General features: G+C 46.0%; 1 protein-coding gene, 5 non-coding genes and 1 pseudogene across 6 annotated transcripts; 2 read left to right on the top strand and 5 right to left on the bottom strand.

Moving 5' to 3' along the window:
• Positions 1 to 4182: 4182 nt before the first annotated feature.
• LOC130835474 (neuroblastoma breakpoint family member 6-like protein) lies at positions 4183 to 13159 on the bottom strand. Its single transcript, XM_057707009.1, has 5 exons — positions 12982 to 13159; positions 11085 to 11187; positions 8960 to 9195; positions 5275 to 5326; positions 4183 to 4396 (listed from the first exon to the last, which is right to left on the bottom strand). The coding sequence occupies exons 1-5, from the start codon at positions 13157 to 13159 to the stop codon at positions 4183 to 4185; spliced, it is 783 nt and encodes a 260-aa protein (XP_057562992.1).
• Positions 13160 to 30510: 17351 nt separating this feature from the next.
• Positions 30511 to 30584, top strand: TRNAN-GUU (transfer RNA asparagine (anticodon GUU)). The gene has a single exon. It is a non-coding gene; the product is annotated as a tRNA-Asn (tRNA).
• Positions 30585 to 35645: 5061 nt separating this feature from the next.
• TRNAE-UUC (transfer RNA glutamic acid (anticodon UUC)) lies at positions 35646 to 35717 on the bottom strand. The gene has a single exon. It is a non-coding gene; the product is annotated as a tRNA-Glu (tRNA).
• An 882-nt stretch (positions 35718 to 36599) lies between these two features.
• On the bottom strand, positions 36600 to 36672 carry TRNAV-AAC (transfer RNA valine (anticodon AAC)). The gene has a single exon. It is a non-coding gene; the product is annotated as a tRNA-Val (tRNA).
• A 15524-nt stretch (positions 36673 to 52196) lies between these two features.
• On the bottom strand, positions 52197 to 53040 carry LOC130834543 (S-methyl-5'-thioadenosine phosphorylase-like; annotated as a pseudogene).
• Positions 53041 to 60600: 7560 nt separating this feature from the next.
• On the bottom strand, positions 60601 to 60674 carry TRNAN-GUU (transfer RNA asparagine (anticodon GUU)). The gene has a single exon. It is a non-coding gene; the product is annotated as a tRNA-Asn (tRNA).
• A 703-nt stretch (positions 60675 to 61377) lies between these two features.
• On the top strand, positions 61378 to 61449 carry TRNAH-GUG (transfer RNA histidin (anticodon GUG)). Its single transcript has one exon. It is a non-coding gene; the product is annotated as a tRNA-His (tRNA).
• The last annotated feature ends 9591 nt before the right edge of the window (positions 61450 to 71040 follow it).

Below are 71040 nucleotides of genomic sequence, written 5' to 3'. Positions count from 1 at the left end.
AAACTGAGGTTTGAGTGAGAGCTAAGAGAAGAAAGAGGCCACGTGACACCTGAATGCAGTTGAGTGGATAAGCTCTGGTGGTAAGCCTACAGTCTGGAGAGAGAAGGCTGTGCAAGCAGATTAGAGGCAACGTCCTCAGAAATGGACCATCTGCCCTGTGGTGTGGAACAAAGGCCCCCACCCCCTCAAAATACTGATAGTCCTGCTCAAAGCTGCTGCAGCTAGTTTAGCCAATCCCTACCACCTCCTCCTCAGTAGCACTTTATTCTCCATTCTACTCTTGTGGAGAAAAATGAAGGCCTTTGACGCCGCTCAGGAGAGATGTGCCTAGCTTCAAGCATAGACATGGAGAAACAGTCTGCTCTAGGAAAGAGAGGATATTTTGAATGGAAATCTGGGTGGTGCCAAGGGAACAGCCCTAGGATGTAAAAACTAGGAGGGTCCTCAGATACCATCTGTGTACTGTGATTTCTAATAAGAAACGTATACTTGGTCGTCATCCTGTTTTTGGCACAGAGCTCCTAAAACCCTTGGAACTTCCTAAGTGATGGAAGGATAAAGTTTATTGTGTTACATTAATGAGGCAACTTTTGGAAACCAAGTAATGTTGGGGCTTGTTGCCAGGAGGGTCCACCTTGTGTTTGGAGGGTTGGACCTTCGAGTCCCAGCCCCTGACCTCCCGCGAGGTGCGAGGGGCTGGAGATTGAGTTCAATCACTACAGGCAATGGTTTAATCAATCAGGCCAATGTAATGAGGTCTCCAATGAAAACTCAGAAGGTTTTTAGGGTTGTGAGAGCTTCTGAGTTGGTGAACACATGGGGGTACTGGGAGAGTGGCTGGCTCTGAGAGGGCACAGAAGCTCCACACCCTTTCCCCACGCCTTGCCCTATGCATCTCTTCTATCTGCTGTTCCTGAGTTATATCCTTTTACAATAAACCGATAATCTAGTTAGTAAAATGTTTCTCTGAGTTCTGTGGGCTACTCTGTCAAATTAATCGAACCTGAGGAGGGGGTGGTGATGTCCTCTGATTTCTAGCCCATCAGTCAGAAGTACAGGTAACAACCTGGGCTTTCAGCTGCCCTCAAAATGGACAGGGTGTCGGGTGTGGGTGTGGGGGGCAGTCTTGTAGGACTGAACACATAACCCTTAACCTGTGGAATGGGAAATCACCCATCAGCGGACCCCAGGTAGCTTCCTTTAAGAGCCCTTAGGCTTTCAAGAGGTTAAGTGATGACTAAAGCCATGTGACCTGTAAATTGAAAAACTTGACTGGAATCCAGGCTTCAATAATAGGGTGAAATTGTAACTAAGTGGTGGATTTCCCAGAGCTACTTATTCCTGGAGCCTGGAGTCTGGGGACCTGCAGAGGGAGCATGTTTCTAGATTGAGGAAGACTATGAGAATTCTGGGTTGTGTAGTAGTTTTGGTCTCCCCATCATCTTTTGTTTCGATAGCCAGATGTGGCAAGAGAAAAGAGAGATCTGAGAGGGATCTCATCCTGTAGGTCTTGACCACTTATCTCTGGAATATGACTCAGGTGAGCCAGAAGGCTCTGATTTTCTTCCCTGATGTCTGTGTTTTCATTGTACAGCTGGGCAGAGGACTCCAAGATCTGCCTGTAGAAGGGAGAAGTGCATCTTGTTCCAGGAAATAATGACAGTTTAGGCAAGTTACACACATTTGCTTAAGAGGATGCTTTCTGCAGTTCCCTGTCCTGTGCTTTTATCTCAGCCCAGAAAAAATTGGGCATGCAAGAGTTGGGACTTCAGTGTGATGGGGCAGAATTTTAACTTTCACACGGTCCTTAACAAATGACAAAACATTCATATGTATTCTCACATCGAACTGCTGCAATTAGAAAGGAAGCTTTTCCCATTAAATAGCTGCCGCTCTGGGGTGGGAAGTGGCCAGGTCATTGTCCCAGCACAAGACTGTGGAATGTTGACCTCTGTGTGAGTACAATCTAAGAGGTGGATGTGGGGAGAAGAACCATCTTTGGGACCATGAAGAGCCACCAAGACAAAAGGGAGGGGGTGAGGATGGCAGCGGTGGAGACCCTCACTCTGCTGGAAGAGGAGCTCAGCAACCTGAGTTCTGCTGAATGACGATCACACACGAGGAGAGGAGCAGAAAGTATACAGCACAGGAGTCACAAGAGTGGCTTTGGAGGTCAGAGAGCTCTAGATGGAGGCATAGCTCAGCCTTGGGGCAAATCTACTTTACTCATCTATAAAGTAGGAATGATAGTACCTGCCCCATCACCCTGGCTGGGCCATTTATAAGACGTGAGTGAGGTAAGGTCTACCAAAGCTCTTGACACCCGTGAAGCCCTGCACAGGAGACAGGTCCTTAGAAAGACACACGTTGCCAGAGCAGGCAAACTTGGGCCTCCCCTACCATTTCCCTGGTCAGAAATGCTGAGATGAAGTTCCAGCTTTTCTGGAAGGCAGGCATTGATGAAAAGGATTTCCTTCAGGTGCTGGCACAGGATCTGGGTCTCATCTACAGCAGCCATTCCCCCAGAACGTGGAATGAGGTAGAAACTGGAGAATCCTTAGCAGCAGTAGGATGGCTGGAGCCTCCCGGCAGGACCCCTACATTTTACCAGTCTTCTGCCAACTTCATCTTCTCATCAGTGGACCCCAGGTAGCTTCCTTTAAGAGCCCTTAGGCTTTCAAACAAAGCGCAGCTCAGGGCCAAGCTCACTTCACTGGGCCACCTCCTACACAAGGATCTGGGAAGTCTAAGGGAGGTTGACACAAGGTGGGAAAATACTGCAGGCCTCTGAGTAGGGCTTGTCTAGCACTGGGAAAGGAGTGGCCCCCTCTTTGGTATGACTCTGGGGGTACTAGGAAGGTATTCCTCTCTACTAAATACCTCTCCCACCTGATTTATGACTGAACATCTTTAAGAGATGGCAAAGACCTCCCTCTGCACCTCAGGGTGAAATGGGAAGGAGGAACGAAGATGCCTTTGTAAGGGAATGGACTGAGTAACGAAAGGCACGTACTTACATCCATCGTAGGCAAAAAGCCAAAACCTGATGTGGTTTACATCATTATGAAAAACTCTGTTAACAGTGAGCAAAGTAAGAGCAAATTAATTGCTTGGAAGAGAACACAAAACATATTGTCCTCTAACAATACAAACTTTTATTCCCAAAGGAAAGTCACTTAAGTAGGGGAAAGGAGATGAAAGTTGAGGTCTTAATCTGCATACACACCAATGAGTCTGCCAACCCAGGGGCTCTTACTCATGGAGGAGCTTCCCTGGCTAGTCTGGGTGGGTTTTTTGGAAAGGGGCACGTTAGTGGCATTGCTGCTCAATCCAGCCATTTCTCTAGTAGATATGCTGGTTGCAGGTTTAGATTAGAATACTGCACTGAGACTATACCCACAAACAAACAAAAAGAATGGGAAAACCTAGCCATTTACCCAAGGGTTGCAAAGATCAGAGCTTTGGGCTTAGGGATATCGCCTGATATTCTAGCACTAAGATGGAACCTTAGGGGGAGACAAGCACCTGAGGGTGGACACTGTTCCCTGAACCTAGGAACCATGATAAGTGGACCTCAAATATGCCAATAATCTTTGAGAGCTAGAAAAGCCTAAGGGACACTGTTCCAGAACTATAATTAGCAAGAACATTTCAGAAGAGCTGAGATGCTTCATCTTTTTTTTTTTTTAGAGTGCACAATTTGGTATTTTTTTTCTTATTAGTAATGTATATATGGCAATCCCAATCTCCCAATTCATTCCCCCCCAACCCTCCCCGCTTTCCCCACTTGGTGTCCATATGTTTGTTCTCTACATCTGTGTCTCTATTTCCGCCTTTAAGATGCTTCATCTTAAAGAAGGAAGTTTATTAGACACATTCTGGACTTGTGTTGAAGGGTGGCAGAGAGTTTGCCATGATCTCTTCAGTCTCTGCACTCTGGTTTGCTTGGGGTTCCTTAGCTTACATGTGCCAGTGGGGGCCAGAGGGACGGAGGTGAGGTGTGGACCAGGAACAATGCAAATGACTGGACCCACCAGGGACTGGTACTTAAAACTTGGTCCCAGAACTGTGTTCAGCCTAATCATTTTTTCTAGGTTAGTTTTTAAGGTTTGCCTGCAGACATGATCTCAATCAGCCTAGACAGAAGTGGTGAGCATGTAAAAGCTACCAGAGCTTTATTACTCAGTCTTCTGGTTGTTGGGGGTTATCCTGTTTGTATTGGGAGTACTCACTGGCTACATCCACAGCAGAGCTGGCTTCCTGCACATCACACACAAAGGCATTGCTGCTGGGAGGATGGTGGGAGTCAAGGTGACTGGAATGAGTCAGATACTTTTCATCTAGTGAGTCCTCCAGGACTTCATTCACTTCTTCCTCCTGGATCCCCCTGCGGAGCCTGGGTGGGGGATGGAGAGGAGGGAGGGTGGGGGACAGGCAAGTCAGGAGATTAAACTAAGGCAACCTGAAACCACAGCCTCACAGCTGGTCCAGATCTAGGGCTCATGGAAGAGGCATCAGAAGCCAAAGATGCCTCAGAGAGAAAGCATAACAATCCACTTCTGACTGGTGTTGTAATGTGCCTAGAGCTGGGGCAAGAGACAGAGCAGCAGGTGTTCAGTGTACTGACCTCATAACGTGGATGAGGAGGCAGACTCAGCAACTCCTCTCAAATACACTCCGACACACAGGACACGCAGAGACCTATAATACTGGCTTTAATATACAGTGGACAAAATTTCTCTGATAGTATATGAAGGGGTCCATTGAAAGCGGCTCCTGAGGCAATGTAACCTCCTAGGGCTCTTGCAGCTTTCAGATCTCTCTCTCTCTCTCTCACTCTCTCTCTCTCTCTCTCAATATTTGATATGATTGACTTTATTTTCAAGATATTTCTGGCCATGAAGCATCTGCCAACATACCTCTGAACAACTGTGCAGAAACAACATAGGCATCTCACTTTAGTTTTAACCATGCAGATTTTTAGAAAATAGAAACCAGGGATTTCTGGCTGGTTTATCTTTAGGTCAGACTGACTCTAGTTGACAAAAACTTGAGGAATTACTAAGAAATGGTAACTAATACAAGAACTGCAAAGAAAACAGATCACATGCATTAAAAGGACATATCATTGTATGATGAATGAATGAAATAGGTACAATCAGCAGTTTCCGGTTTCTCCTGGATCTGGGACCTTTGGCCTCTGCGTCTCTTGCATCTGGAATCCTCTCTAGATTTTACCACTCCATTACCAGCCCTTTCATTACTCAGAGTTACCTGGGTGCCAGTGGCTCCTGTCTACCTTCATCCTTCCTATCATGATGATTTCCTGTGAACCAAAAAAAGAGAGAGCTGGTGGGAAACTGATCAGGTCCCATTTCATGCTTTGCAAATACAAGGGCCTATCTGACTGCAGCCATAATCCTCTGCATGTTGTTTCATAACGCTCTGGGAGAATTATTCCAAGAGGGCTCAGCTTGTGTCTTTAGAGGAGTCGCCTGGTAGGCTTTCCTGAGCAACACTGAGCAGTATGTTGCTGGTGTGGTGAATCATCACCATGATGTCTGCTACTGAGTCAAGGCAAAAAGTTTAAAATGTCCTGTTCCCCAGCACACAGGATACTTGCAGGTGTCTTCTGTGCTTCTGCAGCTGTAACCTTCGTTTCCCCAACAAGCTCGGTTGATGGACCATGGTTGTGAGTTCCATTAATGCTCACATAGACATTGCAACAGCCTCGGAGGGGCAAATATGGTAGGAGAAACCACCTGTTCCTCACAAAATGACTGGACCAAGGGGCCTCTGCCTGCTGCTGAGTATAAAGAGAACCTTCCCTTCTTTTCCACTTCTCTCTCTCTCTCTCTTTTTTCCCTCTCCTGACCGTGTCCAGAGACCAGCTCAGTTGCAGAACTGTATTGTCAAGGCAGCTGAACAGGGACCTTAACCACAAATGAAAATCCAGTTCTTTAGTCCAAAAGGGACCTCTTGTCTGAAACGTGTGAAGAGTGTCCCCTCCTCTTTTTGCTTTCTCAATTTTCTTGCCTCCTTGCTCTTAAAGTAGTCCCAGTCGTGTGGAACAGCAGGAGAGTGTGACAGGAGAAATAACTGGGAGACCCCAACCTTTCTGAACAGAGGGACTTGGGAAAGGACCCTTGGGAACCACAAAGCAGGGAAGAAATGCCAGAGAGGAGAGAGGCTGGAAAACTGTCTGCGAACTGTCAAAAATCCCAGGGCTCATCCCCAAACTGAACCTGTGTGAAACAGATCCAAGGAATCATGGCAAAGGATCAGAGAGCAGAATTACCATGTAAACCACTAGCTAGTGCAGACTAAACCTAGTGACATACTTGCAGAACTGACCCAAACAACACAACGAAGACCCTGAACACTAAACTAACATTGGAACTATTGCCCACAGAAGGTGAGACAAAACTTGTAGTCTAAACCTAGAAGGGGTTGATTGCCTGCTAAGAAGTAATTTCCAGAGAACTTTAACAGGTCCCGGTGTCTCATAATATAATATTCAAAAGGTCCCGAGTACAGTCTAAAAGTACTCAACAAAATAAAAACACATACTGTAATTATCTCAATAGATGAACAAAAAGCATTTGACAGAACTCAACATACATTCAAAATAAAACTCTCAGCAAGTAAGGAACAGAGAGGAACTTCCTTAAATAAGTTGGAAGTTCTGTTTAGCTGGACCATGCCTGCTCATGTTTGTGTTAGGAGACATAAATTCTTCCCTGTTGTCAGCCATCATGAAACAATAAAATAAGGTATGTTTGTTCATTGAAATATGAATAAATAAAAGAAACAAAAACTAGCTCAACCTGATGAAAGTCAATATGATCATTAATTAGAAAACATTATTATTAAAAATGTCAATTCTCCTCAAACTTCTCATAGATGTAAAGCAATGCCACTCAAAATCCCAGCAGGATTTTTTATGGATAATGACACCATATGCATTTTTCAAAGCTCATAGAACTGATACTAAAATGGGTCATTTTACTGTGTATCGATTACCCTTAAAAACCAAAAATGATTGGATGGGTGCTGCCTCCTGCTCCAAAAGCTGAGTGTAAAATCTATATGGAAAGGCAGAAACCTTGTTTTAGGCAAAAAGTTCTTAGAATGACAAAATGATGCTCCATAAGCTGGACTTCATCACAATTAAGAAATTCCTCTCTTTGAAAGAGGGTAAAGAGGATGAAAAGACAAGCCACATACTGGGAGAAAATATTGACAAATTCACTATCTGACAAAGAGCTTGGATCCAGAAATATAAAGAACTCTCAAGAATCAGTAATAAGAAAACAACACAACTTTAAAAGGGACAAAGTGGGTGAACACTCACTTTTCCAAAGCTGTGCGGATGGCCAATAGGCATATGCAAAGATCCTCAAAATCACCAGTCACTGGGCAAATGCAGATTAAAACCACAATGATAGGCAACCACACACGTCTTAAAGGACAAAAAGCAAAAGAACAACAACCTGAAAATATCAAGAGCTGGTACTGGGGAACAGCTGGAATTCTGATTCATTGCTACGGGGAATGGGAAGTGGTAGAGTCACACTGGAAAACACTTCGGCAGTTTCTTGTAAGTTAAACCTACACTCACCATATGACCCAGCAATCCCACTCCTAGATATTGACCCAAGTGAAGTGAAATGAAAATGTATTTTCACACAAAAATCTGTATGTCCGTCTTCACAGCTATTATTCATAATTGCCCCAAACTGAAAGCAATCCAAATGTCCTTCAGGGGATGAAGGGGTAAACAACAAGCCTACATCTCTTTGATGGAATAGCACTCAGAAATAAAAAAGGAACAAACTACTGATACATTGTGGAGATGAAAAATCTAAAGGGACAGAAAACAGAGCCAATTGTTGCCAGGGACGGGGTTTGGGGAAAATGGTTGACTACAAAGGGGTAGAAGGGAACTTTTAGGAGAGATGGACCTGTCCTATATCTTGATCATGGAGGTGCTTTTAGCACCATATGCATTTTTCAAAACTCATAGAACTGATACTACAATGGGTCATTTTACTGTTTATCAATTATCCTTAAAAACCAAAAATGATTGGATGGCTGCTGCCTCCTGCTCCAAAAGCCTGGCATGAAGGAGGCAGTCGTAACAATGCGGCCTCCAGCCCCGTGTTTCCTCCACCGGACTCCCCCCCCTCGGCAGTCCGGACATTGTCCTGGTCCCCAGAATGTGAGGTGAACAGCAGGTGGAGTGTAAGCACCTGACAGTCCTTTTCTTTTAAAATTGTAACCCGAGTGCCTGACCTTATTACTGATTCCTGAGACATCCACCTCAAAGAGCTATCTCGAAGACTCCCATGGACACACAGGACTAGATGAGGAGGCGGGCTGCCCCGCCTCTCAAGTTTCTCTTGTTTTAGAGATCCCTGGTTGATTTAGACAACTGGTGTTTGATCACTTGTTTTTTTCCTGCACTTTAATTCCCCCTCATCTGTTTTAAGTTCACCAATAAAGAGTGAACCCACGAGACCCTAGGTACCCCACCCTCGACCCAAATTAGGCAGAACCACAGGCTTGTGCTGTCCTCCTCTCTACCCCTGACCTCACTGTGGCCCTGGGAACCATGAACCGCTGCAGGAAGTGTGAGGAATACACCTCGTGGTTTTCAGAGTTCCTCGATGGTTGTTGCTGAGGTGTGTCTTGAAATCATAATAAGAACCACAAGGGTGGATCCAGCCACAACATTGGCTCCGAAAGGGGAAATGCCTGGGGGCCTCGCTTCAGGCCCAGGGGAGGACCCTCAGGTTTTTCTAGCTGGTAGCACCACTCTCCTTTGGCTGAGACCAGCACAGAACAGCAGGACATCTGGCTAAAAAGTCACTCTTAGAGTCGTGGAGGCATGGAGTCTGATGTGATGCTAGGACCCTGGGAGGAGCTAAGGGTCCTCCGAGCCTGTAAGTCAACTTACCGGGGGCGAGTTTGCTGGCAAGTCTCTCTGCCAGCTGGCTCCCTTGGGCCAGTAGCTCACAGAATCTCTGTCCTTGGTAGTAGGTAACATCAGTGCTCCTGAGGAGACTCTCAAAAGTCTTGACTGTGTTCTTTGCATGCTGCATGAAAAGATAACAGACACCTGTCCCTTCTTGTATCTTCTGTCGTAAGCGGGTCAGTTCTTGGGCCTGAGCCTGAATTAGAGGATCATATCTCCTAAAGTGGGAAAGAAAAGTAAAATGTAAAAGTGAATGGTGTGAATGATACGTTTATGGGAAGTTCAGCAGAGATATGTCTTAGATTAGTCATAAGGAATTCCCTGTGTGGAATTCTTGCACAGGTTGTGTGACTTGCCTGTGACAGAGGGGATGAGGAAATCGCATTGTGTTTGTTTCTTTCTGTTTTATTAACTTTGCTTTAAAAAGAAGCCCTTCCAGTTCCTCAGTTCAGCCCACACCCATATTAATGTCATCTGCATCATCATCCAGAATTATGTGTTGGTGGGGAAGGCAGGTACAGAAGTGTTGGACAGGTACCTCTGGTATTTATTGAAAGGATGAAAAGAAAAATCAGTGAGAAGTTCAAGATGAAAAGCATTCCTTGGAATGACATGAAGATAAGCCTTATTTAGTAAGGAGGCACTTGAGAGTAAATAAAGTTCTGAGCAATACTTACATCAGTCTATGTGGGATTTCACAGTTTTCTAATTATTGTACAAATGTATTTCATAGATTGCAATCTAGAACATGAGCTCTGTGAAGCTAGAGACAGTGTCGCATTACCCAACTTATAGTACACAATAGAGCGTACACACCCAAGTAGGCAATCAGTTAATACTTAGAACCACGTAATCCTAATGCTAGACTAGACATTGCTAGTCATCTATCCCATCTAATGCCTGAAGCTCTTCACTACTAAGTGATCTCCGACGTATTCTCTTTCAAAATGTCTTTTTCAGAGTTCCTATGACGTATCAGAGGAGGTGAAGGCAGAGACCAGAGAGAAACAGAGGCTCCAGACCTAGACCTCCTTCAATCAGGCATCTCTGATTTAGAAGGTGTTACACACTTGAGCTTCTCAGATTTCATTTTAACCTTGAATGCCACAATCTACCCTACAGCTGACACTCTGTAAGGATGGGCAACGCTGGTCCTCAGCAAATTAATAATTCACTTTCGAGGCAACAGCTGCTCAGTTATCTCTCTACCCAATGGCCCTACAAGTTAACACTCCACATAGTCTGATAGTTGGGGAAAAAAGTCAACGTTGGGGAGGAGAAATGTTATCATCATGAAAGGCACTTGCGAAAGCGGGCAATTAGGAGTGTCTGCTTGCCAGCCATGGCCAAGACCCAGCCTGTCAAGAGCAGAGGTCCTCCCAGTCCCCAGGCCGCCACCACCCCAGGGGCCTAGTCTGACAGAGCCCCAGGCCTGAGGCAGCATAACCTGGGTCAGCCACCATCAAGAAGCCCCTCGCAGGGTCAGGACTCCTGTGCCAGCATGGATGCCTGAGTCGGGACTGCGTAACTAAAGCAGCTGCATTGTTGTTTACAGCCTACTTTCCAGATGTGACCTAGCAACACTTTGCCATCGTCTGTGCTCTACCGTAAAACCCAAACCTAACATTAAAAAAAATGACAATCACCACACCCATACAAAGTAAGAACAAGGATAATGGTTACAGCAAACACTTGTTGAGAGCGTCACATGTGTGTGAGATGGTTCTAACCACGGGTCCTCATGCATTTAATCTTCACAACCCCCAGAGGGAGACACCCCTGGTATTCCCATTTTACAGCTGAGATCGCTGAGGTAACTGAGATGCTGAAAATTTGAGGACATTTGCCTAAGGTCACGCAGCTAGAAGCCACGTTGCCAGCATTCCAACCCAGGCATGTGTCTCCATTTTATTCACCGAGTACTTAAGGGAGAGTCCAGAGGCCTAGCTAGTCCACCATTCAGTTCCCAGAGCCCCGTAGGCGGTCTTTGTCTAGTTCTGTGCCTGCCCTGTACATTTCTGCCCTGCTCCTTGCACAAATTTGCTCTTTATTCTACCAGCTTGGGCTTCCCCATTTCACACACTTTGCCACACGGCTTCCTCCTTACCCAAGCCTTGCAGCCAGTCTCATCTTCTCTGCCAGCTCCCCCTCCTCAAAGGGCATGTCCTTGTGCAGCACGGATTCAATGAGGTCTTTGTACTCTTCACATTCTGGGAAAACAGAGATGCTGCCTCAGGGCAGAGCTGGACAGGCTGCTGTAGTCACTGCCTTCAAGGGAGGAGACAGGGTCCACCCCAGGGGCAGATGGACCAGGCTGTATGCAGGGATTCCCACATCTCATTCCTCAGCCTCCCAACTACTCGGCATTTGGTTCCTTCCCATGTTAGAGCTGAGGAAAGAGAAACTCATAGGCTTGTAAAATAACTTTCTCAAGATGACTCAACTGGAATGAAGCAAAGTCAGAATTCACATAGCCTGAGTTCTGACTCCAAATCTTGAGCCACTTTACCAAGGCTTGTAGCCTCCTAAGTAGAATATTAACCTGGGGCATGAACTAGGAATTTCCTGTGTGTTTTGGCTAAGGCTCCAAGGACTGTGGGGCTGACAGTTCTCCCGCATTGAGAGTTTCAGCAATCCCCCAGTAATTCAAAGATTTAAAAGTTTATCTGGATACACCTGTGTAAAAATGTGTATAAAGGGAAAAAAAGTCTGAAAGACATATGCTTAAATGCTAACAGGTGTTGTGCTAGGTTGGAGGCAGAACTAATATGCAGTGTTTGCCAAGGCCCTGTTCTAGTGGATTTTCTTTTCTTTCTTTTTAAAATTAATTAATTAATTAACTAATAATTAATTAATTATTTTGGCTAGGCCAGGTCTTAGTTGTGGCACGCAGGATCTTCGTTGCCACCTGTGGGATCTTTAGTTGTGCCCCAGGGATCTAGTTTCCTGACCAGGGATCTAACACGGGCCTCCTGCCGGGACTTCTCTGGACCACCAGGGAAGTCTCTCCAGTAGATTTTCGAGAGCTATCATCTTGTAATCATCACCACTACCTGACAAGGTAGATACTATTCCTATTACCATTACAGATGAGGAAACTGAGGCACAGAGAAGATAAACAACTTGGGTTTGAAGCCAGGAAGTCTTCTGCCAGAGTCCAGCCTCTTAATCACGGCACTGTATTACCTTTACACGAAGATGTTGGATGATGTATTTCTTCTTTCCCAGTTTGAAAAAGCTCTATTATGATTATAATAAATGATGTTTTAAGAAAAAAAAACCCCTTACATTCCAATACCCTAAAGTATCTTTTATTTTGATAAGTAGGCTTTAATTTTTACTTTTTGGTCCGTGTCAGTAAGTTGGATAGCAAGTTTTATCCCCCATTGGTCTATTGAAATATAATGGTAGAAATCTGAAAGCAAACTCAACTCCAGTCTTGGTAAGAATCCTCCCCTTACATCCCTGTCCCTCTCGTGCCCTCCCGTGTTCCTCAGTCACTACAGCCCCACCCCTCCCCTCTCTGGATGCTACTGATGTTTTCATCTCCAGATATCTGTGGTTCAGTTGGGATCAGAGAGCTTTAAGTTCCTTTACGGCACATGGGGTCTCCTATCACTTCTTTCTCCTCCAGTGCAGCTAGCACTGTGCTTTGCAAATGGGTGCTCATAAAAGGTTGAATTAAATCCTGAGATGTTTAAGCCAGCAAGGATCTGACACAGGTTCCTGAGACAGAAAAGAAAGTTTAGTGCCTGAACCACAGTCTTAGCCTCTATTCCTCCCTACACTCTCACTCAAACCTGACTCCTTTGTGCCTCAGTGTTTCCATCCTCTGCAAAGTGATCATGAACTACCCACTTCCACCTTTCTGGGAGTATAGTAAGGATGAGATTTAATACTTTGATGAAGGACAGAAAAGAATGAAGTCGGGAGGGTATTTAGTTTCTTGGGGGAACATGGACAACCCTTTATCACTTTGGTGACTGTGACCCCATAGGACTTACTGTATTTCTGCAGCTGGTTGGCCAGGGAGTAAGCAGTAGCTTGGGACGTGAGGAATTTCTCTGTGAGGTCTCGAAAGTCCTGTTTGCTTTTTTCCAGCTGGGAGCGCAAGTACTGGTTGGTTTCCAGGATGCTCATTTCTGTCCTTGGACCAGAGAAAGTGGTGAGAGGTACTGCCATGCTGAAGCTTATGGTGGAAGAAGTAGAGCCAGAACCTGGGGAGAAGAAACCCAAATAAATAATAAATTAAAAACAAAGCATACAATTGTTTTGGGTGAGCTTTATAGTACGTAAATTATGCCTTACTAAGGTTTCATTAAGTGAAAAGATGTATTTAAACAGATGCAAAGAATGCAGATGTAATTTATTACTTACTTTTGGGCCAGACTTTGTCAGCATTCCACAACTCTGAGAATTCTTAACCACAAAAATAAGGCACAAGATGTCAAAGCTCAGAGGTCAGGCTCTGACGAGAGTGCCCGAGGGAGGACCCAGCGTGCCGGGTAACCATGTGGAGTCACAATAAGAGAACTGGAAGGTGGGGGTGTCATGGAATCTTGGGAGCCCCTGTCTTCCAGCTGCCTAGGCCATACTGATACTCAAGGCCACTTGGTCTGTTCTCAAGGTCACCAGTGATGGGGACACCCCCTCAGCAGCTACTGTCACTATTTGTATACCCTTATTCTGATACCACAGACCTATCTCTTTCTAAAACTTAAGCCTATTTCGTATTGCTTTTCTGGCATCAAGGAATCAATATTTTCCCAGATTCTTTCACTGTCAAAAGGGTTGTCATAAAATCACCTTTCCACTAGAAAAATTTAGAACTTTTACATAGCCCTGGTGTTCTTGTTTCTCTAGTTCTTTGCACGCCATTTTAATATTGTGGGGGGAAAGTCAGGAGTTTAATACTGTGCTCAGAATGTGAATAACTAATTTATAAGGATTACTGGCCAGATTGTGTCTTAATTACCTTCTTGCTGGAGACCAATGTTATGGTGGCTTTTTCCCCTCACTGAGGAAGCGTGTAGGCTTCTCATCAAACTTGAAATCAGATTGGAACTCCCTGCCTCCAGCCCCATCCTCCTCTTCTCCTGTGGGTTGTTTTGCATTTTCATCTGTATATAAGGTGCTGGGTTTGTCACTTGTAAATGTCATCCTAGCACTACAGGGTTGCTTTCCAACCTGTCAAAGTCACTGAAATAGTTTTGTATGTTTCTTGGAATATGTGTAGTGGCTACCTAATTTGGGGTGATTGTAAATGAATACTATACGCCTGGAGCAGTTTTCATAGGACACTGATTGATAGTTTGTGTTGACCCAAAGCTATTGACCTGTAGTTGTATTCTCAGCCAGAGCATTGTAAACATCACGATCATGGGTCTGTGGTGGTTGATGGTGACCCACAGCACTCCTGTGCAGTGAGATTTAGTGATGTAGAAGCTGAGGGTGTTTGTTTTTTTAGCACTTTATTGGAATATAATTACTTTACATTATCGTGCCAGTTTTTGCTATAAAACAAAGTGAGTCAGCTGTATTTATACATATATCTCCATATCCCCTCCATCCCACGACTCCCTTCCACCCTCTCTATCCCAGCCCTCTAAGTCATCCCCCATCATCAAGTTGATCTCCTTGCGTTATGCAGTAGCTTCCCACTAGCTATCCATCTTACATTTGGTAGTGTATACATGTCAATGCTACTCTCTCACTTTGTCCCAGCTTCCGCTTTGCTCCCCCCATCCCCTGTGTCCTCAAGCCTATTCTCTACATCTGCAGCTTTATTCTTGCCCTGTCACTGGGTTCATCAGGACCATTTTTTAAAATTCCATATATCTTGAGTTAGCATACGGTATTTTCCCCTGACCTGTGCTTTCTTCATGCATATCAGTTGATCCCTGGTTTTGTGAGCCTGAGACCAGAGCAACTTCCTGAAATATCTGTCTTTTCTCTTCAGCTGCCTAGCACTTCCAGGCTAGTGGCCTACACATGTGTGACCACGTAAGTGCCACTGAACATTCATGATAAAATGAAGGAAGCAGGAGAAACTACCCAACCGGCTTCCTGACCTGCTTCTACACTGTATTTTTGATTTGTGAGATGTCCTGAATTGTATCTGATTTCAATCCCTTTAAGTGTATTTTGGCTTCTTTTATGGCTTAGTGTATAGTCTCTCCTGGAGAGGGTTCTCAGTGCACTTGAGAGAAACTGTATTCTGCTCTTGTTGGGTGGAGTGCCTACAGGAGTCTGTGAGGTCACGTTGTTTAAATCTTCTGTCTCCTTGTTGATCTTGTGCCTGGTTGTTCTACCCACTGTTGAAAGTGTGCTATTCAAGTCTCCAATAATTATTGTTGAATTGTCTGTTTCTCCCTTTGATTCTGTCAGTTTTTGCTTCATGTCCTTTGGGGCTCTCTTAGATTCAGTGTGTTTAAAAATGTTACATCTTCCTGATGGATTCACCCGTTTATCATTATACAGTATTGCTCTTTATCTCTGGTAACATTTTTTAAAATAAATAAATAAATTTATTTATTTATTTATTTTTTATTGGCTGTGTTGGGTCTTTGTTGCTGCACACAGGCGGTGAGCGGGGGCTACTCTTCGTTGTGGGGCATGGGTTTCTCAATGTGGTGGCTTCTCTTGTGGAGCATGGGCTCTAGGCACATGGGCTTCAGTAGTTGTGGTGCATGGGCTTAGTAGCTCTGTGGCATGTGGGATCTTCCTGGACCAGGGATCGAACCCATGTCCCCTACATGGGCAGGCAGATTCTTAACCACTGCACCTCCAGGGAAGTCCCTCTGGTAACCTCTTATTGTTATAAGGTCTCCTGCCTATTTTGTCTGGTCTTAGTATACCCACTCCAGCTTTCTTATGGTTGCTGCTTGCATAATTATGTTACATTACATGGCAAAAGGTACTTTGCAGATGTAATAAAGTTGACCTCAGAATGGGGGGATTATCCAGGTGGACTGATGTAATCATAGGAACCCTGTAAATCTGGGTCAAGAGGTCAGAGAACTAGGGAGCTGGAGAGAGTCCAAGTTTGTCAGGGACTCAGTGAGGTTTTGCTGGGTTTGAAGGTGGAGGGAGCCACAGGCAAAGGTATAATTCCTCAGCCCTACAGCTTTATAATTATTGCTGCCTACAGACATTCACCGACAATATAAAAATGCATTTATAGTGTGTGCTGTACAGGTTCAGATGGACTCCCACTGCCTCTGACCATCCTCATCTTCTGCTTTGTCCTTGCACATTACTGTATCTGTCTCAATTGGGGGACACACTGCCAGGGCTTTGCTCAGCCTCTTCTCTCACATGTGCATGGTTCTCTGGAGCCATTGGCATTGTTGGGGGCGAGGCGCTGAGCACAGGCTCCTGGTGTCATTAGAAGCCACAGGCTCCTGAGTCATCTAGACTCTGAACATCACTTACTTGTAAAGCCCTAGCACCCCCTCAAGCATCCTGTCAGCAATAAAGAGATTAGTATATTCGAGCCTTGCCCTTCCTTGCACCCCTGAGGCCATGACCTCTAATATCTTTACCACTTTTGGGTGTATATGACCCAGCTCAGAGCTACTCTCCTTCCTGGAGGTTTAGTCACTTCATCCCTACTGTATAGTGAGACCAGGGGACCAGCCCAAGGGCCAGCTTGCAAATCGGGGTTAAACAGTGACCTGAGGATTCTTTGCCTAGATCAGCCAGAGGTGTAGGTGAATATGCCAAGGAGATTATTTCTAAACGTTCCACACTACAGAAACGCACCAGAACTGACTTCCCACCATGGAATACACAAGCTGGATCCCTCCGGGATCACATCCTGGACCCCCAAAGCTGCCAAGCTACTGTTTAGACAAACACTTGAATGTCTTTTATTTCAAAATCACTGCTGGGTTCTCCACAACTTCTTCAGTTGACAGCAGCATTGCTCCTGGCTGCTAGATCTCTGCATAGAACAGACTTACCTGTGCAATAAACAGTCCAGCAAAGGTAGTAAAAAGGGTGACACTTCTAATCTTGCACGCACAGTGAAGATTCTCCAACATGCTCTGCAGAGGCAGAAAATGAAGTGCGGCAGAGTGAATGGCAAACACATATCTTCCAGGAGTCAAAACCGGGTAGTTCACATGAAACCCCAGATACTGCCATTGAACCATTGAATTCAAGGTTGGGTGCAAAGCTCATGACACTCCCAATAGTTCCGATGCTGCAACCACCATATCTGGACTCGGGGACACCACAGCTCCCAACTACACTGACAGTCCTTCTGGTTTAGGAGCGGGGTCTGGAATGAACCAGCTGGAAGAGAACTGCAACTAGGATGCAATTCCTCCTCAAGGCTACAAATTCCCAGTTGCAGTCTGGAATCCACAACTGTTCCTGTACAAAGGTCTAGGTGCTCCAATGGCACCTCAGAGACCTGACTACCAAGAATCCCTCAAGACTAAGTTGGGAAACATTTCCTCTAGCGCGTTTCCCTAGAGGGATCTTTAGTGGCCTCCATCGCAGATGCCAGAGCACTGCACTGAATGAATTCAGAAGCCACAAGTTCAGGCACATCACAGCACTGCTGTTGCTGCTCAGTTACTCCTTTGATTGGTGTGGCGCAGATAGTTTCAGGACCTTGGTAGTTGAAAAGCAAACAGTAGAGTGGTGCAAACCTTTGGAATTTTTGTCTTCAAAAGAAGGAGGCCGGTGGGGGGCCTTGGGGTGATACCGGGATCCCCAATTCCATAAAGGACGATGGATGTGGGAAAGGGGACAGCCTGGATGGAAACCACTTTCGAGGAAGGCCCCAGGGCTCTGAAGGGTATTCCGGGTCTTTCCCCTAAAACGTGGGGCACCAGCTGTTTTCCCACCTGAGTTGATGCTCCCTGTGTTCAGGCCAAACATACTTTTTTTTTTCTTTTTTTACTTTTTATGGGAGTATAGTTGATTTACAATGTTGTGTTAGTTACAGGTGTACAGCAAAGTGAATCAGTTATACATACACATATATCCACTCCCTTTTACATTCTGTTCCCATGGGCCAACACAGTTGTCTTTGACGCCGGTCTTTCCCTCACACCACACTTTCAAATCGTATTTTTTCTTTCATTAATTGCGGAGATTTTGAGCCACGCGATCTTTTTCTCGGTCTGATTTTGGCCCTCGACCCTGCTGATAACGGCGTGGAGACTGATTCAACTCGCGACCCTCGGTCTGCTAAGACTTGGGGTGTGAGACCTTTAACCTCGGATGCGCGGGGCTGGGCCGCAGGTGAGACTTTTCTGGGCTCCGCGGGTCAAAGTCGGCCTCTCCCGGCCTGTCCTGGAGGGCCGGGTGCAGGCCCGGCGCCTCGGCGCGGCCCCTCTCGCGGGGTCGGGAGCCCCACACGTCGCGCGGCGCCGGCGGAGACGCTTCCGCGGCTTTGGTTCCATTCGCTGGGAGCCCGCGAGGCGCAGGGCCGCGGGGCGCGCGGGCGCAGGCGGCGACTTGGTGGTTCTCGGGCACCCGCTGCCCTCCCGGCTCCTCTCGTGCTGACCCCGCGGGCAGTAACGTCCGGGCAGGAAGAGACCGGTAGGAGGAGGGCAGCCTCTCCTTTAAGTCCTGTCCCGTCAGGATCCAAAAACAGTCTTGAAGAGACGGTGGGAGAGGTGGAAACAGATGAAGGGAAAAGAAGAAATCCTAGGTGATTTCCTCATCTAAAAAAAAAAACAGGTACTGATGAACCCTGTGACAGGGCAAGAATAAGGATGCAGATGCAGAGAATGGACTATTCTTCACGTTTAAACGTTGATGAGCAAGATAGTGGTGGCAGGACCTATGGTTTCCATAGACAGAGACAGTTGCCAATACTGGCCCTGTTTCTGTAGGGCAGTGGTTATTACAGTGGCTTCGCACGCGATAGGTCCCCAGTTCAAAACCTGAGGAAACAGACTCTGCTTTTTCCTGAAAAACTTACATTCCCATTTAAAACATGAAAAGAGGGGAGAGGAGTGAAGTGTGTCAACCTGAGCGGCTTGCATTTTCCATCCCCCAGACACATGGCAGGAGTTCTGTGACCGCCTGAACACCTGCTCAGCACCAGGAACCAGCCCTCCTTTCTCTGCTCTGAGTCACTTTGGACACCAGGCCACAACCAGTTAATCCAAGGTGGGCAAAGGACAAGGCTCAGGGCAGGTTACCTTTACATTCCCTAATCCCCTCACCAATTAAGCAAGCGTCTAAATCTCTACACGCTGACACAGGTTATCTCTCTGAAAACCAAGGAGTTCATCCCTGTGAAGCACATTGGCTTTCCCACACCTCAGCACACGCGTGGAGCAAGTTGATTTGCGAGACGGGACAAAAGAGACTGAACCTGACTCCGCACGGGGGCTCGAGCCAAAGTCGCGCTGGGCCTGAGTGGAGTGGGACTCACGGGAAGCTGAACGCCCGGTGGGCTCAGTAATGGTTCTTTCGGTTCTTTGCTGCACCTTCATCCAAACGTCTGTGCTGCTGTCTCTGCCCTCCCTCAGCTGGGCCAGGGGCATGAACCAGCGGGTGGGGACTGTTTGTCCAAAGGCGCAAAGGTGAAGAGGAGGGAAAGAAGCCGGCGAGGTGGGGATGAGGACCACCAGACTTCACAAAAGGCACGAGCCTCATGTGGGGAGATGAGACTTGGTTTTCAGTTTGGTTTTTTTTTTTTTTTTAATTGGTGAAGGATCCATTATTATTATTTTTTTAAATTTTATTTATTTATTTATTATTTTTCGGGGGGTACACCAAGTTCAATCATCTGTTTTTATACACATATCCCCGTATTCCCTCCCTCCCTCGACTCCTCCCCCCATCCTCCCCATCCCAGTCCTCTAAGGCATCTTCCATCCTCTAGTTGAACTCCCTTTGTTATACAACAACTTCCCACTGGCTATCTATTTTACAGTTGGTAGTATATATATGTCTGTGCTACTCTCTCACCTCGTCTCATCTTCCCCTTCACCCCCCCGCCCCCTCCGAAACCTCGAGTTCTCCAGTCCATTCTCTGCATCTGCGTCCTTGTTCTTGTCACTGAGTTCATCAGTACCATTTTTAGATTCCCCATATGTGAGTTAGCATACAATATTTGTCTTTCTCTTTCTGACTTACTTCACTCTGTATGACAGGCTCTAGGTCTATCCACCTCATGACATATAGCTCCATCTCATCCCTTTTTATAGCTGAGTAATATTCCATTGTATATATATGCCACGTCTTCTTTATCCATTCATTTGTTGATGGGCATTTAGGTTGCTTCCATGTCCTGGCTATTGTAAATAGTGCTGCAATAAACATTATGGTACATGTTTCTTTTGGGATTATGGTTTTCTTTGGGTATATGGCCAGTAGTGGGATGACTGGATCATATGGTAGTTCTATTTGTAGTTTTTGAAGGAACCTCCAAATTGTTTTCCATAGTGGCTGTACCAACTTACAGTCCCACCAACAGTGCAGGAGAGTTCCCTTTTCTCCACACCCTCTCCAGCATTTGTTGTTTCCAGATTTTGTGATGATGGCCATTCTGATCGGTGTGAGGTGATACCTCATTGTGGCTTTGACTTGCATTTGTCTGATGATGAGTGATGTTGAGCATCTTTTCATGTGTTTGTTGGCCATCTGTATGTCTTCTTTGGAGAAATGTCTATTTAGGTCTTCCGCCCATTTGTGGATTGGCTTATTTGCTTTTTTGGTATGAAGCTGCATGAACTGCTTGTATATTTTGGAGGTTAATCCTTTGTCCGTTGTTTCGTAGGAAACTATTTTTTCCCATTCTGAGGGTTGCCTTCTAGTCTTGTTTATGGTTTCTTTTGTTGTGCAAAAGCTTTTAAGTTTCATGAGGTCCCATTTGTTTATTCTTGATTTTATTTCCATGATTCTAGGAGGTGGGTCCAAAAGGATCTTGCTTTGATGGATGTCATAGAGTGTTCTGCCTATGTTTTCCTCTAGGAGTTTTATAGTGTCTGGCCTTACATATAGGTCTTTCATCCATTTGGAGTTGATTTTTGTGTATGGTGTTAGGAAGTGTTCTAATTTCCTTCTTTGACATGTTGCTGTCCAATTTTCCCAGCACCACTTATTGAAGAGGCTGTCTTTTTTCCATTGTATACTCGTGCCTCCTTTGTCAAAGATAAGGTGCCCATATGTGTTTGGACTTACTTCTGAGTTCTCTATTCTATTCCATTGATCTTCCTTTCTATTTTTGTGCCACTACCATACTGTCTTGATCACTATGGCCTTGTAGCATAGTTTGAAGTCAGGAAGCCTGATTCCACCAACTCCATTTTTCCTTCTCAAGATTGCTTTGGCTGTTCAGGGTCTTTTGCGTTTCCATACAAATCGTAAGATTTCTTGCTCTAGTTCTGTGAAAAATGCCATTGGTAATTTGATCAGGATTGCATTGAATCTGTAAATTGCTTTGGGTCGTACAGTCATTTTCACTATGTTGATTCTTCCAATCCAGGAACATGGTATGTCCCTCCATCTGTTTGTGTCGTCTTTGATTTCTTTCATCAGTGTCTTAAGGTTTTCTTCATACAGATCTTTTGCCTCCTTAGGCAGGTTTATTCCTAGGTATTTTCTTCTTTTTGTTGCAATGGTGAATGGGAGAGTTTCCTTAATTTCTCTTTCTGCTCTTCCGTTGTTCGTGTATAGGAATGCAAGAGATTTCTGTGCATTAATTTTGTATCCTGCTACTTTACTAAACTCATCAATTAGTGCTAGCAGTTTTCTGGTAGAGTCTTTATGGTTTTCTATATATACTATCATGTCATCTGCAAAGAGTGACAATTTTACTTCTTCTTTTCCAATTTGGATTCCTTTTATTTCTTTTTCTTCTCTGATTGCTGTGGCTAAAACTTCCAAAACTATGTTGAATAATAATGGTGAGAGTGGACACCCTGGACACCCTTGTCTTGTTCCTGTTCTAAGATGGAATTCTTTCAGTGTTTCCCCATTTAGAACGATGTTGGCTTTTGGTTTCTCATATGTGGCTTTTATTATGTTGAGGTAATTTCCTTCTATGCCCATTTTCTGGAGAGCTTTGATCATAAATGGATGTTGAACTTTGTCAAAAGCTTTTTCTGCATCTATTGAGATGATCATATGGTTTTTATCCTTCAATTTGTTGATATGATGTATCACATTGATTGATTTGCATATATTGAAGAATCCTTGCATCCTAGGGATAAACCCCACTTGATCATGGTGTATGATTTTTTTAACGTGCTGTTGGAGTCTGTTAGCTAGTATTTTGTTGAGGATTTTTGCATCTATATTCATCAGGGATATTGGTCTGTAATGTTCTTTTTTTGTGACATCTTTGCCTGGTTTTGGTATCAGGGTGATGGTGCCCTCGTAGAATGAGTTTGGGAGTGTTCCACCTTCTGCAATATTTTGGAAGAGTTTGAGAAGGATAGGTGTTAGCTCTTTTCTAAATGTTTGATAGAATTCACCTGTGAATCCATCTGGTCCTGGGCTTTTGTGTGTTGGGAGATTTTTAATCACTGCCTCAATTTCTGTACTTGTGATTGCTCTGTTCATAGTTTCTATTTCTTCCTGGTTCAGTCTTGGAAGATTGTATTTTTCTAAGAATGTATCCATTTCTTCCAGGTTATCCAATTGATTGGCATATAGTTGCTTGTAGTAGTCTCTCATGATGTTTTGTATTTCTGAGGTGTCCGTTGTTACTTCTCCTTTTTCATTTCTAATTCTGTTGATTTGCATCTTCTCCCTTTTTTTCTTGATGAGTCTGGCTAATGGTTTATCAATTTTGTTAATCTTCTCAAAGAACCAGCTTTTAGTTTTATTAACTTTTGCTATGGCTTCCTTCCTTTCTTTTTCATTTATTTCTGCTCTGATCTTTATGCTTTCTTTCCTTCTGCTCACTTTGGGGTTTCTTTGTTCTTCTTTTTTCTAATTGTTTTATGTGTAAGGTTAGGTTGTTTATTCGATAATTTTCTTGTTTCTTAAGGTAGGACTGTATTGCTATAAACTTCCCTCTTGGAACTGCTTTTGCTGCGTCCCATAGATTTTGGGTTGTTGTGTTTTCATTGTCGTTTGTTTCTAGATATTTTTTGATTTCCTCTTTGATTTCTTTAGTGATTTCTTGGTTGTTTAATAGTGAATTGTTTAGCCTCCATGTGTTTGTATTTTTTGCAGATTTTTTCCTGTAATTGATATCTAGTCTCATGGCATTGTGGTCAGAGAAGATGCTTGATATGATTTCAATTTTCTTGAATTTGCCGAGGTTTGATTTGTGACCCAAGATGTGATCTATCCTGGAAAATGTTCCGTGTGCACTTGAGAAGAAGGTGTATTCTGTCGTTTTTGGATGGAATGTCCTATAAATATCAATTAAGTCGAGATGGTCTAATGTGTCATTTAAAGCTTGTGTGTCTTTATTTTCTGTTTGGATGATCTGTCCATGGATGTAAGTGGGGTGTTCAAGTCTCCCACTATTACTGTGTTATTGTCGATGTCCTCTTTTATAGCTGTTAGCATTTGCCTTATGTATTGAGGTACTCCTATGTTGGAAGCATAGATATTTACCATTGTGATATCTTCTTCTTGAATGGATCCCTTGATCATTATGTAATGTCCTTCCTTGTCTCTTTTAATAATCTTTACTTTAAGGTCTAATTTGTCTGATATGAATATTGCTACTCCAGCTTTCTTTTGACTTCCATTTGCATGGAATATCTTTTTCCATCCCTTTCCTTTCAGTCTATATGTATCCCTTGGTCTGAAGTGGGTTTCTTGTAGGCAGCATATAGAAGGGTCTTGTTTTTGTATCCATTCAGCCAGTCTGTGTCTTTTGGTTGGAGCATTTAATCCATTGACATTTAAGGTGATTATTGACATGTGTGTTCCAATTACCATTTTCTGAATTGTTTTGGGTTTGTATTTGTAGGTGTTTTCCTTTTCTTGTGTGTCCTACTTAGAGAAGTTCCTTTAGCACTTGTTGTAAGGCTGGTTTGGTGGTGCTGAATTCTCTTCACTTTTGCTTGTCTGGAAAGCTTTTGATTTCTCTGTGAAATCTGAATGAGATTCTTGCTGGGTAGAGTATTCTTGGCTGTAGGTTTCTCTCTTTCAGGACTTTCAGTATATCCTGCCATTCCCTTCTGGCCTGCAGAGTTTCTGTAGAAAGGTCAGCTGTTATCCTTATGGGTTTTCCCTTATATGTTATTTGTTGTTTTCTCTTGCTGCTTTTAATATTTTTTCTTTGTGTTTAATTGATGTTAGTTTGATTAATATGTGCTTTGGTGTATCTCTCTTGGGGTTTATTCTGTATGGGACTCTCTGTGCTTCTTGGACTTGGTGAATTATTTCCTTTCCCATGTTGGGGAAGTTTTCCACTATAACCTCTTCAAATATTTTCTCAGACCCTTTCTTGTTTTCTTCTTCTTCTGGGATGCCTATGATTCGAATGTTGGTATGCTTAATGTTATCACTGAGGTCTCTGAGACTGTCTTCTATTCTTTTTATTCTTTTTTCTTTTCCTGCTCTGTGGCAGTTATTTCCCCCATTCTATCTTCCAACTCACTTATTCGTTCTTCTGCCTCAGTCATTCTGCTGGTTATAGCATCTAGAGTATTTTTAATTTCGGTTATTTTGTTAACCATTGCTGTTTGTTTTTCTGAGCTCTTATGAACTGTTTCTTGTACTTTCTCTATTTTGTTATCAAGATTTTGTATCATTTTTACTATCATTACTCTGAATTCTTTTTCAGGCATTTTCCCTATTTCCTCTTTATTTATTTGGTCCTGTGGGTTTTTTTCCTGCTCCTTTGCCTGCATGGTGTTTCTTTGTTTCCTCATGGTTGTCCAAACTTTTGGGGTTGCTCGTCCTGGCGATAGAGGTGTTTATAGAAGACTGTCCAAGCCTCAGACTAATGTCCAAGTGTTGGGTTCAACAAATATTAAGTGTAGGAAATATATACATGTATAAGACACACAATTACTGAATCCATTAGGACATAAGGCTCTGGAAAGACCTGACAGAACCCCAGTATGCTATCAGATATTCAAAGAGAAACCCAACAGAAATTGACAACTGAAACAGAACAAATCAGAAACAAAAGCAAAAGCAAACTAACAAACAAATAACACCTTACCCATACAAACACTAACCCAGGGAGATTTTGTAAGCTAGAATCAAATATAGAAAAGAGCTAGAGTACCACCAGACAGAATGGAGATTCTCAGAATGAAATTAGACAATTATACTAAGAACTAAGATAAAGACAAAAACCTAATATTAAATACCAAGGTGGTGTGTCATCTGGAGAATAGAGCAAGGAGTCTGAGCAGATCGATAGTGTTGCTTATAAGTATGTTAAGATAAAATCAACTAAAAATGGTTGGAAGAAAGGGGAACAGAAGAGCGTAGTGTGATTGGAAATATGCAAATAAAAAGAAAGGAATAGAAATGTATGAAAGATAGGGATGAAAGGAAAGTATGAGAGCTATATTGTCCGTACTACCAAAAACTTAGCTAGAAATAGAAGTATATAAAAAGGCAAAAAAATAAAAATAGAGTAAAAAATAGCATAAAAAATTATGTTATAAAACTTGTAGATCGCTTAGGACTAAGATCGTAATTAATAAGGGGAAAAAAAAGTCTAGAACTGATCCCAGAATGGACCAGTTCAATAGGATTGATACTAATATTTCTGTTTCCTTAGAGTCTCAGCTGTAAGTGTCCTTCTACTCGCCTTGGGTTTTTTTGCATTATTCTGTGACCAGGAGAGCTTCCTTTATTGGTCGTCTGTAAGCGGTGGTGTGTGGGGAGGGAGAGGGTACAATAGTGGCTTCTTCCCCTGGGAGTGAGTGAGCAGCGGCGCACTGTTGTTTCAATCAGGCTTGGAGGTGCCTGTTGCAGAGGGAAGCCGGTGGCTCAGGTGTAAACAGAAAGTCTCAGAGGTGAGCCTCTCTCGGGTTTTTTTTATTTATTTTTTTCTTCTCGGCAGCCTCCCTGCTGCCGGCATTCCAAGGGGTTTTAATCTAGCCCCGCCCGAGTGCCTGAGGGTGCTTCTTATCCCTGAGCGCCTTAGGTAGCCCACAGGGCGTCTCTCCACTGCCTGCTGCAGAGGAGCCGAAAGAGAGAGAGAGGCTATGCCCAAGGCTCCTCCCCCCCCACCCCTCCCCGTGAGCCCTTAGCATCCAGCCGCCATCATGGCCGGGCAGCTCTCAGGGGCAGGCACTCCTCACCACGGACCTCCTCCGTCCTGTCCTCTCGGTCCATTACGTTACTGGCAACAATTTTCCTCACCCTGAACCGGCTCTCCGGTTCCCACGCTCCCACTCCCTGACCCTCTGTTCAGCTGTGAATCGACGTCTCGGTCCGGGAATGCTGAGCTGTGGTGCGGACCCTCCGTGTGTTTCTCACTCCCTCCCGTCTGCTGCAGCTCCGCAGCTTCACCCTCTTTGAGCCGTCATAGATGCCTCCCTACCGGTTATGTCAGGATCCTTGCCGTCCTTTCTGGTGTCCGAGGCTGTCTGCTGGTGTTCAGCTCGTTCTCTGTGGGAATTATTGTGTCCTTTGGTGCATTCCCAATGCATCTGTAGAGAGGGATGCGTTCCACGTCCCTCTACTTCGCCGCCATCTTTTTCTCCTTCAGTTTGGTTTTGTTTTATCATCATGTACAGAACTGAGAGGAAGAGAGGGGAAACGTGATTGGGCATAAAAGAGAGGACATGAATACCTGCAGTTTCAAGAATAAAGCAGCAAAATGATTGGAATCATTTGATAGCAAATAACTTGGATCGGTGGCAGCTATTGTCACCTGGGATCTGGTGCGCCGTGATCCTATAGTGGTTAGTACACTGGGTTGTGGCCACAGCAACCTCGGTTTGAATCCAAGTCATGCCATTACCATTACACCTCTGCTTTCCCTTTTCTGAAACTCGGTAATGGTCTACCCTGGGTTCTCTGACATGTAACTGTCAATTTTTGTCCAAAAAGGAAATTATTGAAGTGTATTCACAGAAAGAAATGCACAAATCATTAATGGACAGCTATTTGATCTGAAATCGTCACCAGGATCAAGACATAGAAAATCTTTATCAACAAAGTATAGATAATACACTTTGATACATGGATGAAGCCCTTTGATACACTTTCCAGGTAATGCCTACCCATCCCCTGCTCCTTTAAACTATTCTGATGTCCACCCCTCAGATTAAGCTTGTCCTTTCTTTAAATTCATGTAAACGAATATACACTTTTTACAATCTAGCTATTATCAAGCACAAATTCTGAAGTCGAGTTTCCCACTAGTAGGGAAATCACAGAGGTCAGCACGTCTTGAAGGCAATGGACAAGCCTTTGCGTTGGCGAAAGCACCTTCTACGTCTCCTGCCAGGTAACTCTAAGCACATACCCCGCAGGCCACCATCTTTCACTCAGGGTCATCATCCTCCACTCCACCCACACCAAACCACTCTTCACAAAGATATTCTAGCCAAGAGCGCCCAATCTCCCCGTCCCTCCCCACACACGCAGAACACGCGCTCCCGCCCACCAGACGCACCACCTTTCAGCAGCGGCTCCAGAACCACAGACTCCCACAGCCACTGTGCTGTCTCATCTACTGCTGCCTCTGCAGGCTCCGTCCACCCCCACCCCCACCCCACCCCACACACACCTTTCGTGGCTCCGCTCTTGCCTTGCAGTGGACATAATATTTATCCTAACAGGTCTTCCGAACGAGTGTCCAAGGGAAAACATGCCCATTGCCTGTTAGAGACCACAGGGATTCAAACCAACAGCAGTTGGAGAATTGGGGGCGTTTACCTGGATACACCATCCGATTGCTACTCTGGTGTTGATTTTTACACCTACCTCCTGCTTCTGTCCCCATAGCAGTTTTCCATTTGTGGTGGGGAGATGAATTGGAAGCTCAAATTACTGGGGAAATGAATGTGAATGAATGGACTGAAGGAGAATATTTGAAAAATATATTCTGCCCTTGCTCAACTGAGGGAGTGCATGGAGATGGCGAAGGCCTGGGAGTCTCCGTGCCTCTGCTGATGCTGGGCCAGTCATTGGATCTGAACCTCTTACCACTCCGAACACCCCTAGCCTGGGGCTCTGTCTCTGAGAGATGCTTTGGAGCATCCATCTGCACCACAGCAACCGACCACATGATCTCCTTTCCTTTTCCTGGGGAGGCTAAGCCGGGCTCTTCCTGGATCACAAAGGTAGGTATTTTAATGACCAAAAGTTATAAGAAAATATTCTTGACATTTTTACTCATCAGGGAAATAAGCATTAGTACTATAAAGTGATATCATTACACACCCTCCAGCATGGCTGTATTTAAAAGAGTTCATACACCAAGTACTGACACAAATGTGGAACAATTGCGTCTGTAGTAGTTGGTTTGAAATCATTCTAGAATACAGTTGGCAATTTCTAATGAAGTTAATCTTGTCCCTACTCCATGACCCAGCAATTGCAGAACTTCTATGAATCCACAAGTATACAGAAAGATTGATATGCAGTATTCATCAAAACACCAAGAATATTTACCAAGAACACCAATTAACACCAAAAATCCCCACCAACATTACACCAATAATACCAAAATAAGTGATATAGATAACAATATGAGTATGTTTAATGAACAAAATGTTGCATGAAACCAAAGTCAGTCACACAAAATGTACATTCATTGCTTTGAATTTCAAGAGCAGGCAACAGTAAACTATTGCAATAGACCTCCGAATAGTAATTAACTAAGCGATCCAGTGTAGGAATTGCCTAGAAAGGGGCTCGAGTGACATTTCTAGGATGATGGCGATTTTCTATAACTTGCACTGGGTGGTGATTATATTTGCCAAAATTCAACAAACTGTGCCTATGCACTAAAGACTTGTGCTTTTTCTACTGTGTGAACTATAGTTCAATGATTTTCTGTTCCCATAAAAATCAGTGGGTGGTGGATGAAGACAAGCTGGTGTAGACCATGACAACCAGTTTACATTTTACTGTGAACCCATGAAAAACTCATTCTCCTTTAGTGGAAAAAATCCCACTGATATTTGAAATATCTTTACCAGAAAAATAGCAATGACCATGTTATTTCGTTAGTGCAAGCTATAGACAAGGCTTTTTGAGAGGCGGTATTTCACCTTTGGGGGTATGTTCTGCTCAACAGTGAGACAAGGAACTTTCCTAGGTTTCGCTTTGACCAGCCACCCGTAGGTTCCGGCGCTGTGGGATTTACTCCTCTTCTAACCGCATGGGGATGTGTTGCCAGCGGCAAACTCTGCTCTCCGACTGCTGCTAAGGGGCATAGCTGCTGCTGGCATTAAAAGCAAATGGATGGAATATGACTCAGCCATAAAAAAGAATGAAATAATGCCATTTTCAGCAACATGGAGGGACCTGGAGATTCTCATACTGAGTGAAGTAAGCCGGACAAAGACAAATATCATGATTCCGCTTACATGTGGAATCTAAAATGAAACAAAAACGATAGAAATGAACTTACATACAAAACAGAAATAGACCCACAGGCGTAGAAAACAAACTTATGGTTACCAAGAGGAAAGGAGGGAGGGATAAATTAGGAGTTTGGAATTAACATATACGCAGTACTGTATGTAAAATAGATAACCGACAAGGCCCTACCATATAGCACAGGGACCTATACTCAATATTTTTTAATAACCTTTAAGGAAAAAGAATTTGGAAAATAGATATAATATGTGTATAACTGAATCACTCTGCTGTACACCTGAAACGAACACCACATTATAAATCAGCCATACGCCAATTTAAAAAAAGAAAATGGAAAGGCAGGTCATAGACACTACCTTGCTATAGCTTGGATTGGAACCAAGGTTGCTGCAGCCACACGGCAGCTCTAACCACTGTACAATCACAATGCACCACAGGCCTGCAGGTAAGTTTCTTGACAGAAATAGTCCCACTATCTGTGTTGTTTTATTCTTGGACACCTACAGACGTTCATGCTTTTCTCTCTTTCGTGCCCGTCTCCGATGCTCCCTCCCCATTCTGCTACTTAATAAAAACAATTTTCATCTCTCAGAATCGGCCCGATCCTCCTCACAGGCTTCCTGGGAGGTCTCGTTGTCTCCTCCGTGCCTTTGCTTGATTTCACGTTTCGTCTTAGGACCTGATCCCTTTCCCGCGGATGCCACAGGTACCACCGCTACTACACCTGCGGCGCGGATGGTCGGGTGAAGGCGGAGCGAACCCGGAGCCGTCACGGAGCCGCCCCGGCGTTCGGCTTGCCTCGGGCCCCACTGGGCTCAGGCCCGGGCGTCTCCGGGGCGCTGGCATCTGCGGCGGGAGAGGAGCGAGGAGCGGCGGGGCCGGCCGGCTGCCCTTCTGCCTTGGGAATCGCCCGACGCCCGGCTTCCCCACGGGACGAACACCCTGCGTGCACTCCAGCTCTGCGGTTGTCCGAGGCTTGGAGCCAGCGCTGTTGTCCCGCGAAACGCGGGTATCTCCGCCTAGCTGGGTACGCGGGCCTCGTCTCTGGAGGTCAGGAAAATTTCTTTCGTGTCTCTGTGGCGCAATCGGTTAGCGCGTTCGGCTGTTAACCGAGAGGTTGGTGGTTCGAGCCCACCCAGGGACGGTTCTCACCTTTTTTTTTTAAATGCAAATATTCTACGATGGTTTCGAGTCTGTGCATCCTCTCCCAAGCTCCACTACTAACCTCCTGTCCCCTGACACAAGAGGACCTAAGTCCAGACAATAACTGAGCCTCAGAGAGGATCTCTGTGGGAAAGCATGTCACCGGGAATCCTGGAATTCACCAAAGAGTAGACTCATTTTCACCCTGTAAACTCCTTTTACCAACGAAGTTTCTCCATTGTTTGTAGTAATCTCTCTTTTCATATACTTTTGCGATTAATTTGCTATTATGCTTTTCCTGTTACAAACAATGATGAAGTAAGTCATCATTCTTGTACACATGGCTATAGGGTAGAATCTTGGAAGAGCAGTTACTCTATCATAGCTTCTACATGGTTTTGTATATGATTCCATTTTCTTGGCTTTGTTAGCGTATTACTTATAACACTTTCTTTTGCTATGTCATCGACTGCTTTAGACTTTAGAGCACACATCTGTAACTTACCACAGCCTGGCTTCAAGTGATGTTTCATACCTCTTCACTTTTCTCCCCTGCCTACCTTTATGCTTTTCTTATCATGCATTTTGCTTTGCATATGTTATGAACCCCAAATCCAAGGTTAGTACTTTTCCTTAAGCTGTCCCATGGTTTTAAAGAGATTTAAATGATAATACAAAATCACATATGTTCCCATGCAGATACTTTGTCTCTTGCCTTTCACTCCTTTGATGTTTTTATGTAAAATTTTGTATTGAAGTACAGTTGATTTAGAATGTTGTGTTAATTTCCACTGCACAACAAAGTGATTCAGTTATATGTATATATTCTTTTTTTATATTCTTTTCCATTATGGTTTATCTCATGATATTGAATATAGTTCCCTGTGCTATACAGTAGCATTTCATTTCTTCGTGTGCATCTAGAATTCCAGCTGATGTGAATTTCCTTCTTCTTGGAGGATGCTTTTAACATCTCTTGCAGTGTGGACTTGCTGGTGATGAAGTCTTTCAACATTTATATGTCAGTAAATGTCATCATTCGCTCTAAGTGTTCAAGGAGCTTTTTTTTTGGTGCAGGGGAGGCATAGAATTCCACCTTGACTTTTTTCCCCTCAGTCCTTTAAAAATATTGCTTCACTGTCTTCTCACTTCCACTGCTTTTGATGAGAAAGCTGACATAATCTTTATTTTTCTTTTCTGTATGTACCGTGTCTGTGGCTGCTTTGGAGATTGTTTTTCTCTTTCAGTGGATTTGAGCAGTTTAATTATAGTGTGACTACGTATGGATTTCTTTATGTTCCTTGTGCTCAGGGTTCATTTGACTCCTTGCATTGGTGGGTTTATAATTTTTATTATGATTGGAGTATTATCTGTCCTGTTTCTTCAAAATTTTTTTCTTTAAAAAATTTCTTTTGTTATTTTCAGAGACTCCAAACACACCTATATTAGGCCTCCTAAAGTTATTCTGTCAACGATGAACGTTTATCAATTCAATGATGCTATCATGTTCAGTAAAAAACAAAATGAATTTTTTTTCCCTGAGTTTTATTTTGAATATTTTCAGGTGTTCAAGGCTTTCTTAATCTTTGTGTTCCCTAATGGCTGTTCCTGCAATGTCTAATCTATTGTTGATTCACAGATGTTATAGTTTTCACCTCTAAAGTTTGCTTTTTGCCATTTTTGTATGTTCCACATTTGTAATGAACTTTTTAGACACATGTAACGTAGTCATGATAACTGTTTAAAGTCCTCTCTGCTGATTTTTACTTCCTGCCAGTTCTGGTTCAGTTTTGGCTGATGGATTATATTCTTCCTTATGTGTCATATTTTCCTGCCTCTTTGCATGCCTGGTATTTTTTGTTTGGATGCTGGACATGGTCAAAGTTTCCCTTCCGGATACTAGCTATTTTCATACTCCTATGAGTTAACTGAGTTTTGTTTTGGGTACAGTTAGGTGACTTGTTAACAGGTTGATCTCTTTGGATCTTGCTTTATGATTTTTTAGGTAGGTCAGTCTAGGGCTGGTTATTCTAGGGCTGAATGATCTTCCCAAAGACGCAGAAATTATATGAGTCGTCTAGTCTGGCTGGTGGCAGTGCGTACAGTTGCCTGGGCTGTGCTAACACCAGGCACTGTTCCATGATTTTTTCAAAAATTAATTTTCTTGGTCTCAGGCATTTCTCCACAAGCATGCTCTTATCAGAATGCTGCTTAGTCCTTGAGGGAGATTCTTTCCTATCCCTGGATTCCCTCTCTCTCTGTCTCTCTCTCATCACTAGACCTTTGTTCTATGAATTCTAGCTGCCTTCCTCTCCACCAACACTAAGCTTCATCTCCACAGTCTAAGGAGTTGGTCTCAGATCCCCCTGCTCATGCCCAAGCTGGAAACTCTGGGAAAGCATGAATGTGGGCCAATGGCCAGATTCACCTGTTTCTCACTTCTCAAAGATTGCTATTCTCTGTTGGCCTATTTTCTGTGTCTAGAAAAGTGGCATCATGTATTTGCTCTTGTTCCCCATAGGGGGGCAGGCAAGAAGGGAAGGGTGAAATTTTAGGCAGGAGGGAAAATCTGATTTTTGTCATTCCTCCTTTGTCAGAGGTTGAAGGCATCTCTCTGAGTGTTCCTAGTTTGATTTCAATAGCAGGTGTGCCAATTTGTATTGCCATTTCCCCAACTCCATGAAAGAGCTTTTTTCTTCATATTCTTGCCAACACAATGAACTCTGTGTACATCTATGATACTCTAACAAGGGGAGTGGCACCCTCCTGACTCAACTAAGCCAGGGGTACAACTAAAGTCCAATGTGGACACTACTCAGAGATACCCTATTTCACATGTGCAGTAGCTAAACTTCTGTGATGTTTAGACAGTCTTCCAATAATTGTAATTATTTTTGGTGGTGACCTACTTGTTCGGGTCCAGAGAAGACTGATCAGAATGACTCCCAATTGATTCATACTAAACAGTTTGTGGGTGAGAGGGGAGAAAAAATATTGGTCTTAGACATTTATTCTTCTTCCTTTTCTTCATGAATACATGTTTGCCATCTTGGATGCACACATCTAATGACTGGTCACCCTCCAAGTCAAGGCTGTGTTAGGGTGCAGACAACTATCTGGATATGACTCCTTGACAGTGTTTGGCTGTTCCTGCAAAAATTATCTGATTTCAGACAAATCTATGTGACCAACAAGATTCTGCACCTGACAATGCATCTTGTGCAGACCTGGATACCGAGGGTTATTGGTTGACCTTCCCTGGGTTCTTCTGTTGAATCTCATGAGCAGACATGAGCTCTTAGGCTTTTACACACAAAATCTAGTTCTTATACATTCTTTCTACTCTCTTAGTGTGTGTCTTTGTCTGTCTGTCTTTCTCTGTCTCTCATACTTTGGGCCTCCCCCAACCTACCCACTTTCTTCTCCTCTTCAGCTTTCCAGGACATTGCACTAGACTGCCTTCAATCACTGAGTGCTTATTAGGCACTTGTTAGATGCCAGGCCCTGCTGTGAGGTGAGGGGAAAAGAGATGCTGCATTGTGAGCCGGCTCAAGGGCTCTGCCCTGTGGAGCCCATATCTGGAGACATCTAAAAGGAGCAGTGCAGCAGGAGCATAACTGGTTCTTGGCAGTTTTTCCCAGGCTTATCTGGCCACCTTGGCCTAGAGGCTCTGGCAGTGATGGAGACAGGAGAGGCATAATGAAGAATGGTAAGATGGCTGACTTCAGATCTAGAAGGCAGGTAACCAAGGACCAAAAAAAAATTTTTTTTTATTAAATAAAGGCACACTTTAGGAAATTAGGAGGCTTTCAGTGACAGCTCCCTCCTTCCTGGAACAGACATTCCATGTGTCCTATAATTCTTACAGTTACATTGATGGCCACAGCTATCAACCTCCCATAAAAGGTACTCAAGCCTCAACTCAACCTGTTCACATATGCCCAATAATCAATAAAAGTATGAGGCAGCATCATAGTGAAAGAGTGTTTCTCATTTCTATCTCAATTTTAATTATACAGCCAAAGATCACACATCAATGCATTTAATATCAGTCAGAGAATTAAAGATAAAAATAGACCTTAAAATCAAAAGTTGAGCTGACACAAATAAAAAGAAAAAAAAAAAGTTGAGCCTACACATAAAAGAGAAATGCATGCTGGAATCATGCAGTAAATGATACCTCAAATTGTAAATGGAATAGTTAAGTCCCTATGATTTCCAGGATTATAATACTAAATCTCCATTTAAAATATATTATAGGGACTTTCCTGGCCATCCAGTGGTTAAGACTTTGCCTTCCAACGTAGGAGGTGTAGGTTTGATCCCTGGTCCGAAGCTAGAATACCATATGACTCGAGGAAAAAGACCAACAAGACATAAAATAGAAGCAATATCGTAACAAACTCAACAAACTCAATAAAGACTTTAAAAATGATCCTCATCAAAAAATATATAATATTGTATATTTAACTTAGTGCAACCCATAATATTAAATTTTATAAACTTCAATATTTATCGGATTTAAAATTTCTTGTTAAACAAGTAAAACCAGTGTAGAAAATGTAGGCAGGTCAGTGTTATTAGAAGTTCAAAGAGAAAATAACTCCAAGACTTGTGCACGCTAGAGTGCTATGCTACCAGTACTTCCCATGTAATTGTAATATTTGTAAAACAACATAAAGTAGTTTTTAGACCACAATTATTAAATTTCTGATGCATACAAGGTGTCATATCTAGAAATCTAACATCTCTGCGATCATATGTGAAGTATTAGACTCCTCTAGAGTGTTAAGAGTATTCGAGATTGAGCCTTACTAACTTGAATTTTTTCTTGTTCCTAGCACACTAGGTACTTACTAATTTATCTCTATGATAAAGTAAAACTAAACTTTGTGTTGTTTCTTCCTCGGAGTTACATTTCAGCAAGAACGTTCAATAAAAAGCCCCTTGAATGCTAGCCACTGGAATTCCCAGAGCAGAAGCTCTATGAGTACCCCAGCTTTGGGGAGGGACACAGTGGAATGAACACATACTACAAATCAGGGAGCCGGCGAAAAGAGGTTTCCCTGACCGGGAATCGAACCCGGGCCGCGGCGGTGAAAGCGCCGAATCCTAGCCACTAGACCACCAGGGAACCACGGGGAGCCTTCTTTTTCCGTCTCCAGGCGAGAACTGTGAAAGTAAAGATTCTATTCCTGAGATGCCAAGAGCAGGAAAGACGGCGAGTCCCAGCGGCCCATGGCTGAATGCAGCTGTGCAAGGCTCCCAGCACTTGCCCCAGGGCTCATCGCCCTTCACCCCTCCGGCCTGGGCGACGCTTTGGGCTCTGAGGCCAGGCCGCAAGGTAACTGGCTGGGTCCCATCCTACTCTAGCTTTAGCGCTGTGTGCAGCTCCTGCTGTCTTTCTGAGCCTCTGTTGTCCTTGTGAGTCACATGCCGACTGGCTCTCAGCAGGTGATGAGCGGATCCGTCTACTTCCTGATCTCTGGCCTGACTCCAGGGCGTCTCCTGGTCACGGCACGTGTTCAGGCTCCTTTTCGTGCCTGGACAGCTCAGTTAGTGGGGTTCTTTATCCACTCGTCTTTGGCTCGAGCCCCCGGTGCAGAGTTGGGTTCGGTCTCTTTTGTTCTGTCACGCAAACCAAGTGTGCTGAGGTGTGGGAACGCCAAGTGTGCTTCACAGGGATCAACTTCTTGGTTTTCAGAGCCGTAATAGGTGTCAGTGTGTAGAGGAGATTCAGGCGCCAGAGGAGAGGAGGGGATTTCCGGACGTAAAGGTGACCTGAAGTTGGCCTTGTCCTGTGTCCTCCTTGGAGTAACTGTTTGTGGCCTGGTGTCTGAAGTGACTCCGACAGAGGAGGCCTGGTTCGCAGCGCTGAGTGGGCTTTCACATGGTAAAGGAACACCTCCCTGGTTTTTGGGGGATCAAAAACGCGGCTGCGTCCGCTGACTCACCCCACACCGCGAGCTTCCTTTTGTTTTTTAAGAGTGAACGTAACTGCGGAAAAAAGCGAATCTGTTTCCGCCCGGTATCGAACCGGGGACCTTTCGCGTGTTAGGCGAACGTGATAACCACTACACTACGGAAACTCCACGACTGCCACATTCTAATGACACATCCAAGAAAGGTACTTTTGCCATGACTAGCCACAAACAATTTTGAAAGGAAAAGGACCCTGGGAACACAGGGGATCCCTCCGGTGAGGTGACTACAGCTCGCGAAAGGCCCTGGGTGAGGGTTCCTCGTTTTCAGCGAAGCGAGGTCCCTGGGCCCCCCACAGTTTGACTTCCGCATCCCACATCCAACACACAGCTATGCATCCGAGTGCAGGCGTCGCCCCCGCTGACTCCCCAACTCCCAGAAGCCGCAGGAACCAGGGGTTAGGCACGTCTGAGCCCCTGGGGACCCCGACGCCCAGCAGCTTGGACACCGCCCCTCCCAGGCGGTGGACACGCGCCTGCGTGGCCCTTTTCACGGAGCCGGCGGTCAGTACGTTAGGCTCTAGGAACTGAGCGGTACTTCTACTCCACACTGCAAGCACTCCACCCGCCCTCCTCTACCCCCTCCCCGCCCCCACCCCTTGCCCTCCCCGCCCCCCTCTCTCGCCCTCCCCTCTGCTCAGATGCGCGAGACCAGCGCGCTCCTTCCTCGCAAGGCGTCTCGCCGCAGCGCTTCTCCGGCGTCATCCCCGGCAAAGGGGCTTCCTCAGGCTCCTGCCGCTGTTGCTTATTCTAGGCGTCTAGTTTAAGTCCAAAACGTTAATCACACTTCCTCATTGAGCAGGAACCGAAGCAAAGGGTGCGTCCCAGCTCATTTGTCCGTTGGAAAATATCCAACATCAACACAGGGCGAGCTCGCTTCCCGGCCTGTATTGAATCTGTTTGAAGACCCGGCGCAGCAGCAAGCCGCGGAGGACCCAGGCGCGGTCCACGCAGATCTCACGGTTGTTCATCCCTCCCTCATCGTACTGGAGATTCTGCTTGAGGAACAGTTTTGTTTTACCTTTTACAGTGTCTGAAACGTCTCTTATTTGCCTTTTATACTTTTCCAGTTCAACAGGGCAAGGAGAGCGAATTTTAAACCTAGGACTTCAAAGGTAAAGGCGCTTTTTCCAGCAAGCCGGTGTCTGGAGGGATTTTCGTGTTCACCTCACAGCACACGGCCAGCAAGCAGAAGAGTTTCTTTTTGCTGAAAGATTTTAATGTAACGTAGTCTGTCTGTCTGTCTCTGGTTTCCTCTGAAAGTACAGGTTTACAAGTCTGGGGGGGCATGTGCCATTTTCTCCGGCAGTTGCTTTTCTTCTTTCTTAGTGCGGCGGTCACCGCGTTTCCTTCACCCCTGAGGTTCAAGTGCTTCGACCCCGAGGAAGGCGCGGGCAGCGTGCGCACTGGCCGCCAGGCCGCAGGGCTCTGCCTTGTTCCGAGTCGGCTCCAAGTGCAGTCGAGGGTGCGACCGGACTGCAGCATCGTCACCCGCGCTGGAGGGCTGAGTCCCCAAAGAGGCGGGCCTGAAAATAGCTTTCGATCAGGACATCTCATGCGATTTCCCCCTTCTTGCCTCCCCTCCAGGTTCTAGTTTTCACCTCCCACGCCCAGCCAGAGAAAAGCATTCGCTGTCTTTGGGTCGCGTCCGGCGCGCTGCAGTCCCTCGTGGACCGGACGAGGGGGCGGTTGTCCTTTCCCCGACGGGGCGGAGGGACAGCGGGCGCCCAAGGACCACGAACACACATCCGCGCAGCTGGGGGCCGCAAGCCTGGTAAGGCGGCCTTCTTGGCCACAAGGGAAGGCGCGGGGCTCCAGAGTGGGCGAGAGGAGCGCGCTGAGGGGACGCGGCCCTGCCCCAGCGCTCAAGGACTGGTCCGGAAAAAGGACGCAGCCTCCAACAAAGCGCAACGCCCCGCCTCCCCCCCACCCGCGAGGTTCGGGGTGAGGGAGCCGAGCGTTACACTGATTGCTGCGCCTTTATCAGCAGAGTCGTTTGCCCAAACCCAGGGTCGCAAAAAGGAGGGACCGTGTAGGCCAAAGTCCATGTGGACAGAAAAGCAAACACGACGTCCTAACTAATTGGATGTGGGGTCGGAGGAAAACGCTGCTTCAGAGACAACTCCTGGTCTGAGCCTGAGGAAGCTGGAGTTGGCGTCATCCGAGGCAGGTGAATGGCAGGCGCAGCAGGTCGTGGGGGGAAGACCCGGAATCCAGGTCTGCGGAGAGGTCTCACTCTCTGTCTGAACCTCAGTTTCTTACGATTCAGGGGCAGACTTGGCTCTCAGCGGGTGATGAGTGGATCCGTCTACTTCCTGACCTCTCACCTGACTCCAGGGCCTCTCCTGATAATGGCACAGGTCCCGGCTCCCTTTCCTCCGCGACCAGCTCAATTCGCAGAGCCTGACATTCTTCATCTTTGGATCTTTGCTCGAGCCCCCGGTGCAGAGTTGAATTCTCTTTTGTTCTGTCACGCAAATCGAATTGTTCCGCGGGTGTCTTGGGGTGAGAGAAAGCAAAGTGTGCTTCACAGGGATGTACGCCTTGGTTTTCAGAGACATAACACAGCTCAGCATTTAGGCGCCAGATGAGAAGGTGAGGGGATTTCCGAATGCAAAGGTAACCCGAAGTCGATCTTGTCCTGTGCCATCCTTGGATTAACTGGCTGTGGCTTGGTCTGCAATATGACCCAGAGCAGAGAAAGGAGGCCTGCTTCCTAGTGCTGAGTAGGCTTTCAGGCAGTCACGGAACTTCTGCCAAATATCTTGGGCCAAGGAAAATGCAGGTGACCCCACTGCCACACACCTTCGGCCAGTCATTTTAGTTTCTTGAATGGGAATGGAAATTTCCGGGAAAAGACATGTGTTTCCGCTCCGTTTCGAACCGGGGACCTTTCGCGTGTGAGGCGAACGTGATAACCACGACACTACGGAAACAAGAACGGAGCTGCGGGTTAACTGCTATGTCCATGAAAACCTCAGGTGCTGCCATCACTCTCCTCCTCCTCAACCTTTTACACTAAGAAATCAACCTGGAACCACCGCTGATCTCTCAGGCGACGAGACTGCGGCTCCCCAGAAGCCCTGTTTTAGGCTTCCTCGCCTCACCCAAAGCAAGGACCCTCGGGGCCACTCACAGTCTGCCTTAGGGATCCCGCACTCAGCGCAGTCTCCAGTTCCACAGCTATGCACTCGAACGAAGGGGTCGTCCCGCTGACTCCCCAGCTCCAGGAGGCCGCAGTAGGTGGGGCGGGGGGCACGCTTAGCTGCGCTTGATCCGCAGGGGATCCCGCCGCGTAGCAGTGTGCATGCCGCCCCTCCCGCGTTGCGGACTCACCCCTCAGCGGCCCCTTCGCAGCGCGGTCTGTTGGTGCTCTCCGCTCTCCCTTTGATTGATCTGCTCTCCAAGCCCTCCCCGCCTTCCTCTCTGCTCCGAAGCGCCTGAGCTGCGCGCTCCTTCCTCTCACGCTCTTTTGCCGCTGCCCTTCCCAGGGGTCCTCCCCCGCAAAGTCGTGCGGTGGGACTGCAGAAGCTCCGAGTCCTGTGGCTATGGCTTATTCGATTCGACTTTTAAACTCCAATTGTTTAATCACACTTTCACATTTTACCAGGTACCGTCGTAAAGGCAATGCTTAGGGCTTTCGACTCTCCCAATATCGAACATCAACGAAGGGCGATCCAAGTTTCTCGGCCTGTATTGAACTCATTTGAAGATCTGGCCGCGAGGCGGTTATTAACCACTAGGGGTTCAGGACTTGCCTGGAGATCCTGAAGGTGCTGGACCCAGGAACAGCCCATGCAGATTTCATGACCACAGGATCTCTCCCTCTTTCCTGAGATTCTTTTTTAAAGGGAAGTCTAGTTTTGCCTATGAGAACACCCAAATTTCTTTTTATTTGCCTATTAATTGTCCTGCTCAACAGGATATGGAGTGCGAAGTTTAACTATGAGGTAGAGGCAGTTTTCAGAGAAAGGTGGTGTCTGAAAAGTTTACACGTTTACCTCACAGCAAAAGACCAAGAGCAGAAAGCAGTTCCTTTGCTGAAAGATATTATTGTTTTTTCTCTCTAAAGATTTCTTTGACATGAAGTTAAAAATAAAATCTGGGTGGGGAGATATTCTTTTTTCCCCAGCAGTTGCTTTTCTTAGTGCAATGATTTCCTCCATTGTTCACATTCAAAGTTCGCCCCCAGCCCTGTCCACCTCCCCAAGGTAGGAACAGGGTGTTCATTGCACATCCTGTCACCACAGTCAACCTCATTCTGCTTTGGCTCAAACTGGAAACTGGGACAGAAATGGACTCTGTCGCCCTCACCAGTGACTGGAATGTCAGTTCCAGGTGAGGCAGAGGTCAGGACAGCTGGAATCAGGAACTTTCATGACACTTTCCCCTCTTTCCTTCCCTCTTCCATCTATCTCCCTCCTCCTCCACCCCCTCAGAGGACAGGATTCATCCTCTTCCTGCCTTGGAGGACACTTTGGAGTCCCTTCTGGGCAGAACAAAGGGAGCAGTTGCCCCTTCCTCTACAGGAGTGAGAAGGGTACCAAGGGAACTACAAACTCACTTCTTGGACCCGTGGGCACCTGTGCCAGGGGTAGACACCTGGCAAACTCCCAAAAGTACTGCCTGAAGCTTCTCTGCAGGCTGAACAGGGATGTGTGAGCTTGAGTCTCTGCATGGCTGTGTAAATTCAGACTAGCCTGACTTCAAAGACTAGGCTGGGCCCACTCAGCAAGGTGCTCTTCCTTGGAAATGTGGCGAGTGAGGCCCCTGGGACAACTTGGCTGAACTGTAGTCTCTGAGGTATGCACTGTCATCTTGACCCCTTCTGGTCTCACCCACTGTGAGTTATTGTCATTTGTCACTTTGAGCTCAGGAAACCACCAGGCCAGAAGAGACACCTAAGGGAAACCAGCCTCTTATTGGATGTGTCCATAAGGAATCCCAAAATGGCCCTGACGAGAAAGGAAGGCAGTGAATCCTCTCCTGTTCGGTAGGCAAGAGATAGTTCAAAGAGGAGGGAAAAAAAATCCTATGAGATTTCAGGACCTAACGTTACCAGGAAAACAACCTCACCTGGAATCAGGTCTTCCCGTGGCTGGTGAAGGTGACTTGCATCTCCAGTTTGCCAAAGCAGACCAAATAGACAACCTTGCCCAGGCTACCAGTGAGTAGGCAATCTCCAATCTTTCCTTGAACTTCCTTACACAGGGTATCTGTGGCTTCCAGGGGTGCAACTGAATACCTCCCCCCCCCTCCAAATTGTCTTATTTAAAGAAGAATGATCAGGTATGAAGGAAATAAGAAAACCACTACATTAGGGAAAGCCACTATTCTTGAGAGGGTCACAACCCCTCTCCTGAATTTTAACTGCACTTTCCCAGGTCGATCCCCAGGTTGGGCCCATTTTACGCTCAATGCACTGTTGATGGGGCCAAATATGAGGCTAGGAGGTTCACAGATGAATATTTCAAGTATAATAATAGTCATATTAATTTAAGTATGCATAATAAATAAATAAATAAATAAGCAAGCATTCCAGAAAGACCCAGAACAAACTAATCAAATTCACTTATGCCATATTACAAAAAGAGGAAAGAACTATACATTATCATATGAACAATGTCATAAAATAAAATAGCCTTGAAATATCTCTTGTTTCCTCTAAAGTTTCTTTCCCTTGACATGCCCATCCAGGCTTTTCCAAAATCTGACATTCACTGCCAAATCCTAAAATTAATTTTCTGCTTCTAGACTCTTCTTCCCTGCTCTGTATCTTTGCCTCTCCTCCGTCATCTTTCATATGAAGAAAGAGTAATTCTCCCTTAATTTCTAATTTGCAACATTATATCTAACTCTGAGGTTTGCAAAGTAGGCACCCTCCCCAAGAGTGTATATTCCTAGAAAGAAAAATTATCAGTAACACAAGGCTTTTCACAGTTCACATTTCTAATAAACATTTGCAAAGATTAAAGTCCAGAAATGTGACCTAAATGTTTTATGTTCAAGAAAAATATAGACTCCGCTGAACATTTCAGATGCTTTGCCTCTTCATCAGCCTTCAAACAACAGGACACACATCTCCCTAAGAATACAGTACAGGATCACAGGAGTCAACCACCGTATGTAGGGCATGTGTCCTATGCTGAAATGAGAGGCATGAAATGATAGAATGTTTTGTTCAAGTAATGGTCAAATAAATTTTCCCATATTTCCAAATTGAGCTGTGTGGAAAAGAAGAGCAGGATTTGTGCCACTTGATTGAAGACATTATAAGCTCTGACAGGCAACTCATAGGCAAGCACATATCCTGTGCTAGTGGCATCAGGATCCACAAACAGATAAAGAGGCTCAGTTGAAAGACCTGAAACTGACCCATATCTCTATATGGTCAACTGGTTTTCAAAACCAGCAGTGCAATGAGGGAAGGAAATACATACAGTAAATGGTACTGGAACTACTGGGTGTTCTATTAGGAAAAAATTTCTACCTCACACTACACATAAACATTCATTTGAAGTGCGTCATAGACCAAAACATAAAAGTTAAAGATATAAAGCATTTTGAGAATAACTCTGTGACCTGGTAATAGGTAAAGATCTACTAAACAGGACACAGAAAAACTAGCATAAATAAGAATAAATTAGACTTATCAACATTATCAGGATCTTCTCATCAAACAACACTGTTAAAACAGGGGAAAAGCCAGCTACAGACAAGGAGAAAAACTTGCAAAACTTACCTGACCAAGAAAACAAGCAAAGAAACAAACAAAAAATATAAACAAAAGAACCACACCTGTATTTGGAATGTATAATGAGCCCCTCCAGGCTGATAGTAAACAACCCAGGCTCTTTAATTGGGTAACAGATGTGAGCAGATAGTTGAGAAAGGAAGATATACGTGTGTCCAAAAAAGCACGTAAAAGAGTGCTCTGTGTGATTAGCCTTCAGGGAAATGAATATTGAATCCACATTGTAAGACCACCACCCCCAGAAGCATGGCTAAAATTATAAAGACAAAAAAACACTCAGTCTTGGCAAAGATGTGAAAAACCCCCCACAACTTTCACACAGTGGTGGTGGGAGTGTAAAATGATTGAATTGCTTTGGAAAAAGCTGTGGTTGTTTTTATGAACTTGAGCATATACCTTGCTTGGGTACCAGTAATTCTTCACCTAGATACTTTCCCAGGAGAAATAGAGACATAGGTGCACAAAATCTCCTATGTGAAGAATGTTGAAAGGAGCTTTCTTCACAATAACCAGGACTGGAAACACCCAAATGTCCATTATCAGGTGAAGGGTAAGGAAACCTGAGATAGCCAAGCAATGGAATGCTACTGAACAATAACAATGGAATGAGTATCTGATATGGTCAAAAGTAGAGATAAACTTGAGAGACATGGTGCAGAGAGGTAAAAGCTGGATACAAAAGAATGCATATGCTACGATTCCATTTACAGGAAGTTCTACAAGATGCAGAGGATAATGAAGATGACTTTCATGATTCTAGTGATTTTCCCTCCTTTGTATTTGTTTAATTAAGTAATTTATTGGCTGCGTTGGGTGTTGCTGCCCGCTGACTTTCTCTAGTTGAGGCGAACGGGAGCTACTTTTTGTTGTAGTGTGCGAGCTTCTCATCACTGTGGTTACTCTTGTTGCAAAGCACAGGCTCTAGGTGCTCGGCCTTCAGTAGTTATGGCACGCAGGCTCAATAGTTGTGGCTCTAAGGCTCTAGAGTGCAGGCTTGGTAGGTGTGGCACACAGGCTTAGTTTCTCCACGGCATGTGGGATTTTCTCGGACCAGGGATGGAACCCATGTCCCCACGTCCCCTGCATTGGCAGGTGAATATTTAACCACTGTGCCACCAGGGAAGTCCCAAATGCACTAGATAATCTCTTTCAGGGAGAATTAACACATATACTTTTAGAAACCAGAGTACTCAATTATTCCACTTACGAGTGTTGGTTAATATTTTTAGGTGTCATCTAATGTAGGATTCCACGTATACCAAAACGTGATTCCAACATTTTCACGTTCCAACATGTGTCAGCTTAATTTACAATAACAATGTCTAGTGTTAACTGGAAGCCTTTAATATTAAATTGGTTTAATTAATGCATAATCTTTCATTGCCTGCCACTCTCTCTCTCCCCCTCACTTTCTCTTCCCTCTTTGCCCTAATTTCCTGATAGATTGGCTAACAACAGATATACAACTTGAGTTGGGGAATGCTGTTGTTTTCTGGGTTCACATATATTTCTATATTCTGTAGGTATGTGGCTGGTGCTGTGGAAATTCTTCTGTGTTCCTTTGACAAAAGTTCAGTAGAGTGGTTTGTGGTTTTCAGTTCTCTGATATTTCAAAATCATAACCTTAATGTTGTGCACTGCACAGCTTCTCAGCACTTCTCACAGCACCACTTTATTTCTTGCTACACATTCACTTTTTGCATGGTACTTGCTCTTTATCACAGCAACCACCAAAATCCAGCTTCACAAAGAAATGGTATCATCAATGAGAACGTACCGTAATCTAAAGTCAGTGAAGTTTACTGTATGTAAATTACATCTCAATAAATCTGACAAAACAAAAGTAGAAATGATTGACAATCCTTAATGTTGATAGGATGGAGAGCATTGGAAACTCTTCTCCCTTTCTAGAAAGAGAATACGTATGCTTAACAATATTGGGGAAAAAATGGCAGCATCAATTAGAGGTAATGCATTCAGTTATATGTTGTGGCCCAGAAATTCTACTTTGACCTATACTATACGTTTGACTTGTGCTGTCCGATATGAGAGGTACAAACCACATGTAGCTATTAAACACTTGAAATGTTGATAGGGTCACATGTTGTAATGATAAAACTTTTATGAGAAATCTCATAAGATGTTAAAATAGATTTGCTCTCTTTCATTTTACTCTCAAAAATGTATCTACTAGAAAATTGAAAATTCCATGTGACTGGTATGAAAACTCACATAGGAAAACCTCACCAAAATGGAGTTGGGAGGCCAGAGGGGAATAAATATATATTTCAAATTGTTTTCCCTTATACGTTATTACAAAACATTGAGAATAGTTCCCCTGTGCCATATATATATGTATATATAGTGGGTCCTTGTTGGTTTTCTATTTTATACATAGTAGTGTGTGTATATAATCCCAACCTCCTAATAAATCCTTCCCCCACCCTTTTCCACTTTGGCAAACATAACTTTGTTTTCTATGTCTGTGGATCTATTTCTGTTTTGTAAAAAAGTTCATACATATCTTTTCTTATAAACTCCACATATAAGGGGAAAAACAAAAACAAAAAAATAAAAAACAAAACCAAAAACAAACAAACAAAAACTCCACTTATATGGGTATACATATATTAGATGATATTTGTCTTTCTGCCTCTGGATTACATCATTTAGTATGATAATCTCTAGGTCCATCCGTGTTGTTGCAGGTGGCATTATTCCATTCTTTATTATGCCTGAGTAATATTCCATTCAATACATATAAACCACATCTTCTTTATCCATTAATCTGTCTAAGGACATTTAGGCTGCTTCCATGTCTTGTCTATTGTAAATAATGCCACAATGAACATTGGGGTGCATGTATATTTTTGAATTATAGTCTTCTCCAGATATATGCCCAGGAGTGGGACTGCAGAATCATATGGTAACTCTATTTTTAGTTTTTGTTTTTAAGGAATTTCCATACTGTTCTCCATAGTGACGATACCAATTCATATTCCCATCAATAGTGTAGGAGGGTTCCCTCTTCTCTACACCCTCTACAGCATTTATTACTTGTAGGCTTTTTGATGATGGCCATTCTGACCGGAATGAGATAATACCTCATTGCAGCTTTGATTTTCATTACTCTAATAATTAGTAATGTCAAGCCTTTTTTCATCTGCCTGGTGGGCATCGGTATGTCTTCTTTGGAGAAATGTCTATTTAGATCTTCTGCCCATTTTTTGATTGGGCTGTTTGGTTTTTTGATATTGTGCTGTATGAGCCATTTGTATATTTTAGAAATTAATCCCTTGTTGGTTGTATCATTGTGAATATTTTTCCCATTCTGTAAGTTGTTTTTTTGTTTTGTTTATGATTTACTGTGGAAACTAAGGAGGCAAAAGACCTGTACTCCAAAAAAGGTAAGAGGATGGTGAAAGAAACTGAAGACGACACAAACTGGTGGAAAGACATACCGTATTCTTGGATTGGAAGAATCAATATTGTTAAGATGACTCTATTACCCAAGGCAATGTACAGATGCAATGCAATCCCTTATTAAATTATGAATACCACTTTCCCCAGAATTAGAAGAAAAAATTTTACAACTTGCATGGAAACACAAAAGACCCCCAATAGCAAAAGCAATCTTGAGAAAGAAAAACTGAGCTGGAGGAATCAGGCTCCCTGACTTTAGACTATACTGCAACGCTACAGTAACCAAAACAGTATGGTCCTGGCACAAAAACAGACATAGAGATCAATGACACAGGATAGAAAGCCCAGAAACAAAGCCATGCACCTATGGTCAATTAATCTATGACAAAGGAAGCAAGAATATACAATGGAGAAAAGATAGTCTCTTCACTAAGTGGTGCCGGGAAAACTGGCCAGCTCCATGTGAAAGAATGAAATTAGAACATTCTCTAACACCATCCACAAAAATAGACTCAAAATGCTTAAAGGCCTAAGTGTAAGACTGGATACTATAAAACGCTAGGGAAAAACATAGGCAGAGCACACTTGGACATAAATCTCAGCAGTATCTTTTTGTATATGGCTCATAGAGTAATGGAAATAAAAACAAAAATAAACAATTGGGACCTAAGTAGGCATAAAGGCTTTTGCACTGCAAAAGAAAACATAAGCAAACCTCAATTTTAAAGAGTTTAAAGCCACTGATTTTTGCTACAGTGATATTCATTCTGGTTCTTCTGCTTTCCCCTAGGCTAAGAGGCAAAGCAAATTCAAAACATTGCTTGAGATACTTTCGCTATGTGCAGATCTTTGGCTTCCCTTCACCGTCAGGTATCTGATGACTTCCTTCCATGTTGTTCACAACCATTACCTTCAGCTGACATCCAACTGTTACTACTGTGTCAAAGAGAGAACAAAGTGTTCATGGTCAAATCTGCTCTTTGAAGAATAATTATGAGCCAAGGAAGGGGGGTGGGGATGAAACTGAGAAACCCTACTGTGGAAAGCAGCCCAGTTGGGCTTAACTAACTCAGAGGCACCAAGGGGAGGACACTGGCAGGTAATCCACATAGAAAAGCCGCCACATTAATTTCACAACTAAACTTTCAAGAAGTTACGGAGTGTCCACATATAGCCAAATATGTGTACCTCATCAGCTAGTCAGCTTCACCAGATCAACCCATCCAGACTAGTTGTTTGATGACTTTCAGCTCATCTGCTCACCAAGGAAAAGAAAAGCAGAACTCCCCATTCCAAACGTCTTCCATATTTTTTCCCTTATCTTCTCTTTTCTGGCTCTTGTATAAATCCTGTTTTTGTCTTTGTTTAATGACAACATTCTAATAACTCCCACTTTTATAAGTAAATATCTGAGGTAACGCATTCAAAATCTGATTACTGCTAATATTGAAGTATAATTTTCATGTTAACATCTGTATACACTGTATAGGTAACCCTGAAGTCTCTTCGAGGGTGGAGACCCTTTCATGGAAAATTTAGCCCTTGTACTGTTAGAAGACAGGTTGCTCTTACTCTTGAAAGAAAGCGAGTTTCTGGTTAGTGTATGCTTAACAAACTCATGGTAATTCTCTCAGTGTCTAAAGCTCTTTGCACCTCCATTCTGGTCCTTGTGTCCCAGCTTGTGCTTCTGGTGGATCTGGGAGGCCTGTTGTACTTTTGCTTTGCTCCATGATGTTCCCTCACTCTCAGGAGGGACTTGGGGGATGAAGGAGGAAGAACATGCAGAATGGAAGCCTCTCAGGTGCCTGAGCTTCCCTGAGCTTCCCCCTTTGCCTCCCATTGAAGGTCAAGACCTGTCAATGACCACTCAAGCCCTACCTCCAAACATTTTTTTGGACTGTCCTCTAAGAGGATTGTTTCTCTGACTTCCATTTTTATTCTGCAGTGTTGTCAATGCAATAGAGAATTTAGATTTGCAAAATTCAGTAAATCCCAGTTCTTGGGAATCAGAAGCAGGGTCCTAGGGATGGCACAAAACTTTTAACACTATTAGCGGTTGCTGCCACGACTGCATTACTCTTGTCCTCGGTGCCTTCCTAAACAAGGAAATCCCCGAAGTATACAACATGGGGGCCTACATGGTGCTACAGTAATATCAATCAAATGTGGGAGGAAAGGAGGGAAGCTGTGTCACCTGGGTAGAGCTGTGTGACCAGCCAAGGCAGCTGAGACCCCCTCGGTGAGACAGCAGGACTGGACGAAGGTCTTATTCCCTTGGTGAAGGTGTAGGGATCTGATGAGGAAGCAAAGGCAGCTGCAGAGCTGTGCGACAAGCCCCGGGGGATGAGTTGACATTCAACCGTATCTCAGCAGATGGAGAAAGGCATTCAGACTTGTTATTAAATGTGAGATCTTATGAAATCTTTTTATTGCTACTGGGCAATAAAGCAGATGATTTTATGGCATAATGGTTCTTCTCTAAGCGGTGCTGTCCTACAGTGTAGCCACTAGCCACATGTGTGTATTTAAATTTAAATTAATTATGGATTATGAATTAAAAAAAGGAATACTCAACATCTCCGCACTAGTCACATTTCCAACATTCAATCCCCACGTGTGTCTACTGGCCACAGTGTTAGAAAATGCAGGCCTAGGTTGTTCATCTAGCGAGTGTGTACACCTAAAATTTTTAAATTTCAGGTTCCTGACTACTGGGACTTCCATGGTGGTCCGGCGGTTAAGAATCCATGCTCCCAATGCATGGCTGGTCAGGGAACTAAATCCCGCATTCCCCAACTGAGAGCCTGCATGCCACAACTAAAGATCCCACATGCCACAGGGAAGATACAGCATGCGGCAACTAAGACCCGGCACAGCCAAATAAATAAATAATTTTTTTTTTTTTTACGTTCCTGACGTCTCACTCAACATTAGAGACATTTTACTTCATTTCGTTCATCCGTAGCGCCAGTAGCTCCTGGGTCTGTACTGTTCTCTATGTGGTCCCTGAGCTTCGGCTGAGAGGAGGACTTCAGTGTTTCCCTTGGTTGGTAAAGAAGCATTCCATGTGCTAGGGGGCTGCTATAGGGCACTGGTTAATCAGGCACACCCAAGGTCTTCTCACATTGGTCACTCCAGCCCCAGTGCTGTTCTAGGTTGCTCTAAAGGCTGCCCCTGCCCAGGTCTCCAGGGAACGTTTGTGCCAACTCATGAGCTCTGCATATAAACTCTGTTATGAACCCTAATAAGACCTGTTTTTTCTTGGCATTTCATTGGATAATTACATCCTGCTTGTGGCAATTCATAGTGGTATTTCAGTTGTGGTAGTGAGATATAATTAATTTTAAAAATAAAATGTCTAAGTAAAAAATGTGAATCAAAGTGTGGGACACGCCAGGTAATCACTGATAAAGGTACATGGATATGGCTAAATGTGAAGGTGGTAGGTTCATGAATGAACTTGGAAAAGCATGCTTTTGTGTGATTTCTATGGGATGTCCTCCCTACCTTTCTTCCCTCCAGGAGTACTCCGTCTCGCCTGAAGTCAAGAAGGCAGGAGCGCTTAGCTGTCCCCTCTACACTTTGAACACAAAAGGCACTGTCACCGATTTCTGGGAGCCCCTCTGGGAGCTACCTTGTTCAGATCAGGAGAATCAAGGTCCATCAACACATCTGGCTGGGACATAGGATTGCATCATCCCCAGAGCCATAGACTCTGCTTCTGGGGAAGAGTAAATGGTTTTGTTTACTTTCTCTCCTCTTCTTCTTCATTTCATGAACTGGTTCTGAGTGTTTTGTAGGCCTTGCTTTCAATCTGCTTTTTGAAATCTTGGAGGTTGAACAGAAATGAGGGGATGCAAATCTTAGTGAAGTCTTCTCAGTTACCACTGAGCAGGATGGCCAAAGGGAAGGGCCCTGGAGGCAAACTGCCTGGGTCTGAGTGCTGGCTGTCACTGTCACAGGGGTGGGACCCTTAACATTAGCTCAGCCCTCAGTGCCTCAGTGTTCTCATCTGCAAGAAGGGGGTGGGAATATCCTACACTATCTTTCAGACTTAATAGCTTACTACGCAGTAAAGCACTGAGGAACAGCGCTGGTCACACAGTAAAGCTCCAAGAAAGCTGGTGTTGTTTCCACTTCTAACGGTACCACTGCTGACTTTCAACATTTCCCGTAATAAATTAGCAGTGGCTGTTTGTTTTTTGTTTTTGTTTTGTTTTGGTTTTTTGTTTTTAGTAAGAAGCAAGCCTCCATTTTCTTTTTTAAAAACAAAAATCACCTACTCATGTAAAATAATTCATCAAATCACAACAACGAGTAGAAACAAAAAGTCAAATATCAATTTAAAAAATATCTGACGCACTATAATGTGTGTATTTAGGCTCTTAAATAATTTAAGATTAGCTCCATATTAAACACCCAGCCTTTCTCATGTTGTTGCAAACCCAAGTATTGTTCTGACTGTATAATCATTATCTTTAATAACAAAATAAAGATGGAACTCAGAAGAACTCCTCTTAGTAGTGCCAACTTAACTTTTGCTGCGTTACAAGAAACAGTGTGTTGTCCAGAACTAGATCTTTCTAAGCCCACTTTTACTTTTAAAACATCACTATTTGGTTATATTCCTTGTAGAAAAATGTGAAGATTTGGAAAAATATAAAGAAAATTTAAACTTTATCCAGTATTCCCCCCCAAATTCAATAACAAAAGAATATATATATCTTTCTATTCTTTGTACATATTTATGTAGAATTTTAAAACAAAATTAGGACTGTAAAATGCTTACATACCCCATTTCATATTACACAGCAACGATTTCTTTAGTACATTAACTATTACGTGAAACTATGATGTTCAGTTGCTGCTTCACAGTCTAAGTAGAGCTTAACTGTGATTTACCTCCAGTTGTGGGATAGTCAGATTGTTTTGAATATTTGCTATTAAATCTATGTTATATATCCTTCTTTGTGCATAATTATTTGTATGTATCTCTGATAATTTCTTAAAGATAAATTCCTAGGAGTCTGGTAATCAGCACAAAGGGTATTTTTTAAGCCTTTGGTACATGTTACCAATCTGCCCTCCAAAAACATTTCACCAATTTACAGTCACAGCAATAGTCTTAACGAGCTCTTTCTTCTTCACATTCCTTGGCCACATGGGAATGTTACTGCCTACCTTTATTGTTATCAATTTAACGTGGGAACAGTGAAAGGTGTCTTCTCATCTTTTTTTCTAAAGTGTAAAAATCTCCCCACATGTTTACTGTTTTTGTGCTTTCCTTCTGTTATTTGAAGCAGTCCAAGTCTTTTAGACGGCATCTTTGCTGTAAGCAATGTCTTAGTGGGCAAAGGTACCAAAGCTGCATGTCTCTTCCATGCTTTCTCAAGCAGGAATTCCCCAAATGACTGGAATTGGAAAGTCACCTTGTCTTCTGGGCAGCCATGCTCTTTTAATGTCTTGGTGACAATACAGAGAACTGGGCCATTTTCCTCATGTTGTGGAGGGTTTCTGACCATTCTGCAGATCCTCTCCGAGGTATGGTAGGGAGAAGTTAACTTTTGGCTTTATTGGCATTTTCTTTCAGGGTCTTTAAGACCCGGTCCACCGAAAGCACTTCCTCATGCTCCTTGCAGAAATCATAATCTGTTGCCATGGCGATACTAGTGTAGCCAATTCCAGCCTCCTTAGCAAGAACCACCTCTGCAACTGTGGTCATGCTAACATCCACCCCTCAGCTTTGGAACATGATGCTTTCTGCCCGGGAGTTAAAACGAGGTCCCTCAGTTGTGATCATTGCTCCTTTTGGTGGCACCACAGTCCTAGCTTCTTAGCAGTCTCTGTGAGGACGTCTCTCCTTTTAGGGCAGAATGGCTCAGCCACTGGAATATGGTACTCTCCTCTGGCACAGGAATCATTTCCGTCATGGAAAGTCTGAAGCCTTCTGGTAGTCCTGTCCAGGAACTGATCAATAACGACCACATCGCCAGGCTAAATCTCTTTCTTCAACGAACCGCAAGCTGTGGTTCCTATGGCACGTGCACAACCCTCCTCCTTCCGAGCCCAGATACTCTCCTGATAGTTGACTTTCAAAGACACGATGGTACCCTGCCTCCCATGCCTTCAAGGGGGATACAATCAACAGTCTTTACCTTCGCCCAAATTAAAACAGCAGAACGCTTGCCAAACGGAGTAGCCCCATATTTTTCGGTTCTTCCTTCTAACATTTCTGGATCATCCAGGACAGTGCCACCAATGATTCCACTCTTTGGTGCGGGAGTGGCACCCGAGGCCATGTGTGTGCAAGGAAGGAGCAACGGTCCGGCTCTGGGTGGCGGCGCAGAGCGGTGGAGCGGAGCGGGTTCCGGCTCATGGCGCTTGGGTTTTAGTTGCGGTATCCTCTGCTTCAGCACGCGGGCTTCTCTCTAATTGCAGCACAAAGGCTCTCTAGTTGTGGTGCGGGCTTAGTTGCCCCACGGCATGTGGGGTGTTAGTTCCCCCACCGGACAATGAACCCGAGTCCCCTGCTCTGCACGGCAGATTTTTAACCACTGGACCACCAGGGAAGCCCCCAAATTAGGAGTATTTAATGATTTGTCAGATCTCTTCTCCTGCATAGTAGTGACCATCATCTAGAAAACTGTTGGTTTTGGTGGTGACCTAACTGCAGCGGGGAACGGGATCCAGCGTCATGAGATTCTTGGACCTTGGATAGCCATGATGATTGTTTAGCTCAAGGCAGACAATATTTTGCGTGTGCTTCTAGTGAGAGCTTTTAATGTACAGAGTTATCCTAAGTATTTTAAGCAAAGTCCAAGTATGTACCCATGACTCAGTCTTTTTGATTGCTTTTGTTTCTTTGTTTGTTTTGTATGAAATCAAAGCAGGGAAATATAATTTATCTGGAAGTTGTAGAAGATTTCCTCTTTCAGTTATGAAGCACTCTTTGCAGCAAAGTAGCTTCCACCCTGAAAACAACCAAATAAATTCTGGCTTAAAGAAATTCTGTTTGAGGTCTTTGGAGAAACACCAATGCAGCTAGGACCCACAGGATCAGCTCCAGAGAGAGAGACAGAGAGAGGAGCTCTTTGAAATAAAACTGATGCTCTACCTTTTCCTCTTGGGGCATTTGCCAGTTCTTGGCAAGGGACAAGCCACTGGGAAGCTCGGAAGAGAGCAACTGCTGAGGGTCAGGGAAAACAGCAAGACTTTAAGTAATCTCACAAATTGGAGAGAAAAGTACAAGGAGGAGGAGGGAAAAGGAAGGAGCAGAAGGAGGAGGAGGAGACAGAGCAGAAGGATTAGAAGGGAGAAGAAGAAGAAGGAGAAGGCGAAGGAGAAGGAGAAGAAGGAGAAGAAGAAGAGGAGGAGGCAGAGGAGGAAGAGGAGGAAGAAGAAGAAGAAGGAGGAGGAGGAGGAGGGGGGATGGAGAAGAAGAAGAGGAAGAAGAAGGAAGAAGCAGAAACAGCAGAAGAAGAAATGTAGACCTGTCCAAGTATTCAGACTTGAGGAGCCAACATCCTGGAGTGGGTTGTTGAGTGAGCTGGGTGCTTCCTTCTGGATTTCCCTTTAGTATATTTGCAAGTTAAGCCATGTGCATGTAAGAGGCTTTGAAGGCAAGCTGAGTGGAGCTGAAAGAGAGTGGAATTTTCAGCAGTATCATGGTAACAAGGAGAAGAAATTGAAGTTCCGAATTCATCAAGAGGCAGGACCCAAGGAAACACCTTAAGGTCCTAGGTGGGAGCCCCAGCCATCTACAGCATGGCACTGTGAGCAAAGCTTTGGACTGAGACTTCCCATGAGGGCAAACAAGATGCAAATCAATTCAGTCAAGGGCTGGATGGAGGTGATCTGTCCCTCTGCTGCCTGCCGGGGGTGAGGGTGAACAATATTCAGGGAAAGAGAACATCATCAGACTATCCATCATTTTTCACACAACAGCTTCATCATTCAGGCACGATGTTCCAGGACTATATAGGAATAGAAGCAAGAGGGGGGAAAAAGGAAAATGTGGAAACTGACACACCGGTGATTCAGATGTTGAAGTTATCAGATAGGAACTTAAAATCATATGTTTGGACTGTCGAGAAAGTAGATGACATGATCAGTGTTTTTCAGTTATTTGTAAAGAACCAGTGGAAATTCCAGGAGCTGGGGAGTCAGCAGGGGTGACTCCTGCACTCAGGTGCTTAGCTGGGGAACTGGAGCATCTCAGTTTCCCTGGCCGGGAGTCAGACCCGGGCTTGGCGGTGAAATAGCTGTATCCCAGCCATTAGGGCCTGCGTTAGGATCCTGCATCTGAAGCAGGATCCTGAAATTAAGCAAGGGCTTCTCAGGAGTCACAGTCTCCTTGCTAGTGGGGTCCCTGGTGCTTCCAGGTTTATTCTTCACTTTAAAACATTGGTAACTAAGATAGTGGTGGCTGGAGCTATGGTTTCCATAGACACAGACCGTAGCCAATACCGGGCCTGTCTCCGTACTATAGTGGTGATCACCTTTGCCTCACACACGCAAGGTCCCTGGCTCGAAACCGGGTGGAAACAGACTCTGTTTGCTTTTTCCTGAAACTTACATTTAAAACAGGAAAAGAGGGCGATGGGAGTGAGGTGTGGCAACCTGTGCGGCTGCATTTTCCATCCCCAAGATACATGGCAGGTGTTCCCTTACTACCTGAAAGCCTACTCAGCACTAGGAACCAGCCCTCCTTTCTCTGCTCTGAGTCACTTTGGACACCAGGTCACAACCAGTTAATCCAAGGTGGGCAAAGGACAAGGCTCACTTCAGGTTACCTTTACATTCAGAAATCCCTTCACCTATCAATCGGGTGTTGAAATCTCCTCTACACACTGACGTGGATTATGTCTCTGAAAACCAGGGAGTTCATCCCTGTGAAGCACGCTTGGCTTTCTCACACCTCAGCAGACGTGCGGAGCACGCTGACTTGTCCATGACAGGACAAACGAGACTGAACCCAACGTGCAACGGGCGCTTCAGCCAGAGACCCAAAGATGAAGAATGTCAGGCTCTGCGGATTGCGCTGGTCGCGAAGGAAAAGGAGCCCATAACGAGAGGTTATCAGGAGAGACCCCGGAGCTTGTCAGAGATCAGGAAGTAGACGGATCCGCTCATCACGAGCTGAGAGCCACATCCGCCCCTGATTTAAAAGCAAACGGAGGTTAAGAAAGAAAGCATGTCCTTGGGGCGGCTGCACCTACTGCGAAATTTAGACTAGGATGAAACTTTGGACTCGGAGTCCAAAGAGTCGCCCAGGCCGGGAGAGCTGAAGGGCAAGGACTTGGGGCGCCTTGCATGACTGCGTTCAGCCTACGGGTGCTGGGAATCGCACTGTTTTCTGCTCGGCCCTTCTGAGAAGGTCAAGCTTTACTGTCACACTTTTCCACTGGAGAGGCCAGATTTGAGAGGCTATTTTTTACGTGGCTCCCAGGTGGTCTACTGGCTAGGATACAGCTATTTCACAGCCCCGCCCGGCCTGGATTCCCCCTCAGGGAAACTGAGACGCTTTTCCTCCTTCATCTCAGAAACCTGAAGGTTTCACAACGTTTTCATCCAAAGACAACCTACGACTTGAGTTCCAAAAACTCATTAAAAAACTAAAAACATAAAACAAATATTTGAAACATACAGAACATTCGAAATACAAACACAGTCAATTCTGGACCTAAGTGCACAGAGTTAACATTTTGCCGCGTTTTGCTCGCTCACTCTCTCTCCATGTGCACGAACTACAACACTTTTTGGAGTAACTTGCAGACATCTCAACTCAAGATCCCTGTTTGGGCCCCTGGTGCTCCCTTCCTTTGGCATCTTCCTCAAAATCAGCTTCTGCAGGAGCTGTCCTCCAAGGCAGGGGAGGCTTTGTTCTCCTGGAGAGGCCTCCCTTGCCGCTTCAGGAATCTGAAATCTGTTCTCTTCAGGTCATAGAGAAGCTTCAGGCGGTGTTTGATTTGGCTCTCCCTCAAGTGCAGGCCAGGCTCGCCCTGTGCTTGCGGGACTCCCTCTGCCCAGCTGCCCTCCGGACTCCTGGTTGCCTGGGTGGGCAGTGGGGTCTTGGGTGAATCTGAGGGCTAGAACCACCTGCCTCAGGAGACACCCTTCAGGAGGTGCAGCTGCCCCTTGGCTCTTGCCTGGCTCCCTGTGCCCTGCAGGGAGCGTAAAGGGCTCTGACCAGACAGAAGGGGAAGGATCCTTCCTGTGGTGGGACGATGAGGGCAGCAGGTGGGAAATGCTTTAAGGGGAGGTGGAAAGTTCTCAAAAGCTTCCCAGAATTGTCTGCATGGGTGCTGTCAGCGGGGGTGGCCGCCCTGTGATAATGGTACTTAGTCTTGTCCTGGCCTTGACATGGTGCAGGGTTGAGTCTGAGTCCAAGCAGGCAGAGGCGTCCTGATTGGCAGTACATGCGCCATTCTGCCTCTTTCCAAAGTGGGGTGGTCTCTGAGCTTCTAGTCCCGGGATCCCAGTGGATGGCATCCATGGGGTTTTTTCCTTGAACTTTCTTTCTTGGTGACATGTAACTTGGGGGATGGGGGGGGGATGGGGGGGAGAAGTTTAGCTCTAGATAAATGCTAGAGTGCTGGGTAACAGAAAAAGTACTTTGAAAGACTTTAAAGAATTCTAATAATTGACATATAATGGTGTAGACAATGGGTCATGTCATACTTCTCAAGATGACTCCTTGTATGCATCTCACCCGTTTAAGCATTTCTGTCTAAACACTACTCTATGTTGTCTTCTGGATTTTCTACTGATGTGGAATACTGGTAGCACAGTATCCTAGTGTGTACATGTCCTGGATTTATTTTGTTTTCAAAATGCTCAGGACACTGAACTGCCTAAATTTCCTCTTCTGGTTTTCGTGATCCAATAAGCAAACTTCAATTCCAGTCACGGTTACGTTAACGCACGCCTGGTGATATAGCAGGGAAACCAGTCGTTAGATTCCATGCATCCAACGAAAGCAAAACACGATTCAGGAGGATAAGGGAAGAGCAATAAATGTCTGGGACCAGTGCCTCCCCGTCTTCCACCCCCAGTCGATAAAGCTGCTTGGCAGGAAGGAATGTAGGGGTCCTTCCAGCCAGGCTTCTCTGGACCTGATTAAGCAGGTCGCCACTGAAAACAATTACAACTGTTGGAAGACCTTCTAAACGTCTTGGTAGTTTAGGGGCTGAACAGATGCAACCGGGTATCTCTGGGTAATGTCCACATTGTCCTTCTATTCTACCTCTGGCTTCCGTGAGTCAGGAGGGCACCACTCCACTGGTGAGAGTATCACATAGAGATACAGAAACTTTGTTGTGATGGCAAAAGTAAGAAGAAAAGGCTCTGCCTTGAAGTTAAAAAAAATACATTGGAATGCAAACTGGCACATCTCCTACTGAAGTTAAGCTAGGAACACATAAAGAATGCCTTCAGCTTCTGGCACAGGTGCAGCGATAGAAATCAGATTTACCACCCTGACTGAAATCTCACCCCTGCCCCCAGCCACCGCCCCCAGGAAATGCACAAAGATAAAAGACATGAAATACCAGTGTTCCAGACGCTGTAAACCAGGCAGCAAAGGACAGCAACCCCTGAGAGATGAGAAACATGCAAGGTGAGCCCTGTCATTGGTTCCAGCTTACTGCTTTCAGTGAGTTTCCAGGCTGGGCACCAGGAGGGGGATCTGAGGTCAATTCCTTGCACTGTGGGGACGAAGGTGAGTGTTGGTGGAGAGCAAGGAAGCTAGAGTTCACAAGACAAAGACCCAGTGATAAGAGAGAAGGACAGAGAAGCCGGGGTTATGAAAGGGTCTCCCTCAAGTACTGAGCAGAGTAATGAGTGGGGTATGCTTATGAAGAAACTGCCTGAGGCCAAGGAAAGAAATCTTTTAAAAAACCATGCAACAATGCCTGGTGCTCACACAGGACAGGCAATTGTACTCGCTCCCTGCAGCCAGACTGGACTACTCATAATCCATGGGCCATTGGGAAGAACATTCAGGAAACTCTGTTGCAGTAGTTGCAATAGTCAGCCCTAAAATGAGCTCCTCAGAAAATCATGAAAGCAAGAACCAAAGGGAGCAAGCTGTTTCCAAGTCACTTAACTGTAGCCCAGAACAAAACTCAAGAAGATTAATAGGAATACCAAAGTAGTCAGTGCCCAAGAAGAGAAACTTTGAGAATGTCCTGCATCTAATCAAAGAATGCCAGGCAAAGCAAAGAGGCAGGAAAGCATGATGTGGAAGGAGGAGACTACTCTATCCGTTGAAACAGAACCACAACTGGCATGATGATAAGTCAGCAGAGAGGACTTTAAGACAGTTGTTATGACTGTGTTGCATATGTCCCAAGAGTTAAGCAGAACATATACAAAGGGCCAGAATCAAACTTTAGACATGGAAGTGATAGCATCTGATATTATGTAATTCACCAGATGGAGGTAATCGCAGATTACACAATGCAGGGAAAAAGAAAAGATTAGGGAACATAAAGCCATGAACAACTGACAGTATCCAAAATGAAATTATAGATGACAGAAGTTTTTAAATGAACATAGCATCACTGAGTGGTGAGGTGTGTTTCAAAGGCCCTACATGTGAGTAATCTGGACTCCCTGAAAAGACCGGAGGAGAAGGAACAATTTTTGAAGAAGCATTGACAGGAAAATTTCCAAAGAGCCAAATGAACACTGTGAGCCCCGGAAACATGAAGGAAACCACACGTGGCCACATCATGCTTAGATTGCTCTCTACTCCACTGGAAAAGAAAAACATCTCCAAAGCAGAAGGAGAAGACACAGTGCATACAGAAAACCAAAATAAGATTACGTGAGATGTCTCATCAGAAGCAGTGAGAAGACAGTGGAGCAACATCTTTAAAGGACTGGGTGGGGGAGGGCAGAGAGACAGTCAATGTGGAATTCTATGCCTCCTCCCCAAGAAATGCCTTTCAGGAATGAACGTGAACCATGACATCTACAGACATACACATGCTGAAAGAATTCATCACCAGCAGGCCCACACTGTAAGAAATGTTACAGGAGTCCACCGACACCGGATGGAAATCTGGATGTACACAAAGGGGCGAAGGACAGCCGAATAGGTATCTGCATGGGAAAACACACAAGATTTTTCTTATTATTTCAATCTCTTTAGAAACATGGGACCGATTTTTGTAAAGTAATACCCATGGATTGTGGGGTTTATGACATATGCAAAGGAAAATGCATGAGGACAACAGCATAGAGGCCAGCACGGAAGACACGTGAAGAGGTGTGGCGTCACTTGAAGGCAGATTGTGGTAAGTCACCGAAGTCGGCTATACAGCCTCAAGGAGTGGCTGAAATAAGAAAAGAAAGCGTGATAGCTAATCAGCCAACGAAGGAGCCGAAATGGAATCATACAGGAGCCACGTAAATACTATGTGTTAGAGCAATCGCTCTTCCAGGACTCTTTGCTATAGAAGCCCCTGTACAAGGGGCCAAAGATACGTGTTCAAGAAGGATGCGTACAGTATCATTTGTAACCATGAACTCATAGAACCAACCTAATTTTTAAAGTGTATGGAAAGGGTGAAACAAATACTAGCCCGTGCACAAAAACAAACTCCATCTTGAAAAGGAATTCAGAAAGTAACGATGACAGTTGGACTCTTTCGAGGATTTCCAGGCGACCTGTTTTCCCAGCGAGCGCCTCTGTCTGGCTGGATTCCGCCTTGCGTGTGCTCGGGCTCTGAACAAGACACAGGGGTCCCGTGGGTAGTACTGGAGGAGGAGGAGTTTGGGGACTTGACGGGAGAGGGTGTGCGGAGTAGAAAGAACCACGAAGCCTTTACTTTCTAAAAAAGGCGAGACGCAGGCGTCCCTGGGTGGGCTCGAACCACCAACCTTTCAGTTAACAGCCGAACGCGCTAACCGATTGCGCCACAGAGACGCACGGCCGGCCCGCTGGGCTCATTCACACGGAGATCCAACACCCCTTCCACGCCAGGCGGAGGCACCCGCCTTTCGCGGGACAGCGGCGCCGGCTCCAAGCCTCGGACAACGGCAGAGCTGGAGTGCACGCAGGGTGCTCGTCCCGTGGGGAAGCCGGGCGTCGGGCGATTCCCAAGGCAGAAGGGCAGCCGGCCGGCCCCGCCGCGCCTCGCTCCTCTCCCGCCGCGGACGCCAGCGCCCCGGAGACGTCCGGGCCTGAGCCCAGTGGGGCCCGAGGCAAGCGGAACGCCGGGTGGGCTCCGTGACGGCTCCGCATTCGCTCCGCCGGCGCTGCCCTGCCTCCGCTCGGCCGCGGTCGGTGGCGCGGGAGCCGGAACCGGGCGGTGGGGCGGGTTGGTCCAAAGGGGCAAACGCGAAAAGGCGGGAAAGAAGCCGGCGAGGTGCGGACGAGGACAGCGAGACTGCCCAGGAGGCCTGTGCAGAGGCACGTGCCGATCTGGGGAGATGAGAATCGGGGTTGGGTTGGGTCGTGTTTGGTCATCATGTATCAACACTGAGAGGAACGGAGTGGAAAACGGAGAGCGGGAGTGAGAGACGACCATGAATGCCCGCAGTTGTCCAGGCACCGCGCCGTAACTGGAATGACTGCACCTCAGCAGGGTCAAGAGCAGGGGCCTAGACGGCCGCAGGGGCCGTGGCGCGCCGTGATCGTATAGTGGTTAGTACTCTGCGTTGTGGCCGCAGCAACCTCGGTTCGACTCCGAGTCACGGCACTCTCGTCTGCCTCACGTGCCACGGCGGCTTGCCTTTTACTTGCTCCTCAAACTCGCACGGGCCTGGGCGCCAGAGACCACTGCTTCCTCCAGGCCACCTGGCGCCAGGAGGTCAGGAGAAGGGAACCGAAAGCCCACAGGACACTCACCTCGCGTCTGAGCGGAAGGAAAGCCAAGGCAGTGGCTGCTCTTCAGTCCTGCTCCCAACAGGCAAGCCCAGCAAGGCGCCTCCTGCGCTGTAACTGGGGGAAAACGTGGTTACTCAAGATCTGCGGGATCTCAAGGACCAGGTAAAAAAGTTTGATCAGATAAGCCGCTCCTCCTCCCCAGACCTGTTTTGCTGGTTTGATCTTGGCCCCTGGCGCCTCTGCTCTGAGGACTTTTGCAGTCCTTGGCTGTGGTTCCCTTCCTGATCATCGGGGGAACCTCTCCAGCGCCGCTCTATACTCTCAAGGATTTTAGATGCCTGTCCGCAGCCACTCACAAGACAGATGGTATCCATCACGACTGGACAAGTGCAAGATCCTAACCATCACCGCATACATGATGATGACGGTGATTACAGCACCCTCGATCTACCCTGACCATCCAACTGCCTGAAACAGCGAATCTGTGACTCTTCTGCCGGACTGCATCAATGCTGGTAACCGACAGTACCGCTGGACTGAGAGCAGGACCAAAAGAGCAGAACTGTTAAACATCAAACACAAATGGAGGTCAGATTTGAAAATTCCCTGAGCAGACAAACCCCTTTAGTCATACAAGCAAAAGCTCATTTAACTTTATTTTGCAAAACAAGCGAAACTTACTTTGGGCCACTTCTTGGGTATGCCTCTGAAAAATCATAAACAAAATGTTAATCTGTTCGCCGAAACTGATAGGAGGGAACCACTTTTAACCAGTTCCCTAGCACTAGGAAAACTCTAATGTTGTAACCAATCACTGCCAAGAATAAACAGCCCCTGCCTCCTCACTGTATGCGCTGCTTTATAACAGTACACCTCTGAGCCTCCTTCCGTGTTCTGTTGGAGTGCTCCCAGTTCCTGAACCGTCTTTTTGTGCATGCTACATCTTTACTAATTACTGTGTTGGCGATCACGCGTGGTTTTACTTCTGCTTTATCTGAACTTTGACAGGGCCCCAACATTTTCATCTACCGGATTGGGCCATCAAGGGAACTCCCCATCACACTGTTGTCGTCCCACGTGCCTGGATTTAGTGACTACTCAATCGGTGAAGCAGAATCCTTAAAATATTGTCATTGTCCTCTGTTTTATTTGTTAACAATCACTGTCCAGACTCCTTTCACTTTACCTTTGCCTCTTCTAGAATGTCATGGAAATGGGATCATAGTGCAAATAGTCTTGTCTGCACATCTCTTCCTCTTTGCTTCATGTCCCTGACTTTGTCCATTGTTGAGTAAAGCAGATGTCATTCCTCTTCCATCGCTGAGTTGTATTCCATGGCAGTAACACAGCACAGTCTGCTTACCATGCACTCAATAGTGAGCATTTGAGCTGTATCCAGTATTGGCTCTTGTGAATAAAGCTGCCTTCAGCATTCTTTCCACAAGAGATTTTGTGGACGTAGGTTTTCATTTCTCTTGGGAAAAAACCTAGGTGAAGAATTGCTGGTAGCAGAGAGTAGTATGTGCTCCACTTCAGAAAAACCCTCAAAGCTTTTCCCAAAGCGGTTGTACCATTTTATGGTACCACCACCAGTATGAGACTTGTGGTTATTCCACACCTTTGCCAAGACGATTGGTTTCCTCTCTTTATAATTTTAGCCACGCTGCTAAGAGTAGTGGTAGCTCACTGTGGTTTTAATGTCCATTTCTCTGACAACTGAAAATAGTGAGCACGCCCTGCAGGGTTTGTTGGCCATGTGCATATCTTCTTTTCTAAAGGATCTGTTCATATATTGTACTCATCTGGAAAAAGGTGGCTTGTTTGATCTTCTAAAAACTTATTATTGGGTTCCAGGAGCTCGTTATACATCATAATGACAGGGCATGGGGTTTGTAAGCTAGGTTTGGTGCATATTTTCTCCCTGTGTGTAGCTTGCTTTTCCACTTTAGTGCCATCTTTGGATGAGAAGAGATGGTTCACGTTGATGAAGCCTAATGTGTGATTTGTCTTTGTTTTAAACATTCTCAGGGTTCTCGTTAGTAAATCTTTGCCTACCATCAAATCGCAAAGTATCCTCGAAATGCCCTACACATTTCGCTTTTATGTCTTGGTCTATGATGCACCTCAGATTGACGTTTGTGTGTAGTGTGGGACAGAAATAAAGCTGCCCCCCCCCACCAATACTGGACCTATTTCCTTTCCCCACTGAACTGCTTTTCTTGAAAACCCATTCGCTATTGAGCTGTGGGTGGGTTTCAAGTCTCTCCAGTCAGTCCATTTTCTATGCATGTACCCTGATGCCCCTTGCACATTGGCTGGTCTGTAACGGGTCATAGTAACTCTTAAAGTCAGGGAGTGCAAGTCTTTCCCTTCGGTTCTTTTCCACACAGAGCGATACATTTTGCAACATGGAATAGCTCATGTAACCATCCCCCAGGTCAAGATATGCCATCACATCATCCCCCCTCACTTCCTTGCAGGACTCAGGCCCTCCCCAACATGTGCAGGCTGCCCCCTTGTGGCCAAAGAGCCTGTATTGTACCCTCTGGGGAGAACAAATGCCTGCAGGGCAGAAAAACTTACAAGGCTCAAAACAGTCCGGATTTTCAGACGTGGGGGCTGGGGGGGGGGGAGGGGGGCGGGAGGGGGATGAAGGGTGGTGGTGATGAAGAGGGGTGAGGAGGCCTTTGATCTTAGAGAAAGTTTTCTTTAATAATCCCTAACTGTAAAATGTAGAAAGTTCTGTGCTACTTAACATTTCCTCTTGTTTCTAGGGAGAAAGAGTCCCATGGAGGGTACCTAGTTTGTGAAATTGATGGTTTGGTGCAAGGTTGAAAACTGGAGGCTGAGGGAGAGCTCTATCTTGCTTAGTGTTCTCGTGTTTTGTGCATATAAGAGAAGATGAGGGAGAAGGGGAGGTACAGAGCCCGGAGTAATAGGCTGCAGCCGGAAAACTGATCTTAGGGTCTGGCCCTGGGTGCCTGATTTTGGAGAAAGAGGAGGCACTGATGAGCACATCCAGAGAAGAAGGACTTCAGTGGAAACAGCAGACACTTAAGGCTGTTTTCTGACATGTTCCATTCGTTTGTATGTAATTCTTCTTTCCCATCTTTGTAGATAAGGCACAGGGGAGCTTGATTCGTGTGTTTTCCTTTTGGAATGCACACTTACGTAAAAGTGGCGACCATACTTCAAATATTCATCTGGGAACCTCCTAGACTCCTCTTAGGTCCCACAAACTGTGCATTAAAAGTAAAATGGGTCCAACCTGGGGACTCTACCTGAGAAAGTGCAATTAATCATAAGGGGGTGGTGAGAAGGAAATGAGACAGTCTCAACAATAGTTGCTTTCCTGACTGTAGTGGTTTTCATATATGTTCCACACCCCATAGACCCTTTCCTCGAATAAGAGCAGTTGGGAAAATAAAAAGAATTCAGTTAGTTGCATCCTGGAAATGCATGGAAATCATGGCTAAGGAAGTTCAAGCACTACCAAAGGCGAAGGTTGGCGGTTGCCCACTCACTGGGACCCGGGCCATCCTTGTCAGCTTTGTCTACTTAGGTAGACTGGACACGCGGACTCCACGCACCTTCTCCAGCCAGGGGAGGACGCAGTTCCAGAGGTGGTCGACTTCACGGTGACTCTAGATCTTGAAATTTCACATGATTTTCCTCCACTTTCCCTTTCATCTCCCTCCCACCTATCTAAGAAGAGAGGATTCACTGCCTTTCTTTCTCAGTCAGGACATTTGGGGGGAGGGGGTCCATCGTGGACAGGACTGAAGTGGGCATCTGGTTTCCCCTAGGTGTCCCTCCTGGCTTGGGTGCCTCGGGACCTCAGGCTGACCCAATATGGAGCTCCTGGTGAGTGGGACTGCGGGGAGGCCAGAGGGCTGCACTAGAGGCAGTGGAGGTGAGGCCCCAGGCGGCAGGCACCACAATCAGACCCTATTCTTGCCCATGCACCTCCTCCTTGGGGATTCCTGGAGCAGCCTGAATAAGCTGGCCCCTAAGGCTTCTCTGCAGGTGGAACCCAAAGAGTGTGACGTTTCAGAGGAGGCGAGAGGAACCTGACCAAACAGACCCACACTTCCTCCTGGCTGCCTCTCCTGGGCAGGCGCAAAAGAGGCTGATTTCAAGGATGGAGCCGAAGAAAAAGCTTCATGGCAGAAAACCGCACGATCGTGAGAAGAACATCTGAAATCCTAAAGTCTAGATGAGCAGGGGGCCGAGTTGAATCCACCCCTGTGCCCTGATCAGGCGAGTCATCTGCACAAGTTCAGAGGCCAGGAACAGGAGAGACTGCGCACATTGCTGGTTCTCAGTCGGGGGTGATCGGGGCTCCCACCCTCACCCCCGGCCCCCTCTGTGACACTAGGCCTTGTCTGGAGACATTTTTTATTGGTGAGACCGGGGAAAGGGGGTCAGAGAGTTTCCCCCTGGCATCTAGTCAGCAGAAGCCTGGGCGTCACTAAACAGGCTTCAATCCTCAGGCAGAGCCCTCCCCCACAAATAATGATGCCATTCAAAATATCAGCACTGCGAAGGTTGAGAAACCCTGGCGTAGATCAATGTCCACACACTTGAGAGAGGGGAAAACATGAATTCCTGACTAATTGGATGTGGGGTCTGAGGATAACTGTGGTGTCAGAGGGAACTGCAAGACTGTTGACCTGAGTATAGAGAAGGATGGAGCTGGTGTGGACGAAGGCGGGAAAAATGCAGGTGCAGCAGGCTGTAGGGGGGAAGATCTGTTCTCAAATAGCACTCGGGTCCTCTGGCCCATTGCACAGCAAAGCCAATCAACAGACACCAGGTTGTGGTAAAGGAAAGTACAGCGTTTATTGCAGGGTGCCTGAGCAAGGAGAACGGGCAGCTAACGCTCAAAAGACCTGAAATCCTGGATGGCTTTCAGGCACGTGTATTTAAAGACAGTGTGAGGGAGGTAAAAGACCTGTACTCAGAAAACTATAAGACACTAATGAAAGAAATCAAAGACGACAGAAACAGATGGAGGGACGTTCCATGTTCTTGGATTGGGAGAATCAACATTGTGAAAATGACTATACTACCAAAAGCAATTTATAGAGTCAATGCAATCCCGATCAAATAACCACTGGCATTTTTCACAGAACTAGAACAAGAAATTCTATGATTTGTATGGAAACGCAAAAGACCCCGAATAGCCAAAGCAATCTTGAGAAGCAAAGATGGAGTCGGTGGAATCAGGCTTCCTGACTTCAGGCTATACCACAAGGCTACAGTGATCAAGACAGTGTGGTGCTGGCACAAAAACAGAAACATGAGTCAATGGAACAGGACAGAAAGCCCAGAGATAAACTACGGTCAACTAATCTATGACAAAGGAGGCAAGGATATACAGTGGAGAAAAGGCAGCCTCTTCAATACGTGGGGCTGAGAAAATTGGTCAGCTACATGTAAAAGAATGAAACTAGAACCGGTTTGCAAGGCAGAAATAGAGACACAGATGTAGAGAACAAACATATGGACACTAAGTGGGGAAAGTGGGGAGGGTTGGGGGGGAATGAACTGGGAGATTGGGATACCAAATTGCACACTCTAAATATATGCAGTTTATTGTAAAAACAATAAAAAATGAAAAATAAAACAATAAAAAATAAAAGACACATGCACTCCAATGTTCATTGCAGCACTATTTACAATAGCCAGGACATGGAAGCAAGCTAAATGTCCATCAACAGTTGAATGGATAAAAAAGATATGGTACACAATGGAGTGTTACTCAGCTGTAAAAAGGAATGAAACTAGGACATTTGTAGAGACATGGATGGCCCTAGAGACTGTCATCCAGAGAGAAGTGAGTCAAAGAGAAAAGCAAATATCATATATTAACCATATATGTGGAATCTAGAAAAATGGTACAAATCAACTGGTTTGCAAGGCAGAAATAGAGATGCAGATGTGGAGACCAAACATGGACACCAAGTGGGGAAAGCGGGGAGGGTTGGGGGGGAATGAACTGGGAGATTGGGATATCAAAGAGTACACTCTAAATATATGCAGTTTATTGTATGTTAACTGTATCGCAATAAAAGTTCTTAAAAAACAAAAATAAAGACAGTGTGAGGGAGAGGGTCTCCGGGTGCCCGATCGGCTCCAGCACAATTACAGAAGGTTGAACGGTGAGGTCACAAGGTGACGTTTCAGGAATCAGCATCATCAATCTTCTGGCTCTGACCCGTCTGGGATCTTCACGCCTGGGGTCAGCAGTTTCCATCTGGTGGAGATCTGGGTTCTGTAAAAACAACGTGGGAATGTGCATCAAACATTGTTATCTGTGTCCTTCAGGGAGGAACTACAGGTCCTGCGACTCTGCTATATGACTGACGTTGTGAAAATTCTTACCGCTTCTCCTGCCCGGCTGCTGTTCTTTGGCTCTGCGTGTTCTCATTCCTCTTAGCATGAATTCTTGAGCCACACTGTTTGCAACTCAGGGAAGGTTCGGGAGACTGAAGTGTTTCTTTACGCAGAGCTGGGGAACAGGAAGGGATGGGTTAGCCGAGAAAGCCCATCCGGGGATTGCTCGGCTTTAGATCCGGAATCCAATTCAGGGCCTTGGAGCCTGGCTGGAAAGCGTTTTCCATCCAAGCTGTCTCTCCGTTGCTGCATCCGCCTGAGTCCTTTCGGACGCTGGAGATGCCAGGTCGGGGTGTGAGGCCCCTCCTCACCCGGGGCACATTCCTTCCCGCCTCCTCCCGGCCCGGCTCCCTCGCCCCCTCCCCGGCCCCGGCAGCCTTCTCTCCACCCGCGGCCACGGCGCAAAGACGCGTGCCCAGGCCAGTTCTGAGGTGCGGCCGGGACGAGGCAACTGGATCGGGACTTGCGGAGCCGGCGGGCCTCGCGGGCGCTCGGTGCGTCACCTGCGGGCTCCTTTGTTGGAGGAAGCAGGGAGTGAACGGCCCTAGGAAAAGATTTCTGGAACGACGGTTGACCCTCCGGAAGGCCCAAGGCCTCCTGCCAAACCGAAGGGAAAATGTCACTCTCGTCAGAAGCGAGGAGACACGGTACCGGCGTGCGCTTCCCTGGTGGTCTAGTGGCTAGGATTCGGCGCTTTCACCGCCGCGGCCGGCTTCGATTCCGGTCAGGGAAACCTTTTGCGTGCTGTGCTTTGCTCGCCGCGCCGAGGGCAACCAGAGGGCCCGATTCTCAGGGCACACAGGGCGTTCTTATCTCCAGGTCATCCCCACCCCGCCCGCACCGGGACCTCCACCGCAACGAGTGGCTGTCGAGGTCTTGCCAGCATCTTGCTCAGGTTTACACAGCCCTGCAGAGGTTCAAATCCCTGTGGGGGTGCCTCTAAACCCACGCTCGTGGCCACCGGGGCGCAGGTCACGCTGAGCTCGGAATAACCGAGAGAGGCCAAGCCTCGGCTTGGTGTTTGTTGGTAGCAATAGGTGCCCTCGATGAAGTGCGTATTAGGCGCTCGGCGGGGGTGCCTGGCGGCGATATCCGCGAGGGTCAGCGGTTGGTGGGTGCTGCCTCAGGTCCTCGAGGGCTGTTGGGTTTGTAGATTAAGCGCTGTAGGGAGTTAACATCAGGTAACTGACCGGACGAAGGCAGCATGTGAAGCATGTGCAGAATGGAAAACAGTTACTGCTGCCCTAAGCGGAAGGTAGGAGTAAAAATCCACAGGGGTACATCGCTAGGATGCTACGCAACAACCATCAAGCCCCACGGTTTCTACAACGGCTGCTGCGTTCAAACCCTGTACACTCTACCAGGCACTGGGCACGTTTTCCCTTTTCCCTTGGACGCTCACTCCGAAGACCTGTTGGGATACACGTTGCGTCCACCGTAAGGCAGCAGGAGAGACAGCGAGAGCCTTGGCAGGTGATGTGGCCGGAGCCTGCAGAGGCAGCTGGGGGAGTGTGTAGATGATGAGACAGCGCAGTGGCTGCGGGTCGGTGGGTCGGGAGCCACTGCTGAGAGGCGGTCGGTCTTGTGGGCCGGGCCGTGGGATCTCGTGCGTGTTGGCGGGCGGGAGTGGGGGCTCAGTGGCTTTGCGGAGAGCGGTTTGGAAGAACAGCGAGGGGCCACGGGGCGGCGGGGGGGGGGGGGGGCGGGCGGAGGGCAGGGTGTTGACCGCGCCTGCACTGTGCCTGCGGCCTGTGTGCTCCCACTTACCGGGCAAGGGAGAGACTGTGGTCACGAAGGCAGTGTTTCCAGGCCGAGGCTCCTCTACCGCACTCGGGATGTGCGTATGTGGGGATTTGTGCTAATGAGGGATTTCTGCGTTCGTGCTCTCCCCTGATATCCCTCGGCTCCTGACAGCCGACGTCTCTTCCGTGCTGCCTCGCTGCGCTCCGCGCCCCAGGCCCCGGGCGAGAGGCGCACCCCCGGCCAGCGCTCCACTGCTTGGGAATTCGGGTCTGCACCCCCATCTCCCCGGCTTTCCTATTTCGTGACCAAAGTGTATGAATGGGTCCTGCTGCTTGAGCCGCGCCTTCTGCCTGTCCACAAGTGCCGCACGTGCCTCCTCCACCAGCCCGCTGCGGGTCACGCGCGTGTGTGCGCGCCCCGGGCCCCGCCCCTGGGGCTCCGCTCTGGTCGGCGGTCCCCGCAGGCGACCGGCAGGCATCTACAGGAGAAGGGCCACGCGGCCCGGGGTGCTGCCAAAGCGTGGGCCCGTCGCCCGAAGGCCTCGCGCTCCACAGTCCCTTTGGGGCCAGGTCGGAAGGAGGCACCCCTTCCAGGAACACGGAGGCCCGAGGCCTGCCTTCGCAAGGAGCCTCCCGGGGCCGGCGCGCCGCATCGCTGCCTGGGCTAAGCAACGCCTCTGGCCTTCCACCCGGCCTCCCCTGCCCCTTTCTCCTCGTCCACCGCAGCCGCGTTCCTGCGGGGAGTAAACGTTCTCTGCACCCGCCCCTGCTCCCCTCCCCCAACCCTCAGAAATGACCTAGCTGCCTCTCCGGTGCTGCCGGAGGGAGTTGCATCAGCGTTTTCCTGCAGCAGGAGGAGCGAGAACCGGCGGCGGCAGGAGGCAGCCCGTTCCCTTGCTGGTTCCCGGGGCTCCGCCCATCGAGGGGCCTAGCTCAGGGGCGTGGGTCTCGCGCGGCCCCAAGAGCCGGCCACGTTGGCGTCTCTCCCACTGCTCCTCAAGGAAGAGCAGGAATACCCTGTGGGGTCCACTCCTACGCAGAAAAAGCACCCGGGAGATCACCCAGCAGAAGACCCGACGCGGCACAGTGGACCACTTTGGTAGGAGCAACGCTTCCGTCGGTCCGTCCTTCCCTCCGAGGGCTTCGGGGAGAGGAGAAATCATCTAGGGCCACGCGCTCTTCAGCGTCTTGTCTGAGACGAGAGGGAACGGGGGCGTCTTCCAAAAGGCAGCAGCGCCGAAGCCTGGGGTCGCAGAGAGGCTTGTGGAGCAAGAGCGCTCTTTCTCCACCAGGGTTATCCAGCTGCCGCGGAAAGGAAATCT

This window comes from Hippopotamus amphibius, chromosome 1, assembly GCF_030028045.1.
Source record: "Hippopotamus amphibius kiboko isolate mHipAmp2 chromosome 1, mHipAmp2.hap2, whole genome shotgun sequence".
NCBI lineage: Eukaryota > Metazoa > Chordata > Mammalia > Artiodactyla > Hippopotamidae > Hippopotamus > Hippopotamus amphibius.
The sequence above is the reverse complement of the archived record's forward strand: the minus strand, read 5'-3'. Positions and strand labels throughout refer to the sequence as shown.

Coding starts and splice junctions, on each gene's coding strand:
- LOC130835474 (XM_057707009.1), bottom strand. CDS start 13,159: ATGGCAGTACCTCTCACCACTTTCTCTGGTCCAAGGACAGAAATGAGC. Junction 9,196..11,084: donor AGACTGGCTGCAAGGCTTGG/GTAAGGAGGAAG, acceptor TTCCCACTTTAG/GAGATATGATCCTCTAATTC. Junction 4,397..5,274: donor CAGGAGCCACTGGCACCCAG/GTAACTCTGAGT, acceptor TCCCCCACCCAG/GCTCCGCAGGGGGATCCAGG.